The 72,089-nt window shown below is 34.9% G+C and overlaps 3 protein-coding genes across 9 annotated transcripts in view; 2 read left to right on the forward strand and 1 right to left on the reverse strand.

Moving 5' to 3' along the window:
- LOC142633400 (uncharacterized) overlaps nucleotides 1-1,601 on the forward strand; it is a 5,311-nt gene extending 3,710 nt beyond the window's left edge. For 5 of the 7 annotated variants that reach the window (XR_012843898.1, XR_012843899.1, XR_012843897.1 and 2 more), the window contains 2 exons: nucleotides 1,066-1,121; nucleotides 1,229-1,601. Coding sequence is in view for 4 of the 7 variants with exons in the window: in XM_075807634.1 (XP_075663749.1) it covers nucleotides 1,066-1,121; nucleotides 1,229-1,256 (84 nt within the window). In the remaining 3 variants the exon portion in view is untranslated. Of the gene's footprint in view, nucleotides 1-109; nucleotides 230-1,065; nucleotides 1,122-1,228 lie in introns of all 7 variants that reach the window. The other 2 variants (XM_075807632.1, XM_075807631.1) reach the window with 1 other exon arrangement.
- Nucleotides 1,602-14,755: 13,154 nt separating this feature from the next.
- Nucleotides 14,756-38,272, reverse strand: LOC142633242 (glutamate receptor 2.1-like). The gene is made up of 5 exons (XM_075807462.1): nucleotides 38,008-38,272; nucleotides 17,333-18,669; nucleotides 16,771-17,083; nucleotides 15,486-15,892; nucleotides 14,756-15,388 (listed from the first exon to the last, which is right to left on the reverse strand). Exons 1-5 carry the CDS (start codon nucleotides 38,270-38,272, stop codon nucleotides 14,756-14,758), a joined length of 2,955 nt encoding a protein of 984 aa, XP_075663577.1.
- An 18,763-nt stretch (nucleotides 38,273-57,035) lies between these two features.
- On the forward strand, nucleotides 57,036-57,410 carry LOC142634969 (uncharacterized). The gene has a single exon (XM_075809195.1). It carries the CDS (start codon nucleotides 57,036-57,038, stop codon nucleotides 57,408-57,410), a length of 375 nt encoding a protein of 124 aa, XP_075665310.1.
- The last annotated feature ends 14,679 nt before the right edge of the window (nucleotides 57,411-72,089 follow it).

Raw genomic sequence — 72,089 nt, forward strand, 5'->3', positions numbered from 1 at the left:
TAGTCTTTGTCCTTCCAACTGTAACATCATGAACTGCAATGCCTCAAGTCTAGCCTTTGTTTGGTATGAACCTGTGACTGTGACTTCTTTTATTTTTATTTTTTATTAGTTTTGTAGGGTTGCTAGAGCTTTCAGGCTTGGCATTCCTTTGCTCTGTGTACACGTCTACTCTCTCGCTTTTGCTTTGTTCTCTTGGCTGTCTCTCTCTGTCGTGTTGCATTATAACCATGTCAGTAAATGGTGGGGTTATTATGAAATTTATTGACATTAAGAGAGTTTGATTTTACATTGTAAATCTTGGATGAATTGGTATAATTTGGTGTTATACTTGATATACTAATTTGGTAAAAAATTAAGTAGCTTGAAGAAGTTGAGAAAAGAGAGAGCCTAAGAAAGGGAAGAAATAGATTTTTGAAAAGCATTGGATAAAGCTTGAAGATGTAAACACAATTGTATATTTATTCTATTTACTGGTAACCAAATGTAAAGCATTGCCTACTCTTCCAAGTTGGTAACTCTTTCCTCTCTCTACAATTAAATACATATTAGTTTGAATTGCATCGGATATCTGTGAAGTGTTAATGTTTGAATTGCTTTTAATTTGAGTATTGTTGGTTTCAATTTAGATTATAAGAGTCTAATCTGCACCTAAGATTTTGTTAAATTAATTTTTTTTAAAAGTGATTTCTTCCTCTGATTTTGTAGCCAATAAATTCTCTGTTCTTATTCTTCATCTTTCTCCTCTAACCCAGGTTTAGTTAACTTTGCTAGAAGCAAAATAGTTTCACTTTTCATAGACACACAACATCTGTTTGATATAAAGCTTCCAAAGTATTTTCACAACCAGACAACTTAATACCAATTCAAGTAGGCTGGGTTTTAATTTATGTGAGGGCATTAGATCAATTAAATTTTAGAAGTGAATAATTTTAGACTCAGCCATGTGCATTAGATCAATTAAATTTTGAAAGTGAATAATTTCAAACTTAGCCACATATCTATATCTTAAATTAATAAATAACTGAATTCGAATTTTAAAGTTTGAGTACTATACTATTGTTGCAGATTTGCATAAGCATGTACCAGAAAATGTTAATGGAGCTCTTCATTTCTCTATTAAGGTAAGTTTCCCATTTTTTCATAAAAAATATCAAAAGAAGTTCTTGAATGAATATTCCTTGTTATTGGACTTGGATTGTGAATTTTTGTATCATAATTGTTTTTATAGGTTGGTAGAATTGCGGGCCAATCTGTAAAACCAAGATTAGTGCTGTTGCAAGGCCTTTGCTACCTAGCCTATGCTGCTATGCTGAAGGTTGCATTTCATGGAGCACAGGATTGCCATTTCATATTCAGATTCACTTTGGTTTTCTTTATTTTACTTTATGTTTGCTAGCCCACCAATGAGCTTAAATATAATTTCAATCCATTGATATCGAACCATACTATTATATTGTTGTTTTGTTATGAAAGTTTAATATGTAGCAACAAGCTTCTTCTTTTTTCCTATTATCCCATTTGGTTGTAGAAGTTGAACATATCTGACTTTGTATACATCATAAAGGTACAGATTAATGGAGATAAAAGATGATATTATATCATTTTTATGTTTAATTGATACAATGCATGCATATCCTTTAAAAAAATAGGTTCGAGCATTATCTCAGCAGTCTAAGACCTGCCAATTTAAAGTCTGTGTATTATTCTGATTAGCTCATTAGCTCAAGTGAACAATGATGAACACGAACACATTATGGTTGTTGATTGTAATATATATTTATTTTCCTTTCGATATTGTGGTTGTTGATTGTAATATTTTTTTATTTTCCTTTTCAAGAATTAGGAAACTGGGAATTAATTTTGCCAAGTGAAGCGTACAATTTCTTTACCGTATAGAGTCCATCTTGGAAAAGCTAATAACTCCCAAGGGGTAAAGTTTAGCTTTGAATGGTATTGGATTCAATTGAAATTCTCTCTCAACCTGTTCTTTCTAATTCTGTGGAGTCAAAGAATCAGTAGGGCTGATACATTGATTGTCTTTAATACTTTTTGGCCTTTATATGCATGTCTTCCACATTCTTAATTCCTTTCAACTAGATTTTAGTTTGAGTTTTGGAGTCCTAGAAAAAAAAAGATATGTCTCATGAAAAAATGTCATTGATGATGAAATTTGATGATGCGAAGAAAATCAGTAGGCTGGATGCTTCGGACTTAAAAGGACCACTTGCTCTTTCAACGGCCTGAAAAAGAAAGAAAAGCGATCAAAGGTGACCGGGGTTGCTGGCCAAGAACCCTTCGATGGCGAAGTTAGTTTTCTCTCTATTTTTTTAGAGTTCCAACTTTTTGGGAGTCATAAAAACGTACATTTGCTTTGTCTGAATAAGCATTTATATAGTGTTCTAACAGACGGTTATCGCACTTGTAACCTCCCCTGGATTCAAGGAGGTGCAAGGATTTAAAGATAACTTCCATAACTGTTGAGGAGTTATATACTTCTTACACAACAGTTACCGGAAGTTATGCGTAAAATAAGGAGTTGTCAAATTACACTTGGAAATTTTCCCAAGTATGATATCCTCGTCTTAGTATCTTCTTGTCGAGTGTACTTAGCTTAGAAATAGGGGTCGTTCTTCCTACGGACGAATTTCCTTCAGGACGAGCTTGTCAACTCTAGACAAGTGTCTCATTCCCTGGTCACGTGGATCTTGTCCAAGGTACTTCCTCTTTGGGACGAGCTGGTTATAGGTAAGGTTTTTCAGGGGTTCTTGCAATACTAGCTGGATCACGGACGACCTCTATGGACGACTTTAAGATAGGCTCTATTGTACACTATCAGTTGCCCCCTCGTCCAAGGGTCGTCCAGAGCTCTTGGTTTTTGGACACATGTTTCAACCCCATGTGTCTCAATCTTGATGGTGGGGTTTCCATGGCTTCGGATTGTGCCACGTGTCATCGCTATATGGGTTAACCGTTGCGTCGATTTGTGTTTTCGAGGAAGTTGCCACGTGGTTCTTCTTGATTCAGCACGTTGTTCTAGGTTCCATTTTTTAACGCCTATAAATAGTGGATTTTCTCCCATACCCTCTGCATTTTTCAAATTTTCTTGTTTGACATTTCTCGTCCATCGCCTCGTCTAGAAGTATTCCAGCGTCCCTAGTTTTTCTTCGTTTAGAGCCAGGTATTTTATCTACAGTTGTCTTTAGGTTTCCCTTAAATTTTCACAATGTTAGAAGTTTTTTCTTCGTCTAGCAATAGTGTTGATAGAGAGATAGACGAATACCACAACTCAACTAGTTACAGTGGCTCTAGCAGTAGTAGCAGTAGTAGTGGAGGTAACACCATAGACGAGTACATTTCTGGGGTTCCTGGGGTTCCCCTGGAAGTCTTCCAAAAAGAATTTAGGACGAGAATGGCATCTGGGTCTGGGGCTGAACCCTCCAGTGCACCCTCGTCCACTCAAAAGGACGAGGTTGAGACCATCTATAGCTGTGCTGTGGGGGTTCTTGCTAAGACAGACGAGAGGAAATTAGCATCTCTTAGGAGCTGGTATCAGATTCTAGATGAGCTAAATCCTAGGTTGGCCGTCTGTGATGAGTGGTGTTGCCAACCTCACTTTGGCATAGGAGTTTACGAGGCCTATCTTCTAGGAGGTCTTAGGTTGCCTCTCAATGCATTTGCTAGGGAGTTGCTCACTAGATTGGGTTTAGGGTTGTGTCAGTTCAATCCCAATGCATGGAGACTCATCGTTTCTATGCAAATTTTGTGGAGAGAGGTTTTTGAAGGGGATTGTCCCCTTACCGTGGATGAATTCCTTTTCTGCTACAAACCCTCTGAAATCAGTCAATCCCGTGGCTTTTATCAGTTTACAACCAGGAAAAGAGATTGTAGGATTATAAAATCGTTGGTTACATCAGATAGGAATTGGAAGACGGAGTTTTTCTTCGTCTCAGGTTTTTGGGCAGGGCACCTTGTTGAGGTGGGCAGGGATTCATTTGGCCCATATACAGGAGAGTTAGGGAACCTTCGTCTTAAAGGTATACTTATCACTATTGTAGCATTACCGTTATCACATGTCTTTCTATACTAACTAGGCTCCTCGTCCTTACTGCAGGTGTTAGAAGGCTGTCTTTGAACAAGTTTTATTTGGGATATGTTCAAAAGGCTCGTCTTCACCCAGAGAGGGACGTCCATACTTTGGTTACCCTTCAACGTCTTGCGACTTGGGGACTTGGCCCTGAACCCTCTCCAGAAGTCCTAGCTCACGAAATTACAATTCGTCGACGTAAGTTCTTGCCCTGAGATTTCGTCTTCATTTTGTTCGTCTTGCCATTGCCATAATCATATCGTCATAGGTACATATATGTTGATTTATTCATTTATTTTTTGCAGGAATGGCTACTATGAAAGAGAACAAAGGCAAGAGAGTTGTGGACGAGGCCAATAGGCAAGACGCTGAAACCAGGGCTCGTCTTGTTATTGGTGACAAGAGAAGCCTGTCGAAGGCTATTAATCTTGAAAACCTCCCCAGCTGTCTGAAGGAGAAGAGAGCGAAGCATAGGAGGTTGTCCAAGCCTGGGGTCGTCACTCCTGCTGTCCTTGTTCCTCCTCCGTCTTAATCGCCGTCCATCCAGATCCTCGACGTGGAGTTGTCTGAGCCTACCCACACTCCTCCATCTAAAATTGGTGTTCCTACCTTGGCCTAGCCTCTTGTGGAAGTTGTTTCAAACCTCCTCGAGAGTAAGGACTTGGCGTGGGAGAGGTTTGAGAAGGTAGTTTCTGGTGAGGACGTGGATGCATGCTATAACATGTCCTTGAGAGAGTTTGAACACTCAGGTTTCCACGACCTTTTCAAGGTAATTAATATAGGCTTCTCTTCGTTTTTTTTTTTTTAATTATATATCTTCCTCGTCATTTGCTTATTTCGTTTGCTTTATACTAAAATTCGTAATTACTTATGCAAGCTATGTCAAAGTTCATAGCCGCGTCCAGACAAGCTACTGAGCTGGATAAGACGAGGCTTTTATTGGAGAGGAGGATATAGGAAGTCAAGGACGATTGTAAAGGCTGGGCTGAAACAGCGGCTAAGGCTAAGGAGGAAACCAAGGGTTTGCTGAACCTCGTCGAAGAGCTAAGAGCTGACATAGTAGAGAAAGACACTTGTCTTGATCACTTTCAGAAGAAGACCAACGAGTTAAGTAATTCTCTTGAGAAGGCTAAGGAAGATGTTGTGGAGGAATTTAAGGCCTCAAAGCAATTAACCGACCTTCTGGACGCCAACTATGCAGCAGGATTTGAAGATTTTCACATGGAGGCAAAGGAGAAGTTTCCTGAGGTTGATTTTAGCTCTATCATCCTTCAATTAGGGGGTGCTGCTAGTTCTTTTCTTCAGACTAGTTCTAAAGATATCAATATTGAAGACGACGCCTCGACCAAGCCTGCCCAGGACGACCCCAATGCTTGATGCCCCCGCTACCTGAAGACTTTTTAACTCTGTTCAAAGTGTTCCTTTTATTTCTTTGCTTTGGTCCACTGTGTCTGGGACCTTTTTCAAATGTATTTGAATACAATTAATTCGTCCAACATTTTCTGGACGAGTCTATTTACAATTGCCTTTTAAGGCTTACTTCGCAGGGGTTTTTAGACGTTGGTCGTCTACCCTTGTTTTAAATTTCGATGAATATATACTTTTATCCAATACTGAATTTTATTGTATGGACGAATCTATGCTCTATTTTCACCATTAAATATTATTGGCTTTTTAAACAGTGGGCATTGTAAGTGTTGTATGGTCGTCCATGAATTTTTCTTACGAACGATCTACTTATGTATGGACGTCTTTGTTAACTTTTAATTTTCCTAGTGTAACTCGTCTCGAGAATGGCAACGATGACCATGCGTCTTTTGCCTCATCCATGGGCTAGGCAGTTGACATCCGTCTTTTGCATATACGTTTTAAGTGTTTTTTCCTCGTCCTAGAATCTGAGTGTCTTGGCCAGATGCTCGTCCATGGACTAGGTTCACTGTGTGCCTTTTATGCCTTAATCTCTTTACTTTACCCTCGTCTTGAGGAAAGCTTACGAACGTTACATCCCTGTGTCCAGAGATTTTCATTCATCTTAGGGTTTTGCCCCCTTTGTAGGTGTTATAATGGGAGTTAGATTTGTGCGTAAAATACACTGAAAATCCAAACTATATTATTACATGAATATTGTCCACAAATATGGCACACGCTTAGAAGCTAGTGCCTTAAGAAAATACTAAGTACATAACCTCGTCTTTTGTAAGCTAGTCTATAAGTGGTTCAAAAGTTTAAGAACTAGTGCACTTTTTATTCTCAATACACACCATAGTAGTAGTAAGAACACAATAGTAAATATAAGCAACACGCAGATCATGGCTGTAACTTCATCACTGACTTTCCTCGTTCCTGTTTATCACTAATAGTACCTCCTCAGGTGCTCTACGTTCCAGGGATGCTCTAACTTCTACCTGTCCAGAGCTTCTAGGTAGTAAGACCCTTGCCTCTTGCAGTTGATCACCCTGTAGGGTCCTTCCCAATTAGGTCCCAATTTTCCATGAGCTGGGTTCCTAGTTGCCAAGGAGACTCTTTTGAGAACAAGGTCTTCCACGTTAAATCGTCTAGGTTTCACTATGGCATCATGCTGTCTAGCCATAAGATTCTTGTATCTTGCTGTCCTTTGCTCCGCATCCATTCTTATATCATCAATAAGATCGAGGTCAAGACGAAGCTGTTCCCCATTCTCTTTCTCCCGATACTCCATCACTCAATGATTATCCATATGAACTTCCGCTGGTATGACAGCTTCACTTCCATAGGCTAGTTTAAATGGGGTTTCTCCTGTCGAGGTTCGTACGGTCGTCCTATAGGCCCAAAGAACACCTGGTAACTCGTCTGGCCATATCCCCTTTGCCCCCTCGAGCCGAGTTTTGATGATTTTCAATAGGGATCGGTTCGCTACTTCTGCTTGTGCATTCGCCTGTGGGTGGGAGGGTGAGGAATAATGATTCTTGATTCCGAAATGTTTGCAAAAGTCCCTGAAGTGTGCGTTGTCAAATTGATGTCCGTTATCCAACACTAATACCCTGGGTACTCTGAACCTACATAGAATATTGTTCCATACAAAATTTTTAACGTTTGCCTGAGTGATTGTTGCAAGAGGTTCGGCTTCTACCCACTTGGTAAAGTAATCGATTCCTACCACCAAAACTTCATTTGTCTGGTTCCCATGGGGAAGGGACCTAGGATATCCAGTCCCCACTGTGCAAAGGGCCACGGGGCCTTCATTGGGGTCTGGTACTCTGACGGCCGTCTAGGTACATTGTTATAACGCTAACACTGGTCACATACCTTGACATAGGCCTTAGCATCTGCTTGCATTGTAGGTTAATAGTAGCCGGCACGGCTGATCTTATGGACTAGTGATCTCGCTCCTGAATGATTTCCACATGCTCCTTCATGAACTTCCCTTAAAACATAGTTTGACTTGTTAGGAGCCAAGCAACTTAAGTAAGGTTGAGAAAAACCTCACTTGTACAGCATTTCATTTATGAGGACGTACTTGGCTGCCCTGACCCTCAACTTCCTTGCTTCATCTTTGTCTTCTGGAAGCCTTCCATGTTTAAGATAAATTACTATGGGACTCATCCAATTTTCTCCTCCTCCTCCTTTTTGTTGTATGTCAGGGATGTTTATGCTTGACATATATTGGACGTTGTCGCACTCGTCCATAACTCCTACCGAAGCTGCTTTTGCCAAGGCATCCGCTTCCATATTTTCCTCCCTGGGGAGTTGAACAAAACTTACTGCTGAAAACTTTCATGCGAGTCGTTTCACTTTGCTGAGGTATTTCTTCATCCGATCTTCCTTAGTATCACACATTCTATTTACTTGGTTAATGACTAGCTGAGAATCTCCTTTGATTGTTATCGACTCTGCCCCTAAGGACTTAGCCAATTCCAATCCTAATCCTTTGAGTAGAGCTTCGTACTCAGCCTCGTTGTTGGTGGTTTGATACTGTAGACGGGCCGCGTACTCCAACTTGTCACCCTCGGGGGACTTCAGTATAACTCCAATCCCTCCTACATATAGTGTGGACGATTCGTCTACATTAATCACCTACTTTTCAACTCCTTCGTCCTTGTCCAACTCATCCTAACTTGGGGTGAACTCTGCGATGAAATCTGCTAATGCCTGCACCTTTATCGCACTCCTTGGAAGGTATCTGATATCAAACTTGCTCAGTTCAACAGCCCACTGTATTAGCCGTCCAGCGGCTTCCAACTTGTTCATTGCCTTCTTTATGGGGTGGTCTGTCAGGACGTTGATGATGTGAGCTTGAAAATAATGCCTCAACTTCCTAGAATCCGTGATCAACGCAAAAGCTAGTTTCTCCATCATCGGGTATCGTCCTTCTGCTCCTCTCATTGCACGGCTTGTGTAATAAACCGGTTTTTGGATTCTCCCCTCTTCTCTGACCAACGCTGAGCTTACTGCGTGTGGGGACACTGCCAAGTACAAATACAGCTCTTCTGTAGGTATAGACGGACTCAACAGCGGCGCTGTCATGAGATATGTCTTCAAGTCTTGGAAGGCCCTTTGACACTCGTTTGTCCACTCAAATGCCTTCCTAAGGACTTTAAAGAATGGCAAACATTTGTCAGTAGCTTTCGACACAAACCTGTTAAGGGTGGCGATTCGTCCGGTAAGAGACTGGACTTCCTTGATATTTTTCGGTGGTTTCATATTCAGTATCGCCTGAATTTTGTCCGGATTTGCTTTAATTCCTCTGTACGAAACCATGAACCCCAAAAATTTCCCCGACGAAACTCCGAAAGCACACTTGCTTGGATTTAACTTCATGTTGTATCGCCACAGTGTATCAAAAGTCTCTTGAAGGTCGTCCAGATGATTGTCCTCGACCTAGCTTTTCACTAGCATGTCGTCTACATAAACCTCCACATTTCACCCGATTTGAGGGCTGAACATGTGGTTAACCAGCCTTTGGTAAGTTGCCCCTGTGTTTTTCAAACCAAATGGAATTACTTTGTAGCAATACAATCCTTGGCTTGTAATGAATGAGGTTTTTTCTTGATCCGCTTTATCCATCTTTATCTGGTTGTAACCTGAGAAAGTGTCCATAAAGCTAAGGACTCTGTGACCTGCCATCGAGTCCACCAATTGGTCAATGCATGGCAATGGGTAACTATCCTTGGGGCAAGCTTTGTTTAAGTCGGTTAAGTCCACGCACATTCGCCACTTGCCGTTAGTTTTCTTCACCATGACCACGTTCGCTAACCAATCTGGATAATGAACTTCTCGGATGAACTCCGCGGCAACCAACTTCTGTACTTCTTCCTTGATGGCATTGTCTCGCTCAGGAGCAAAAACCCTTTTCTTCTGGCGCACTAGTTTTGAATAAGGACACATTCAGGCTATGAGTAATAAAACTTAGATTAATGTCAGGCATGTCTTCATGGCTCCATGCAAAGACGTCGAGGCTTTTCTTCAAAAACCGGACCAAAGCATGCTTTGCCCCTTCTTCCATACTCGCCCCAATTCTAGTGAACTTCTCAGGCTGGTCCTCGTCTAAAGGAACGTCTTCTAACACTTCAGTGGGTTCCGCTGCGATCCTTCTCCCGTCTATACTCATTGCTTGCATGTGCTCGTCCATCCCTAACATGGGTAAGTAGCATTCTCTGGCGGCCAAATGATCTCCTTGTACTTGGCCCACTCCGTGCTCGGTTGGAAATTTGATGGACAAGTGGTAGGTAGAGGTTACTGCCTTCCAGCTATTTAGAGTTGGTCTTCCAATAATTGCATTATACGACGATGCGCAATCAATAACAAGGAAATTTATCTCTTTGGTTATCTGCTGTGGATATGTTCCAACGACCACTGGTAATGTGATGGTGCCTGCCGGTTGCACCTTTATTCCTCCGAATCCCACCAATGGCGAATTCACTGGTCGAAGCTGATCTAGTCCTAGCCTCATTTGCTGGAAGGCGGGGTAGTAAAGAATGTCTGCAGAACTGCCATTGTCTATCAACATCCTCCTGATCATATAGTTAGAAATGAGTAGGGTGATGACTATTGCGTCATCGTGTGGGTGGTAAAGTCGTCTTGCTTCCTCGTCTGTGAATGTAACAGCCTGCTCGTCCACTTCCCTTGTCTTAGGAGGTCGTCCAGACAACTGGATGTTTTGCATCACCTTCAGGTATGTTTTTCTCGACTTGGATGACTGCGTTGTCGAGTTTCCTCCTATAATTACCCTTATTTCTCCCAGTAGGGGTCGTGATGGCTCTTCCACCTTAGCTTTCAGTTTCTCATCTCTTTGGTCTCGTCCAAGGAAGTTCCTTAGCTTTCCTTATCTAATAAGATTCTCTATTTGCTGCTTCAAGTCAAAGCACTCGTCCGTGTCATGCCCGTGATATCTATGAAAGCGGTAGTACTTGCGCCTATTGCGCTTGTTAGGATCTCCTTTCATCTTATCTGGCCACTTCAAGGACGGATCATCCTTGATCTGCATAAGAACCTGCTCTACTGGCATAGTCAAGGGCGTGTATTGCTGATTCCTCACGGAGGAACTTGCCTTCTTCCCATCCTTGTCTTTCCTCTCGTCTACCCGAGCTTTCTTTGGACGAGGTCCCTGATCTGAGTAACGATGGTGGCCCGCTTCCGAGCGCTCTGCCCTTTTTCTTTTCTTGGCTATGATAGCATCCTCAGCATTCATAAAATTCTGGGCCGAATGGACGAGCTCGGCCATAGTCTGTGGTTCCTGCTCGTAGAGCTTATGAATGAACAAGTCAGAATTGACCCTATTGTGGAAAGCAGCCAGCAACAACTTGTCATCCATTTCGTCCACCGTCAAGGCTTCCCTGTTAAATCGGGTAATAAAGGATCACAAACTCTCATTTTCCCCTTACTTTATAGTCAGCAAACTAGAAGAGGAACGCTTGTGGCGCTGTCCTCCAATGAAATTATTGACAAACAACTTACTCAACTCTTCAAACGATTCCACCAAGTTTGGGGGTATTTTACTGAACCACATCCGCGCTGGTCCCTTAAGTGTGGTGGGGAAAGCTTTGCACATAATCTCGTCCAGGACCCCTTGAAGATGTATGGTCGTCTTGAAAGTAGCAATGTGATTGCATGGGTCGCGATTTCCATCATACGAATCCAAAGAAGGCATTTTGAATTTTGGAGGTAGGGGATGACTGTTGATGGAAGCTGTGAAAGGGGAGTCAGTTCGGTGAACCATATCATCCATTGGGTTTGCTCGCTTCATGTTTTCCCTTATCTCATCCATGGCTTTTCTCATCTAGTCCATCTCTCTTTCCAAGTGTGGCATTCTTCTTGAAATGGTACTCCTTATCTAATTCTCGGACTCAACATTTTCTCCTCTACCTTCCTGACTAGGGGCCCGTCCCTCCGTGTGCCCATCTTGGCGTTGCCTCCTAAGGTTGATCTCCCTATTCAACTTCTGATTCTGACATGTCAGTTCTGCCATAGCGGCAGCCATGGATTGTATATGTTGAATAGAAGGCGGTTGCATGACAGGCGCTGACCTGCGATCGCGAAGGGGATTACTAGATGCATCCCTACTTTCCTAGTGGCCTGGGCTGGTAGCCCTTGATCTTGTTCGAACCATTCAGCCTTTTGTCTAGGAAAGGCTAATCCTTGACAACAAAAACAGAGTCGGATGAAAAGAACAGTGAATAGTGTTTGTTCTTTTTCCACAGACGGTGCCAACTGATGATGCAAAGAAAATTAGTAGGCTGGATGCTTCGTACTTGAAAGGACCACTTACTCTCTCAACGGCCTGAAAAAGAAAGAAAAACGATCAAAGGTGACCAGGGTTGCCGGCCAAGAACCCTCCGATGGCGAAGTTAGTTTTCTCTTTATATTTTTGGAGTTCCAACTTTTTAGGAGTCGTAAAAACGTACCTTTATCGCACTGAGTGTCTATATGAGCGTTTATATAGTGTTCTAACAGACTCGGACTCAACATTTTCTCCTCTACCTTCCTGACTAGGGGCCCGTCCCTCCGTGTGCCCATCTTGGCGTTGCCTCCTAAGGTTGATCTCCCTATTCAACTCCTGATTCTGACATGTCAGTTCTGCCATAGCGGCAGCCATGGATTGTATATGTTGAATAGAAGGCGGTTGCATGACAGGCGCTGACCTGCGATCGCGAAGGGGATTACTAGATGCATCCCTACTCTCCTAGTGGCGTGGGCTGGTAGCCCTTAATCTTGTTCGAACCATTCAGCCTTTTGTCTGGAAAAGGCTAATCCTTGACAACAAAAACAGAGTCGGATGAAAAGAATAGTGAATAGTGTTTGTTCTTTTCCCACAGACGGTGCCAACTGATGATGCGAAGAAAATCAGTAGGCTGGATGCTTCGTACTTGAAAGGACCACTTACTCTCTCAACGGCCTGAAAAAGAACAAAAAACGATCAAAGGTGACCAGGGTTGCCGGCCAAGAACCCTCCGATGGCGAAGTTAGTTTTCTCTTTATATTTTTGGAGTTCCAACTTTTTGGGAGTTGTAAAAACGTACCTTTATCGCACTGAGCGTCTATATGAGCGTTTATATAGTGTTCTAACAAACGGTTATCGCACTTGTAAGCTCCCCTAGATTCAAGGAGGTGCAAGGATTTAAAGATAACTTCCATAACCATTTAGGAGTTATATACTTCTTACACAACGATTACCGGAAGTTATGCGTGAAATAAGGAGTTGTTAAATTACACTCGGAAATTTTCCCAAGTATGGTTAAATTACACTCGGAAATTTTCCCAAGTATGATATTCTCGTCCTAGTATCTTCTTGTCGAGTGTACTTAGCTTAGAAATAGGGGTCGTTCCTCCTACGGACGAATTTCCTTCAGGACGAGCTTGTCGACTCTGGACGAGCGTCTCATTCCCTGGTCACGCGGACCTCGTCCATGGTTCTTCCTCTTTGGGACGAGGTGGTTATAGGTAAGGTTTTTCAGGGGTTCTTGCAATACTAGCTGGATCACGGACGACCTCTATGGACGACTTCAAGATAGGCTCTATCGTACACTATCAGAATTTATATAACTATTGATATCTATTTGTAGGTATATATTGCAATATTTATGGTTTGAATTTATACAATACCTGTAGTTGCTCATTTCCATTATTGTTGCAACCCAAGATAGATTTCTACTTGTACTTTCTTCTTTTTCTTTTCACATTCATATTAGTAGTTAATGATTGTTAGTTTATTAAATTATTTGCTTATGTACAGTTTTTTAAAACATCACTTACGACTGTACTTTTGTCAACTTTCAACAATAATTTTTTTCTAATGAAATTCATAAAAACCATTGCTTGTTTTGTTTTTATATGTTTGTATAATGTTCTCAATCAGTTTATAAAGTTTGTTCATAAAAATATGAGCATTAGAGATCTAATAGGATTATCAAATAGTCATAATATAATTGTACTTGTGTACCTGGAATTTTGTTCTCTACAATCCATCTATTTAGTTTGGTATTGGTCTTTATGACATTCGGAGAATCTTGATACCAGAATTTGTGTTCAGTTTCAATTTTAAGTGGAAGGTGAGCCTAACTTGATGCAAAATATGTGTTCTTGCATGATCAATTTCTTTTGTACTTATTATTGTGTGCATATATTGTACTTTTTGATATGAAATTGTTGTTCATTTTTAGACTGAGGTTTATATATGGCTCAATTTCAAGAATTATGTGTCATTCCTATTTGGTGATCCTCTATTGAGCAAATTCAGCATATTGAGAATTTTACATCACTTCAAAAGGGTTAACATGTCATTGAAGTGAATATCATGTTCTTTCAACATTTTGAGAGCATTTCCAAGCCTGAAGATAATTACAAAATGTTATTTTTAATGAAATCAACGATTTAGTAATCTTTCTCTAATTGTATTTATTACATTTTATGATGAGAAAAGTGTATTTTTAAGTGGCACTGTGAGATAAAGTTTGTACTTTTGACCAAACTCATTATTATTATTATTAGATTGGAGAGCAAAGTGTATTTTTAATTTCTCATATTTAATAGCTCATCTGTGAATCGCACGGGTATGCGACTAGTATAATAAAATTTTATACTTTCAACCCAAAAAAATTGAAATTTTGAGCTAAAATTGAAAAGAAAACCTACAAAAAGAATCAATTTAATGCCCAATTAATCTAAAATGAACCAAAGGTGGACCAAAATTGACCGAGTGGACCGAATTAGACCAAGGTAGACCTAATTGGATCGAATAGAATTGTTTAATTTTTATGGAGAACAAGTTATCTTCAAAAAGTTTTAGAGAAAAAATTATACATTATATTATAATACAAAATTACTATTTGTTCTCACGCATTGCATGGGTGCGCAACTAGTTAAAAAATAAATCCTGAGTTAAATTTTAAAGCTCAATTATTTAACAAACCATGGTTGAACAAATTCTAGCTTGGTCTGATACGTTAGTTAACACCTATATCTTGCCATTTGAATAAAAAAAAATTTGCCAATACAAATTCACAAATGTCAAATACATAAGTTTCATTAGTAAAAATTGAATTTGAGTTACACAATCAACTGAACAAGGCTTGTAAACAAGCTTCAGCCTAGCAAATTTACATATGGATGCCTTCAGTTTTCTACCTCTATGCTACCCATAATTGAGTGTATGCTACGAGTTACTATGTTACTGTCAAATAAGACATAAAATGCATATTAACAATTTTCATGAGCTATTTCTATGGTTATTATTTCCTCTTGATTTGGGTAGCTAACTAGCTCGATAACTGGTGCTAATTGAGATGCTTGACCATTTGGACTAAGATCGCCATACTCTCTAGGAGGCATTTGGAAAGCTCCCAAGCAATCACAGGGGGGTTCAGTGTGGGTTGGATAGCTTGATGGACTTGGTGTGTACTTACTGTTTGGCGAGGCTTCACTTGCACCGATAACTTGAACACTATCAATGCCAGTTCCGTCTTGCAGTGCTATGTTTCTAAAAGTATGGGATTTGAGGTCTTTTTTGTCAAAGATTCCTAAGGTGTGATGAATTCTTCTCAATATTGAGCCTTCTGAATGAAAGTGGATCAAGATTTGTTGTCTTTCCTTGTAAAGGAACATAGACGTGGAGATGATGAGAGATAGTAAGGAAGCAACCCCGGCAATGAGAAATAGGCCCCAAAAGCTAGCAAGGCTAAGACTCGCAGAAGACACTTGGTTGTTGGAGTTTGTACAATTGTTTTGATTCCCTAGCCATGCATTTTCAATCTCTTTCATTTTTTTCCCTTCTCTTACATTTAAGACTGCCCTTGACATATCAGATACTAAGGGGGAGCCTATTGGGAAGACCTGCATATGATTAACAAAATTCAATATGAGAAATTATACACTTACTTAAGCAAGCGCACATACACATGAGAGAGAGAGAGAGAGAGAGAGAGCTTACAAAGCCAAACCCATCAATTTTATAAATTGATTCAACCATGGTATACTTGGAGCAATATTGTCCTAGAAAAAGCTTCATGTAAGGATTTTCAATAATAGCACCGGCTATACCACCATTTTCACTTCCTTTTAACAACAATTGATCACATTCTTCTGGAGAATCATATATTATAAGTTTATTTTCATCAAACTTCATTTCTTTTAAGATTCCCAAAATAAAAGATCCTCCTGCGTAGCCAACACGCTCCCCATTCTTAATAAGTTGGTTGATATCAGTAACAGTTGGTTGTAGCTGTTTAACTGTGAAGAGTGATGTCAAACTTGCAGTGTAACTTTGAGTGAGTATGAGCACCACAAAAACCCATATGATCACCACAAACCTTGTGAAGTTGCTTACCACTCTCTCCCCTGTAAATTATGTTGAAAGATTTCTATAAAAAAAAACTTAATTGCATGATAAATAACAAATTAATGCAATGTTTGAGATATGCAACTCATCCAAATATATTATCACTTTTTGACTCATAATAATGGATAATAATGAATCTTAGAAATAATATGGACAAAGTTTTTCTTTGATGGACTTGATGAAGGAGATCGCGGTGGTTCAAATGACCATATATTCTTGTACTTTTGTAGTTAACTTATTAAATTATTTACACAAGTCATCATATGATTCTAAATAATCTATGTAACTAAATGTACACACGAATACTCATTTGAATCGTCACAAAGTATGTCAGAGGAACTTTTCTCCTAGTTTTGTGGAAAATCCTATTTGTAGTAATATAGGTCAGAAATAGTGAACTTCCAATCCATGATGCCATAATTTTGAGTTTTTCTTGTTGGTTTTGGAATCCCACTCTGTTAAGAAGAACAATAGAAAGGAGGAAGAAAATTATGTTTGTAGTAATATTGGTTACAAACTGTTAAGTTCATTCCATGATTTGATCATTTTAATAGTTTCTTTACTGGTTTTGGAATCATATCAATTAGAGCGCTAATAAAAAGATGCATTAATCCTGTTAAGAGTTGTTAACATCACATTGATAAGAAAAGAAATAAGAAAGCATAGGAGACTAGTCCCTATAAAAAGTGATATTGAATCTAGTATTGTATGTGTAAGATAGAAGTCAAGACTATAACCAAGTCTTGTATGCTAATTTGAGTGTACTAGAAGGATTAAGTTAAGCACTTATTTCTGTGTATCGGGTATGGTGGTGTTTGTTTTTGTGAAATAAGTTTCTAGAGGTATAATGAAGCAAATGTGAAGGGTTGGGACTTACGTTGTGCAAAAACCAGGGTTGAGAAGGAGTACCATAAGCTTGTTCCAATTTGATGTGAGGGAGGCCCACGGAAATCTTCATTTATTCGGTGTTCAAGAACCCAAACTATAAAGCCAATGAAGACAAAGAAACACCCACTTGTTATCCAAAGTTCCCAGCTTAAAGGCTTCAAGAAAATCCATGCATTTTTACTCCCATTGTCCCTGTTTGGCACTACCAATGGCACTCCGGATTCAGTGTATGGCAATGTAAAGTCGACAAAGTTAGACCTGTTTGCTGTGATTGTTGTATCTCCTACCGCAGCATCGAATTTCTGTCCAAGTAAAATATTTGCTTAGATTAAAAGGGGCAATTAAAATAAAAAAAAAACAAGAAAGAATGAAATTTATATGGGAGATACTTTTATCATGTATTATAGCATAGTATATTTACTCTGATAGAGAATTTGTAGTTAATTTTTTGTTGAATAGTATAAACATTCCTATATTTAATCTTCTGTTGATTGAGCTTTCAAATGTAATCCTAGTTGTTAAAAAATAGAAGGATGAAGGTTTTTACTGACCCCAAGGTATACTTGGTAGACCATATCATTATAACTAACAATGCTTCCACCATTTGAATTTGCAAACGGAATGAACTCATAGCTAACAGCATATGGTAATGTTTCCATGACAGCATTGAAGACGTCTATGCTGTACCCTGTGACTTGTGTTTTGTTAGTGTTAGCATCATGTGTCACCTTAACAAATTCACTAAAACCCTTCTTCACTGGAACTCCTATTCTCAACTTTTTTCCATTTGTTGGAACCTCCCAACCTTTTGGGACGGAACTTGACTCGCCTGGCCATATAATAGGTCCTAGAATTTTCTTGGAGGTAGAATATGTGCTTGTGTTTCTCGAATTCAATTCCCTTATGAGTCCATTTTCTGGCGTCCAAAATGCAATCCCTCTTTCTCCAATACCATTCACATTGATTATTTTGAAAGTTGATGATTGTAATTGTCCATTAACAAGACTGAAATCTCCAGCTAGGCCTGTAAATCTAGTACCCAATAATGCTTCATAAAGTTTTGGACCATTTTGAGAGACTCCAATGGCTTCAAGATCAGTTAAGTTTCTTGAAGCAGTTGTTTGTTCAATGTAAAAATTTGTAGTCCCAACCTTCTCAACTGCCCTGGCTAGTGCTGAAGCAGCATCATAAGCCCATAGTCCTAACACATTCAATTCAGTAGTCAAAATGGTTGGATTGTCTCGTTGGAATTTGCTTTTCCATCGAACTCTAAAATTTTCAAGTTCGTTTGTTTCTGAAACATAAGTTTTTACACCCAACACCCCTTGCATTGAGTCAAGGACTGATCGTTCTAACGAACTTAAAGAGTTGGTTATCCCATTAGTTGTTATCCAAATATAACCTTCACTCATCATCCCAATCTCTTTTGCTTTGTTGAAAAGCCGAGAACTGATATTGGTTGACATGTGCACTATGAAGACTCTAGTTTGCATTGTCATCAACTTGTAAAGTTCTTCACCAATTTGGTCATCTGTGGCTGATGGAGAAATGATACTCTGATAGGGTACACGGGCATCAACATTTTGCAAGGCATCAACCAAGTTGGGTATTATACCTTCCCCGAATGAATTGTCTTCATAGATTGGCACTGCCTCTCTCCATCCAAAGGCTTGAACAATTGCACTTATAGCTTTCACTTGAGATGAATCATTTTGAGCTACTCGAAAAAAGTATGGGCTCTGAAGGGAAGTAAGAGGAGGACTTGTTGCTGAGAATGATACAATGGGCACCTGAGCTTTCTCACCGAGATCAATCATAAATTTGGCTTGCATAGAGTTTTGTGGACCTATGATTGCTTGTACTTCCATGTTTTTAATCAGGTCTAGAGCTGTGTTTCAAAAACAAAGAGAAATTTGTATTATACACCAGTCAAACTCAAAATTATCAGAAGCTTTAAAAACGAAGGTAGAATTTGATAATCAGCAATGGAAAACTTTAGCAATTAAACAATTAACGTGACTTTCTAAAACCAAATACTCTGTATGCAGAACGCCAATTGTTGGCGCTCACTTTGATAAGTCTCACAAGAACCTGGCATGGAGTACCACAACAATAACAAACAAATGGGTTGAAGCATGTGATATCACATAATGTTTCAAATAAATTGTATGGGTGTGTTTTGTGTGGTCTTACGCTGAGTCCAATATCAAACAAGTACTAGCTGGGTTGATCTAAGATACATATACAGTTAAATGAAACTCCAATTATGAGTATAGCACTAATGTCAACAGATTATGGATCACCTTGTAAAGGATGTTGAAATTGAAGAATCAAAGCTTCAGAGAAAACTATCTGTGATTCTCATTAATTTGTTATACTAGGAGGTAGCACAGTACAAATGTGATAAAAACAGGGGGTAAAAAAAAAAAACTGATTCTTTAACTAACTAACGACTACTTAACTAATTTAACTACACATCCCACTAACTAATGAAATAATACACTGATTACACGTGTCTCACTAAATTGTTTCTTTGATATATCAGTTCTGAGCTAAACGACTTGTAGCAAAGACATGTACAAACTATAAACTGCGGGTCGTATAACACTTGAGCCTTCATTTTCAATTATTAAGTTCTTGATTCGGCTTTAATAAAGGACATCATGGAAGCACAATACACACTCTTGATTATAATTTATTTAACCATTTTGTCAATGGTCAACTTACTCTTCTTCTTTTTTAACAAGATTAACCTTCGTTAAATATATTTATGGCATGTTTGGGAGTTTAGAGAGGGAGGAGAGTAGAGGGGAGTAGAGGGGAGGAAAGTAGTGGGGAGGAGAGTAGAGGAGAATGATTACCCTCCACCTTGTTTGGATGTTTTTATAATTAGTAAGGGGGAAGGGAGTAATTAGCCCTTCCCATTGTTTTTAACATTGTAATTTTATAAATATAATAAGGGTAAATTAGGTAATTTACTTTATCAATAATTTTATGTGCTCTACTCTCCCTCCAAATCTCTCCAATTTGGGGGAATTAAAAATGAGGGGGTTGGAGGTAGTTGAAACCCCTTCAAACCCCTCCAAACCCCTCCCCCTCCTTCCTTAAAAAACTCTCAAACAAGGTAATTGAATTACTCTCCTTCCCTCTACTCTACTCCCTCTCCTTTTTTAAACATCCAAACAGACCATTAAAGAATATTAAATAAGTATATAAAGATAATATGTCTTACTAATATAAATCTTGAGTTCGGGTGGTGGTAATGTGTAAGTTATGATTTTCTAGATGGATGGTTCAACTAGTCAATTTTCTTCAATTGAAAAAAGAAAGAAAGAAAGAAAGAATTGATTTTCATTGGTTTGATTACAAATTCAATACAATAAAAATGCTAACCTAAAAATGAGTTATTTTTAATAGACCAAAAAACTATTTGGTTCACGGTTTCTTTTTTTCTTTTTTTTAATTAAGTCCCGTTCAACATGGTTTTTATAAATCTGAGATTCTTCTCTTCCTGTGTGAGGAACAAAATTGAGGTGGGATAAACATTAATCATAATCTCTCCCCATCATTCTCTTTCCAATAGAAAGCAATAGAGGAAATAAAAAGAAAAGGAAAGAAATTAAAATTAAAATTAAAATTTTTGTACACTTAGATCAGGCTATGTATTTTTTGAAACTGCATTAATACTTACAATGGTTTTGGGTAAGATTTCCCAAAAAAAAAAAGAAAAAAAAAAAGAGCTATGTAATGTGCTCACATAAATAATGCTTATAGGTTTCTCTCAAAATAATAATAATAATAATAATAATCATTATTATTATTATAATTGTAGAGTTTGTTTAGACCCCTTAAACCACAATTGGATTAACCTAGTTAACAAGTTAAGTTATTACTTAGCCCAAATTCCAGATCTAGGTTAACACAATCATATAATCATATCAATGTAAAGTGTGAAATATAAAAGCACAAAGATATGATGACTCAGGAAAACCAAACCGGTAAAAAACCTGGGGAGGATTTAACCTAACTATTCTCAAGGTAAACCTGAATCCACTATGAAAGAATCGAAATGTACAATAGCGACTTAGACCACTAACATCTTATTACTACCTACCAATAGAACTTACTGACACGACCACGTGCAAGCTCCGAGACCACAGACTCATTCTTTCTTGGATTCTTCAACAAGTACAAGCACCCCTGCTTGTGTATCTTTAAACTCTTATGGCAGCAATTGAATGATCATCAAGTTCTTGAAACTATCTCCTTCTTGATAATCCTAAGCTTATGTGAAGGTAAGCACCTCTCAGATCTCATAAGAGATTCACACAAATAGCAATATAAGCAACCACACAAACGTAACTAGGGTTTGCCTTTTATACCTAGGGCAAAACATAAAACCCTACACATCATATGGACTTAGGGCTGAGTTGGAAAATCTGCAGAAAAAACAATCTACACGACTTTCGATTTGTTAAGTCTAATTCTCGATCGATCGAGTCAGGCAGAAATGCACATCAACTTCTACAGTTAACTCGATTCCAATTTTACATAAATTACATACTTTGAGCAAGTCTAAAACACACCTAGACACCTGTTTTGATCATGGTTTGCCAACAATACATATTAGAGTTCTAATACATTAGTTCCTAAGTACTTAAAACCTAACAATAATGCTTATAGGTTTTTCTAAAAAAAAATTAATAATGCTTATATGTAAGGCATTCACAAATAATAATTATAGTGATAGGCAAAAGGTATTACACTATCAATGACTTTCCGGTTAGATGGGATCGCTATCCATATAAAGATAAGGTGGAGGCAGTCATGTTAGGTTCAAATTGGATAAATTGAAAATGAAAATTTAAGTTAAATTATGAAGCATACCCTGTAACTTTAATATGCTTATAATTTAGTCATTTAAGTTCCATTTAAAATTTTTTTACATCAAGACTAATTCAAATCTAAAAATAAAGTAGGAAATTAAAATATTACATTGAATAATAATTTTTTGAAAAAAGGTTGAGAAAGTGTTCTCAGTTGTTAAGAAGAAATCAGAGATTATGACCATATTTGAGTCGAAAGCAAACCACAATGGCCCAGTAGTGGAGCCATAAAATTTTATTTGGGAGCCATGTTTAACCACCATAATCTTATAGGTGTAAATTATATATATATGAACTGAATCCAAAATATAACAAGTCTATAAGATAATTATTGTAAAAATAAAGTTTATTTAAAAAAAAGTAACCATATTTAATTATGATATATTGTTTTTCTAAAAAATTTCTCAATGCATAGTATTATTGTTAGAATAACATTTTTCATATAATATTTAGATGATTATACTAGATACAAGAAGTAAAATGCACCCATATCCCTCTAACTTTGACAATTTTCTATTTCATTATTATAATCATGTGACTTAGAATTGATTCTATATATCTTACCATTTTCATCTATTACATTTGGATATTATCATTTGAATTCACTTACATCATTATTCTTTATACTTTTAATAACTTAAAGAATTCTTCTTATATTTTATGTTTTAAAAAAAGAGAATTATATAAATGTATATGTTTCTTAAATCAAATGTCATGCACTGAATGGTTTATAAGCAATATTGTAAAAATTATTTAGAAATTGTCTCTTTAGCAATTTACTTACAACAAGTTACACCAAGATTGTGATTATATATAATTTAAATTGTAGAGAAGAGATCAAATAATTGAGTATCGACTACAGTCCTTTTAAGAAGAAAAAAGGAGTATTGACTATAGATATACTCAAACAATTAAGAATATAAACGCCAAAAGAAATTGATGGGGTCAAATGCTTTTTTTTTTTCAAAAAATTACTTGTAGATATAAGTACATTAATATATTCAAGCATGTGAAAGGGTGGACTTGGTTAGGTTTGTGCTTATTATTCACCTTGGGTTGAATGCATTCAAGCATGCAACACCACCTTGTGCTGGAAAAAGTTTCCCTCTAAATACTAGAAAAAGTTTCTCTCTAAACTAATTTAGAGAAAAACTCTTCAAATTTTCCTGGATGTGAATTTTAAAAATCTAACCATTGGATTGCATGAAATTATTATATCATGCTTACAAAATGATAAATATCAACCAAATGTTTAAATTTCAAGTTTTTGTGATATAAAATTATGCATTAAAAAATTATTGATTAAATAGTAAATAATATCTAATTTGAACAAAATTTGACATGTATGTTAAAAACATAAATTACATGAAAAAAAAAATGGCTAAATTTTCAAAATTCACATTCAATAAAAAGATATAGAAGGAGTTTAAAGAATTTATCTCTTAATTAGTTTGGAAAAAAATGATGTTCCTTTTTGCCAATTGCAACATACAGTGCCATGCCACTGTCCAAAGCCACCCACAACCATTTGCGTCCCGTACCATTAATTAGTCATAAGATTCCACCGATCCCAATCACCCCTCCCTCTATTGTTTTTTTTTTAGGCTTTTTGGTCTTCAAACCAGTATGCCCATGTTCATATTTTTTGTGCTTTTCTGACTTTTGATTTTTCTATTTAGGATACTATTGATGAGTTTTAAGGTTGAATTGTAATTTTCGGATGTGGGTTTTTCTGGAATAAATACCTTTGGATAGGGATGGCAATGGGGCGGGGTGGGGCCGAAGGATGGGGTCTTCGTCCCCACCCCGCATGGTTTTGTTTTGCCCCATCCTCGCTCTGCCCCACATGATAGGGAAAACTTTCTCACCCCATCCCCACCCCTTGGGGCCCCGCGAAACCCTACCCCACCCCGTAAAACTCTATTTTTTGTTAATTTGCCCTACAACTAATACAATTTTTTAATGAAATCTATTTTATTAATAAAAATATACTTGAAATTACAACTAAATTTATCCCATCAAATCAAATTAATTTTTAGAAAAAATTGAATAATATATCCAAGAGTTTAACAAGACAATAAAAAACAAATGTCATAGTATAACACAAAACAAAATAAAGACAGAGGACCACATTTGGTAAAATAAAATATGCTAATATTAATATGTTTATTTAAATATTAGAGTTTTAAGGTATGAAAAATTTACAATTATAACCCTTAGTAAAGCGGGGCGGGGCGGGGACAAGGAGGGGCGGGGCGGGGTGGGGTGGGTCTAAAAATTTTAAACCCATCCCTGCCCCGCCCCGTGGTGTGGGGCTAAAATCTTGCCCCATCCCCGCCCCACCACCTTTGCAGGGTGGGAAAAACCTGCGCGGAGCGAAGCGAGGAGGGGCGGGTTTAACGGGGCGGGAAAAAATTGTCATCCCTACCTTTGGACTTTGGTTGGTTTCTGAGAAACTAGTGAAAGGGTGAAGAAAAGAGCGACCAAAACATTTATTTCTCCATTGATAGTGATTACTATGTTTTGGAATATTTGTTTATTATTAAATCCGAGAATATTGGTTTATTTATTGCTTCTTTAAATGTTAATTTGGGACCTGTGTTATTTGATTTTTTAACTCTCTTTTTTTTTTTTTTTTTGCCTTCTAAATTATTTATCTATTTTTGTAGTAAAAAATAAATATTATTATTTGTCTTCTTCTTTTTTCTTTTTCTTTTTTTAATTTTGAAAGCAAAAAATATTAAAATTAAAGGGAATATTGGATTGAACTAGATTGAAGAATTTACTGAAAACATATTAAAGTTGATTAAAAGACAGAAACGAAAAAGATGAAACTTTGAATAACTAAAATTTTTAAAAAAAGTCGCATTGTCAAAATAATATTAATAATACTATATATATATATATATATAACAAGTTAAAAATCAAAAGGACTAATTTGTAATTTAACCTAAAATTAACCAAGCAGAAAAAAAAAAAGATTATAATTTACTACCTTGTATATCATATATAAAATCAAAGATTATATATATGATATACTACCATGGTAACGTTATGCTGTTAAAGGCTAAGATCTTAGTTGTGAACACTTCATGCTACATCTAATATGAATTCAAATTGTAAGGGAAACATAAAAGAAATGTTATAATTCAGCAAAAAGAACCAAAAAAAAAAAAAAGGCAGAAGATTTAGGAATATAGTATTGGTGGCGGTCCTTAATTACTTTGTTTTATATATATTTTTTAAATTCAGTAACATGCAACTGAAATGCATTAATTGACTGGTAAGCCATTTTTACTTTTTTAAGTAAGAGAAGGAGATAAGTGTCACAATACAGTTGTCCCTATCTCATCTTAGTTTTAATTTCTCTCCCTAAAAATGATTTTTTTTCAAAGTCTATTTTATAACTCAATCATACTGTTATAATACTTAATGTTGTTGTTGTTGTCATTATTATTATTATTATTTTCCGTAGTGGTCAGTTTGTCACAGCCTGTATATAGCGCAGTTCCCTCAATCCCCTTATTTTTATGTTGAAAAATAATATGTTCACAATATTTTTTCAATATTTTTATAACAAATTCTAAGTGGCAGGTTGTTACTAGTTGTTATTATTAGGGCAAAAAAAGTAATTTTAGTGTTAGGTTTAAATTTGAACCAATAATAACTAACCACCTATGATTTGTTGTGAAAATATTCTAAAAATGTTGTAGATATAACATCTCTTTTTTATGTTATAAACAAAGCCAAATATTCTCTGTTAGGTTTAACAGTATTATTAGGTCAACTTCAAGAACAATCTTCCAATTACGGATATTTTTTAATAATTCAGTTCTCTTAGAAAAATTATTAGGTATTCTTGGAGTACCATAAATACGTACTTTCTCTTCTCACATAAATGATGAGTTTCACTATGAATTTAATTAGTACGACCTACTATTCATGTGAGAGGAGAGAGTACGCATTTATGATACTCCGGGAGTACACAATAATTTCATGTTCTCTTAAAAGAGGTACTGGGTTCCTCATAATTTTTTATTTTATTTTTTATAATCAATGAAAAAGTGCTATTCTTCTTAAAACCCTTGCTTCCCGAAGAATTGAAAACGAAGAATTATAGTTAATAACCTTATAACTTAATTAGTATTTTTTTAAAATATTTTTAATGAAGACATTTAAAATTTAAAATTTTCTTATTATTGTAACTATCAAATTATTTCTAGAAAAAAAAAATAGAAAGAGACAAATGAACAGTTATAAATAGCATACTTTCAGGGTAGGAGTTCTCTCTCTCGTGTATACGAGTCTCTTCTTCCCTTAGTTTCTGCTAAGGGTTTGATTCTTTACTTTGTTTAGGTCTTTGCCTTTACTGCATTATGGCAGATGATGTGATACATAGTATGGAGAATATGAAATTGACTACGGAGGAGGAAGAAGTTATTGCTATTTCAGATGAAGGAAGGCAGGAGGAGATTGAGAGTTGTTCTCAGAGTTTGATTGGGAAGTTTCTCACTTGTAAAACTTTTAATAAGAGGGCTGCTCAGAGTACACTGAAGAGAGCGTGGGGTTTAGAGAATAAAGTCCAAGTGGTGGAAGTCGGAGCAAACCTCTTTCAATTCAAGTTTCACAATGAATTTGATATGGAGAGGGTTCTGAGAGATGGGCCATGGACGTTTGATAATCAGGTTTTATTGTTAATCAAGTGGCAATCTGGGATGACTGCAAGCAATGTCAGGTTTGAATCAACCTCCTTTTAGGTGCAAATTTGGGGGGCCCCGTTTGATATGGTTTCTCCGAAAGTTGCAGAAGAGATTGGTAGCCGTCTAGGGGTTGTGGAGGAAGTGGAGAAGAGGCAGAAAAAGGATGCGCCAAACTTTTTTATGAGAGTAAAGGTTGCACTCCCTATATCCAAGCCTATTCGGAGAGGGGCTTTTTTGGCTGGATCGAGTGGACAAAGGACATGGGTAACGTTTAAGTATGAAAGGCTATCCCTCTTTTGCCATCATTGTGGGTTGCTTGGACATGATCTTAAACATTGTGCTCAGTACTTTGCATTAACTAAGAATAAGGGGGAGGTAGCATGCCAATATGGGGAGTGGATGAAGGCATCGGGAATTCGTGTCCGTTCACCAAGTCGTAGAGGTCAAGCTCGAGAGGTGGATGATCAGAGGTCTGATGAGAGGAGTGCTAAGTCACAATGGGAGAAGGTGATGGTAGGGGTGAGGGATGACGGCTGTAGGGACGAAACAGAGGCTAGGGTTGGCGTTGACAAACGTGTTGATGGCGATAGCATGAATATCGGGATTGGTCCAAAAATTTCGGTGCATGGTTCCGTGGATCATGGAGAGAGGGATACGGAGAAGGATGACATGGATGAAAGCACGTTGGGTGATGCAATAGGTAGTCCTAGTGTGGATGGGCCAAGGGTTCTAGATGGGCTTAAAAATGAGTGTGGAAATATCAGGCCTCAGGGACTTGACAAGCAACGTACCTGGACCAGGTTTGCCTGTATGAATTATGGGCCTTTGGAGTTAATAAAGGAGGGTGCAAAATCAGTGTTGGGCAAAAGAACAAACCAAGAACAGCAGCAAGTAAGTCTGGGCAGTAGTGATGAGCATGCAGAGAAGAGGTTTAAAACTGGGGAGGTTTTTACATCAATTGAAGCGGCGGGGGTGGTTGAACCCCCTGGCCGAACACAATGAAACTGCTAAGTTGGAACTGCCAAGGGCTTGGGAACCCTTGGACAGTTCGAAGCCTCCACGATTTAGTGAAGGATCAAGCTCCCACTGTATGTTTCCTTATGGAAACAAGAATTGATAGAGAAGGTTTTATGCATCTTTGTCGAGACTTAGCTTATCCAAATAAATTGATTATTAAGAAGCTTGATTCTGGTGGAGGGTTAGCATTGATTTGGAAAGAGGAGGTTCGGTTGGAGGTGATTAACTATACAGACAATCATGTCTTGGCGAAAGTGGTAGAGGATGATGGTTTTCAATGGTTTTTAACAGGATTTTATGGTTGGCCGGAAACAAATCAAAAGCACAAATCCTGGGCTCTTTTAAGGCATATCTCTTCGTTGGTGAATGGTCCATGGTGCTGTGTTGGTGATTTTAATGCATTTTTACACTCGTCGGAGAAGTTGAGTATTCACCCGCCACCAGTAAAACAAATGGAGGAGTTCGGGGCTGCTTTGGAGGCTTGTCAGTTGATGGATTTGGGACTTCATGGATATAAATTTACTTGGAATAACAAGCGTACAGGTGCAGCAAATACTAGAGAAAGACTTGATCGAGTGGTTGCGAATAAGGAGTGGACTGATATGTTTTCGGCAAGCACTGTGTCTCATAAATTCTCACATGCTTCAGACCACTTGCCAATATTTTTACAAATCGGGAGGGATAACAGGTTTCATGGGAGGATTGCACGGGGTTTTAAATTTGAAGAAGTGTGGTTGTTAGATGAGGATTGTGAGAAGGTGGTTGAAGATGCATGGGACCGAATGGGGTGTGGAGGTTTGTCAATGGCCAGTGTTAATGCAAAAATAAAGCAATGTGGGGATGATTTACATGCGTGGGGTTCATCTAGGACAAATCCTCAGGTGGCCGAAATTAAAAGATTAAAGAAGGTGCTTGAGAGGTTAAATGAAAGTGATCAAAATGAGGAAACTAGGTCTGACTTTGTAGCAGCCAGTAAACAGCTTGATGATCTTCTTCTTAAGCAAGAAATTTTTTGGGCACAATGCTCTCGGTTGTCTTGGCTAAAGTCTGGGGATAAAAACACTAAATTTTTTCACTCAAAGGCTTCGCAACGGCGTCGTAGGAATTTTATAGAGGGCATTAAAAATTCTGAAGGGGTGTGGGTTGATAAGATTGAGAATGTAGCGGAGGTGGCAGTCCACTATTTTGAAAATATATTTTCGTCAGGTGGATGTGACCGAATGGATGAATGTCTTAATGCTGTCAACCACAAAATGTCTTCAGATATGCTTCATATTTTATCCAGTGAGTTTAGTGCTGATGAGGTAAAGTTGGCGTTGTTTCAAATGGGACCAACTAAAGCGCCTGGACCGGATGGTATGAATGCCCTTTTTTATCCAAAATTTTGGCATATTGTTGGTAATGATGTGACTAATGTTGTTTTGGAATTTTTGAATACTAAGAATATGTTGCCTGAAATAAATTACACCCATATTGTGCTCATTCCTAAGGTGAAGTCTCCAGAAAAAATGTCAGATTTTAGACCTATTAGCCTGTGCAACGTTATTTATAAAATTATTTCTAAGGTACTGGCTAACAGATTGAAGCTGATCTTGCCCCAATTAATTTCACCTACTCAAAGTGCTTTTATTCCGGGACGATTGATAACTGATAATGTGCTTGTGGCTTATGAAACTTTGCATGCCATGCATGGCAGGAAAAAGGGTAAAAAAAGGTTCTCTTGCATTAAAGCTGGATATTAGCAAAGCGTATGACAAGGTTGAGTGGTCTTTTTTGAAAGGAATGATGATAAAATTGGGCTTTCCTCAAGGATGGGTTGACCGGATTATGAGTTGTGTCACTACTTCCTCTTTCTCTGTCCGTATTAATGGCAAGGCATATGGTAATTTCAGGCCCACTAGAGGGATTCGCCAGGGTGATCCCTTATCCCCCTATTTATTTCTGATCTGTGCTGAGGCCTTTACATCTTTGTTGGCTAGGGAGGAGGAGAATGGTCGGCTTCATGGCGTGTCCATTAGTCGAAATGCCCCCACCATTTCCCACTTGCTTTTTGCTGATGACTCTCTTCTATTTTGTCAAACTACACAGGAGGAAGTGCATGTGATCTCTAAAGTCTTGGAGTTGTATGGCGTGGCTTCTGGCCAATGCATCAATTTAGAAAAGTCCTCCGTGTTTTTTAGTAGCAATACAACAGAGGTGCAAAGAGGTTGGATAACCGCTGCATTGGAGGTGAAGGAGGTGGACAAATTTGAATCCTATCTGGGATTACCCACATTGATTGGCAGATCAAAATATCAAGCTTTCTCTTTTCTCAAAGAGAGGGTTTGGAAGAAGATTCAGGGGTGGAAAGGGAAGTTGTTATCTAAAGCTGGGAAGGAAGTCCTCATCAAAGCTGTGGCTCAATCAATTCCTACATATACGATGGGAGTTTTTCAACTTCCAGAAAAACTTTGTCATGAATTAAATATGATGTGTGCGAGGTTTTGGTGGGGCCAATGTGGGGATGATAAGAAAATTCATTGGAAGAGTTGGGATTCACTTGTTCAGCCAAAAAAGGAGGGAGGTATGGGTTTTAGAGACATTCGAAGTTTTAATCTAGCGATGTTGGCAAAGCAAGGGTGGAGAATGTGATCGATCACAACTCTCTTCTCTATCGATGCTTTAAGGCTAAATATTTCCCTCGTTGCACCTTTTTGGAGGCGGTTGATCATCCACACAACTCCTATGTTTGGAAGAGCTTAATTGCACAAATTGATTTTGAGAAAAGGATGTTATTGGCGTGTGGGCACGGGCTCTTCTATTCAGTTTTGTCGGACAAGTGGATTCCAAACCACCCAACTAATAAAATTCTGGTTCCACCCAATGAAATAGATGAAAGTTGGCATGTGTCGAGTTGATAGATTGGGCAAACTTTCAATGGAATCGTGGCTTCATAGATGCGGTTTTTAACAGGTATGATGCTCGTGCTATTTTTCGGATTCCTCTAGAGTCGACGGTGTGTACCGTATGTGATGGTTTGGCTTCACAATAAAAATGGAAGATACTCAATGAAGTCTGGTTATCATACGGCAAGGATTTTGATGAAAGAGGCAAGCCGGAAGGGAGAAGGGTCCAATATGATGTCTAGTAGCAAAGTTTGGGCAAGAATTTGGCAGCTTCACATCCCAAATAAGATTAAAGTCTTTGCGTGGCGAATGCTTCACAATATTCTTCCTACTTATGATAGATTACGGCAGCGGCGGATTTTAGAGAATGATATGTGCCCCATTTGCAACCGATTTCCTGAAACTACAATACATGCGCTATGGGAGTGTGGAGCTGCTCAGGATGTGTGGGCTGGATGTGCACACCGAATCTTGCAGAAAGGGCTGACCGATCAGGCTGATATAATACATTTATTTGAGAATCTTATGCAAAAGGTTTCTGAGGACGTGCTTGAGTTTTTCTTGGTGCAAGGGTGGCTAATTTGGCATCAACGTAATCGGGTTGTGCATGGAGGTAGGTTGCAGGAACCGGGTAGGTTGAATGTGCGGGCTAGCAGCTTTTTAGAGGAGTATAAGGAGGCACAGTCACAATTAGCAGTCCCTGTTACTATTGGTCACTCACAGTCATGGCTGCCACCTGAAGGTATGATATATAAACTAAATTTTGATGTAGCGGTTTTTATGGATGCTTCAGCTTCAGGTGTTGGTGTGATTATTCGGAATGAAAGGGGTGAGGTTATGGCAGCGTTGTCATCAAGGGGCAGTGCAGTGATGGATAGTGAAGAGGCAGAGTTTTTGGCGTGTAGACAAGCTATGGAATTTGCGATAGATGCTGGGTTTGCTGATTTAATTGTGGAGGGAGATAATTTAACTGTGATGAAGTCTATTGTCTCAGCTCAGACAGATTGGTCTCGCTTGGGAAATATTTATGATGATATTCGTTGCTTGGCTGGAAGGATGCGACATGTGGAATTTCGGGGCATTCGACGTAGCGCCAATGGGGTAGCACATTCTTTAGCTCGTTTTGCTAAGCATATTAGTGAGGATATTGTTTGGTTGGAGGAGTCTCCTCCACTGGCTTTAGAAGCTTTGTATTTGGACTCAATTGCTATTGGTAATTAAATGATATTGGTTTTGCCTTCAAAAAAAAAAAAAAAAAATAGCATACTTTCAACTCTCTAATTAAGTAGTACTCCTTTGATGATAGAAAAACAACCTAAGCTCTTTCCAATTACGAAATTCTCATATGTCTTTCGTAAGGATTGAGATCCTTTAGAGTTTTTAGGGTACTCTACCATATAGAGTTCTATTAATCTTAACCATTCATTTATAATAAAAGGTCCAGATTTTTCCATATCATTAATCCACTAACAAATCCCCTAAAATAATGGTTTAAAAAATAACTACTCATAAATGATAATTATTGCCTTACCTCTTTTACCTAAATCAGGTCTCTAAGAAAACGTGAAGTCATCTTCTCCTTCCCTCTTCATTTTTCAATTTGATCCACAAATCATTTTGGTTGTTAATTTCAAAGTATAGGTTCGACTGAAATGGGACATAGAAAAATCATATTTTATGATCCTAAGTGCCAATCATGTACTTGAAAAGAAAAGAAAAACATTTATATGCTTAATTTTAATAAAATTAATAGAAGACTAAAGGAATGAAAACGCAGGTGTCTCTGCCATTCATATATCAATTATATATATATGCTTCTTGGTCTATGTGCATAATAATCAATTTTCTAAATAAGCAAATTTCTTTTGTATTTAATGCTGCAATGTCATAGCCACTATTCACATTTAAGGTAATACCTATCATTTATGAGCAGTTATTTTTTAAAATCATTATTTTTGTAGATTTGTTAGTGGATTAATGATATGGCAAAATTTAGACCTATTATTATAAATAAAATGTTAAGATTAAAAGAACTCTACATGGTAGAGTGAGTTCAAATCTTCTGTCCCACTTTTCCTGCTCCACTCTATACTCCACTAATAAAAATTTGCCACGTATTCACCTAATTAATTAAATACTATTATTATTGACTTATTAATCCTACCGTTATTAATTAATAGTAGTATTTAATTAATTAGGTGAACACGTGACAAGTTTTTATTAGTGGAGTATAGAGTGGAGCAGGAAAAGTGGGACAGAAGATTTGGACTCACAGTGAGTACTTTAAGAACTCTAGAAGATCTTAATCCTTTCGTAATGTGTTTGTATTAAATAAAATAATTTAATCAATATTTAAATATAAAATGATTCATTTAATTTATGGCTTCTGGCCTTAAATTATGGCAATCTGGCAATGATTGAATGGAATGATATACAAAGCATTTTATTTTTAATAAGAAATGATATACAAAGCTTATTAGAAACATTTGTCAAATTATCGTAAATGTGTTCTTAAAGCATATAATTCATTGTTGACAAGAGAATTAGGTGCCAACAAAGAAAGTTGGCACTCACCGGGGTCACATGTCTCACAAGAACCTAACCGGGAGTACTACAAACAAATTTGTTTGGAACGTGTGGTCCAATAAAAGTTTGAAGTTGTTGGGTAGGGTTTTCATTCATCCCATCAAGTTTTAAACGTTTGGGAATTTGTGATTTGCATATTTCCATGTTGACTAGCTTGGGTTTTTTTTTTTTTTTTTTTTTTGAGAATCAACTAGCTTGGGTTTTTAATTTTTGGGTTCATACTTTGGAGGAAACGCTAACCTAATATGTAATTATTAAAAAGACTATCCATACACACTTCTTTCCGTAATACAACTTCTTTATATATATATATATATATATATATATATATATATATATATATATATATATATTAACTTATGATATTTGTTCTATGATAATTGTTCTTTAACATTAGGCTAAGAGGTATGAGTTAGCTCCAGTGCACTGTAACTAACTCATGTTTATACATCAATTGGTTTTTGGTCTAGATAGAGATTTGAACCCCAAATTATTTATTCAACAACAAAATACTTTACCGGTTAAGTTAATTGAAACTCATGCCACATAATTGTTTTTAATGAGTCAAGTGACTTGTTTAATTAAGACACGTAAATGGACTTATGAATGGTCTCAAGTGCATTAGAGAAAATTCCTCCAAACATTTTTATAACAAGGAGAGAACCTTACCTATTTTGTTGGAGGAGGTATCAATCAATTGAGTAATAAAACTCTTGATAATTTTTTTTCTTTATGCATTAATATTTGGGGTTGGGAAATTTAAACCCTGGATATCTCTATTATAAAGGTGTCACTTAATTGATTTACAAGGTACTTAACAAAGCCCTTGACAAATTTAATAAGGATTATGGCAGCTATACTAGTCCCTAATGTTTAATAATCAATGAAGAATTTCATGCTAATAAAATAAATATATAATGCAAGTGTATGTGTGGATGTATGCCATTAGATTGAACCACGTAAACCTTGTGTTTGCTCTCTTCTATCTATTGTACTCTTTCCAAAACCCTCTCCTAAGTTACAATTTGAGAATCGATAATAAACTCCTCTGATGAATTGATGATAGTGAAATTGAAACCTTCATCTACAAAAATGTTATATACTAGATCAGGGACAGAACTAGGATTCAAACTTAAGAGGGGTCGAAGTTCTTTGTTCAAATATTTTAAAAAATTGAACTATCAATACTAGAGGTTGACAACAATACATTATTATCATTAATTTTTTTAATTATTTGTATTTTTTATTTTGAAAAAAAATCACAAATGACAATTATAATCAAGAGTTTTGTAAATTGTGATTTACAACTATGCTTTTTGTTGGCTTTAATTCCATGTCAAATTTGATTGTAATTATGTTCAATCATTTCTTTGTATTTTTGTGGGATTTCATGTAAGGATTGTGTGTAAGAATTTGGTGAAAATTTTGTAAAAATGAGAATTTCATGACTAGCTCGTGAATGCCAACCCGTGAAACAGACCATGCGAGAAGTACATGCTAAAATTTGAAGAGTCTTTGACAAGCTGGATTTCATGTGTCATTCGTGACTCAGGTCAAGTCGCGAGTAAAATATTCAAACATTGTAGCGTACCATTCATGAAAATCAAAATCACATAGTTCAAATATCAAAATCACATAGTTCAATATTCAAATTTTGTAATTTCATTTCTTTATTAATGAAAATGATGGGGATGTTACTTTGATGAAGAAAGAAGAAAATAGCAATCAGAGGAAAGCTAGTCAAAAAGTAAATAGCGAGCATAGAAAAGCAAATCAACGGAATTGTTTCGTACCATGAGCAATAAGGCATATAAGTCTTAACCCAACGTAGCAGTAAGTCAATAACAAAGAAAAAGTATTTTGCTAGGAAACTTGGGAGGCTAGCTAGCCACAAAATATTTCGTCGCAATTTGCTATTCACAATCAAATGCCACGGAGTTATGACTGAGTAGGAGGCTCATGTGTGATAAAAGCATCATTTTTCTACCAAATATTAAAAACAGTTTATCAAGGACAGAACTAGGATTCAAACTTAAGAAGATCGAAGTTCTTTGTTCAAAAATTTTAAAAAATTGAAATATAAATACTAGAGGTTGACAACAATGCATTATTAGCATTACTTTTTTAATTATTTGTATTTTTTATTTTGAAAAAAAAAATCACAAATGACAATTTATAATCAAGAGTTTTGTAAGTCAATTGGCACATCCTAATATTTTTAAGATCTGACCAAGATTAGTCCAATTCTATATTCTATCGACATTATAAATTTAAAAAAAAAAATTATGTACTCTTTTCACATAATTCTAGTACTAATAACTTCGTAATGCTATATATATAGTTAAAAGATTCTTAAAAAAAAATATAAAAAACTATAGTTAAAAGTTCAAATCTATGTCAAGCATTATATTAATGAAACAACTAAAATAATGGTTAATAATATCATGCATTAATATTTAGCGTAAAAAAGGGTAATACAATTATTGGTGTCTTGGTAAGGTTGAAAATTTTTCCTTTCAAAAATTTCAAGTTTGAAAAAATAGTAAAAAAAATTTTGAAAAAATATCTATTAAACAATCATATGATAGTGAACAATAACTTTGAGTCTTTAACTAAGTAAATAATAAAGTTTTTCCCATCATTACATTAATTTAGTTAAGTCACAAAATTTATTACTAAATAGACTAATCTCACACATGCTTTGGTGGCAGTTTATGTAAGGAACAAAATAATAGATTGTTGTTGTTTCATACATGTATTACCATTTAGGCATGCATGTCAAGTGTGTCCCAAAGTTAATAAAACATTAAAAAATAAATTCTACCATTCAAACAATAGATAAATTTTTTCCATTGGTTGAGTTAAAGACACCAACTAATCCAAGTTGTTGGTGACTAACTAGTGTGTGTATGGAGCAATCAACAATATAAGAGTTGTCCATGTGTCTATGAGGTGGAGTCATTTGAGAGAGGCATAGAGCTCTCAAATGAGAGGGAGAAATTAGGTAAAAAGTTATTGGGTTTTTGTGATTTGTTTGGCTAGGATTTGTAATTGATTTATTGTTATTGTTTTTTCTTAGACCAGATTTATAATTTGTCTAAAGATTTTTCTTATTATTCGGATATGTGCTTTAAAAAAAAAAAAATTCTTGTTATCTATTTTTGAGATTTATGGGTCATCTTGTCAATTTTTTGGAGGAGGGGAGCCAAGTATATAAATTTTAGAGCTTAAAGTAAATTTTTGTGTAAATATATATACCATTTCAAAGGCTGAGGGGGCCACCCCCCTCAGCTCTAATGGCCTGTTTGGATGTTTAAAAAAGGAGGGGGAGTAGAGTAGAGGGAAGGAGAGTAATTCATTTACCTTGTTTGAGAGTTTTTTAAGGAAGGAGGGAGAGGGTTTGGAGGGGTTTGAAGGGGTTTCAACTACCTCCAACCCCCTCATTTTTAATTCCCCCAAATTGGAGAGATTTGGAGGGAGAGTAAAGCACATAAAATTATTGATAAAGTAAATTACCTAATTTACCCTTATTATATTTATAAAATTACAATGTTAAAAACAAGGGGAAGGGCTAATTACTCCCTTCCCCCTTACTAATTATAAAAACATCCAAACAAGGTGGAGGGTAATCATTCTCCTCTACTCTCCTCCCCACTACTCCCCTTCCCTCTACTCCCCTCTACTCTCCTCCCTCTCTAAACTCCCAAACAGGCCATAAGGCAATTTCGTCCCTGTACTAGATAGAATAACAGAAGTTACTTGCCCAAAAAAATATAATAGCAAAAGGAATTATTATTTTAAATTTCAGTACTATTAATCACTTAATCCCCATTAATCCATTGCTGCAATTACGAAGTGTTCCGATCCAGTGAGAAGAAAATTCTGCAGAGAGTGATTGAAAAAAAGAAAAAAAAGGCTATCTAACACAAGATCTCTTCAAGGTGGAATAAATGCTCAAAGTTATTTTTAGCAACAAAATCACTTTAAAAGTCCGTACAATGGTGTTAAATTTTTAATTTTTTATCAACTTACTACAGTAAAATGTTATTACTAACACCTACTTTAGCAAGTTGCTAATTATTTTTTATTCCCCTTCTCTCTCTCTCTCTCCCCTCAGATCTAACTCTCTGCTCTCTCTCAAATTTCTCTCAAAACCCGACCCACATCTCTCTCTCTCTCTCTCTCTCTCTCAACCACTGTTTCTTCACCACACACTCCATCAAGTCACCACTTCCATCAACCCAACCCACATATTGTGAGATTGCCAAATCTAGAAGCCCAAATCAACCCACATCTCTCTCTCTCTCTCTGATTGTCGATGGTGGTTTGATCTCTAATTGGCTTTTGTTTTGTTTTCCGATTGTTGTTAGTGATGCGGTTGTAGGTTTGGGTTTGAGATTTGGTTGTGATTTTGGTGGTTGGGGTTGAGGTTGTGGGTGATGGTGACAGTGGCTGTGGTTGTTGTTGCTATGGCGGTGGTTGAGTGGGTTTTGTGGTTAGTGGGTTTTTTTTTTTTTTTTTTTTTAGTGGTGTTGGCTGTTGGCGGCTAGCAGTGGGTGTGTGGATGTGGGTTTTGTTGGGTTGAGAAGAAATGGGTGGGTTTGGTGGTTGGTGTGCTGTGGGTTGAGGCAGAGAGAGGATGAGAGGGAAAAACAAGGGTTATGCTATGGGTGGTGCTATGGGTAGAGGCCAGTGGTTGATTGTGCCATGGTTGGTGCTGTGGGTTGTGCCGGTGGTGGAGGCCGTTGGTTGTATGGATTTGTGGTGGCTTGGGTGGTGAGGATAAAAAAGAATAAATAAATAATATTTTAATGAAGCGGTGAAAAAATTAAAAGTTTTAATGTTGGGTGGATTGTAAATTGATGTGTTTGCAAAGCCTTAGCTGCTTTAAGGCGTGGACTGCATCCCATGTTAGCAGAAAAGGAAATGTAGCAGCTCATGTGATGGCTAGGATGGCCAAATCTATTAAGGATTGTAAAATATGGGTAGAAGATACTCCTCCCATTATTGCTGACCAAGTAATCAAAGATGTAACAAATTTGTATCATGTTTCGGTCTAATGAAGTTATTTCCAGATTTCTAATCAAAAAAAAAAAAGAATGCTCTTACCTACTGTCTACAAATAGGGTTGAATATTAGGAGGAAGATTTACCTGCAGCAGCTGCTTCAACAACATCGCATTTGGAGTCTCTGGAGTGAAGATGTAGCCTAGTTTTGTAGTGATTATGGGAGGCATAGAAGTCTGCAAGGGCCCTGTTGATGCAACTCAAACCCATCTTCCCAGTCCATGTATCGAAGTCAAGAATCACACCCACGTTAACTGCGATTGTCGTGTTTGGTGCTTTGGCCAAGAAATTACTTTTAGAAAGAATAATGAAGAACAGAAATGAAAAAGCAATTCCGGTAGGGATCTTCATGATTATGTTTTCAATTACCTTGTAAGAGTCGTGATCTTACTCTTATTTATACGACTAGGTCAGAAAGTCAAACGTAAGATTTTGAAAAGTGACAGGGACAAGCCTATTATAATATATTACTATTATAATATCCTTGAAAAGTAAGAATCGACTAAGAGAATATTATTTGTTGAATACATGGCACTTTACATATTGTGCCCATATGTAACTAAAATAGCAATTTTCAGTAAAATAAATTAACCACTTGTAAATTAATTAATTAAGTTTAATTATATGCAATAGCGTGGTAACACAAATAAATTATCAACTATACTAAATGCAGCAGAAAATAAATTTGATACAGGTGATTTGTTTATGAATAAGGAAAATCACCGAGGTAAAATCCCATCCGGCGATTTTAAGGTCAAGACTCTCAATAATCTACTATTATCAATTACAAGTGGTTACAAGTATAAGGAATCTTACCAAACCCTTTAGCCTATCTCAAAATACCAACCTATAATTAAACCCTTACCCCAATACTAAATTGGACTTGTATTGTAGTAGCAATCTTTCCGTTCAATGCACGAATCCTAGTACGTGACTAACCAATGATGCACGGATCCCAGTACCTGACTAACTCCAGCAACTTGAAGAAGATTGTTAGTTGCAAAGTTCATCAGTTCATCAACGATGAAGATCGGGAAGCTCCTTGGGCACAAAACCTTTGGTGTAAAGACGCAGTAGCTTCTTTAGAGAGAATAATGAACTAGGGCACTTTCTGCATGCATTCTTTTGTTAGACAACATTTAAGATAATCTTATATATGTCTAAGGTTATGAGAAAAGAAACCCTATACAAATATACAAGCACCGAAAATCAAATCTGGAATTTCTAATTACGTAAGTCTCGACACAAACAGCTTGTGTCGAGCTTCAACATTTAATCTTGATAGAAAGGATTCTATCGAGACTTCAATCGAGGTTTAGTAAACAACTCTTTCTTCATTTGTTTCTTGGTCAGATCTTCATGGCTTTAATACTTAACTTGAACTCTTGTTTCTTGAAGTACTAAACTCATCCTAGATCTCCCCAATTACAAGTAAAATGCATTTTGTCAAAAGATTAGCCAATTACATAAAATGTGTCCCTAACAATCTTCCCCTTTGGCAATTCGTGACAAAACCACAACGAACAAATGAATCATAAGAGAAGTCTTAAATCACTAAACTCATAACCACTTGTTGTATTACATAAGAAATCTATCCCTACTACAAACTCTTGAAAAACTTTGCAAGACAAGAGTTCATGACATGATAGACTTTCACAACCTTTCTTTCTGAAACACTTAAACAAGACTCATCAAGGCATTATGTGTGAAACAGAAATAAAGATTGCATACATAAAGAAACATGTGTATAAAAATAAAAAAGAAACAACACATGTAAAGATAGGTGAAGAAAAACAGACATCATCATCATATATGAAAGATAAAGTACAATGCATGTAATAAAATGGTCACAAAACCGGTGTACAGGAAACTAATGTAAATAAAGAAGAAAAGAAAATACATAAAGTCCTCACTACATCTCTTAAAGTTGCATACACTCCCCCTATAAAAAAAAATCCTATACTAGCACTCCCCTTAAGTACAAGACTACTCTCAAACCCAAAGCTACCAATTTTTATCACGAATGATAAAGGGCAAGTCACTGAGAGGCCATCATCTCATCATCACCAAAAGGGCTAGCACCATCCTCATCGTCCTTATCCTTCTTAGAAGGAGAAACTACATGATGCTCTAGAGAAGAGGAGGGAGAAGGTCCATAGTCACCGATGTGAGCCTATTGGCGTGTAATGCGTCCTATCCTAGTGTTCATCTGACACATTTCATCGGTAAGATAGTCAAGACGACCACCAAAATTAGCATGCATCCGTTGTAATTGTTCCATGATGGCATCGAGAGTGACACCATCTACAAAGGAGGAAGGAGTGGGGGTAGAAAGAGTCGAGGAAAAGGGTGGAACAACAAAAGCTACAGGATCGGTCGTCTCCACTCGTGGCTGCTTCGGTAGAAGCTGAGCCTCACTCCTCCGGATAGAACCAGCGCTGATGGCACCCATGATGGTAAAGAGAGGAGAGAGAGGAATGAGAATGGACAAGTGCTGAAGGATTCGCGTGATAGCCAAAGGAAAGATGAGCTTATCATGGGTAGCAATATCCAAATATACATCTAGAATAGATGTGATAAAGTGAGAGGGAAAGTTAATGGTAAGATCAAATGTCATTACCATGTTCAAAAAGCGAGGGCTTTTAGCAAAGCCCGAGTAAGGGGTGTTTAGAGCACCACCCCAGAAAGAGGGTTTCTTATAAAAGTGAGAAAGAAGGTTGTCTCTAGACATGGTTTGGAGATGCTCATAGCCAAAATAGTCAGGATGCGCTACCTGAGGAATGCGTAGTACCTCGGATATAAGAATCGGAGTAACTATGATACATGTACCTCAGAATGTGGTAACAAATTGAGGCAGAAAGGTATCGATGTCATGTATGTTAGAGTAAGACTCCTAAATAAACATGACGGGACAACTCGAGGGTTTCTCAAGTAGATAAGCCCAATCCTGAGTCCGAATGACTTCGAGGAGAGGAGTGTCGGCAAAATTCGTCAGAATAACCTGGCGTTTTGGATGAATGCCACGTTTCTGGAAATTCTCAAAGAAGTCTATTTGGGCCTTCTTATCACGGAACCAGATGTGAGAGGGAACATGAGGAATAGAAGAAGAAGATGACTCGAAACCATGACAAGGGTTCCAAGTCGGAGTAGATTTGCGCTGTTTAGGTGCCATAACGTAGTCTATCCGAGAGAGAGAGAAAAAGAGAGAGAGAGAACACAACAGAACACAACACAACACATGCTTAGAATAGGAAAGAAAAGAAAGAACGTATGCATGAAGAATGCATGAACATGTGATGTGCATAAATGAAAAGCATCATGGGAAAAACCCAATCCAATCCTATTAGCACTCATAACAGAGATAATTAAGCACACAATTCTGTAATGCATGAAACATTGTTATAATGCATTGAGGATGCAATGCATGGTCATATAAGATTAGATTCACAAAACCCAACCCATATATTTCATAAAAATGTCAAAAACCCAAAAAAAAAATGTCAAAACCCCAAACCCTAAGTCTAAATGCATGAAGAAGAGAGAGTTTAGATCACTTACTAAGTGGATCTTGCTTGGAATGGGTCGAGAATCACTTTGGATAAGAGATTTGAGTGAGAGAAGAAAGTGTGAGTTGAGAGAGAAGTGAGATCTGTCAAGAGTGAGAAGAGAAAAATGAAAAAGAGATCTCGCCTCAACCTTAAATAGAATCCATTGAGGTTCCTATCGAGAATCTATTGAGCTTTAAATCTTGACAGAAAAGAATCTATCGAGGATCTCTCGAGAATCTGTAGACGGCTAAAGGATGGTCTCGATGGATCAAGGATCTATCGAGAATCTATCAAGCAGATGGAGAGCACAAGAATTTGGCTTGATGGATCGAAGAAGCTATCGAGCAAGAACCTAGAAATCTCGATGGATCGAGAATCTATCGCAGATCTATCGAGAAAAGAGAAAGAGGCTCGATAGATAAAGAATCTATCGAGAAGCTGTCGAGCTTGAAGAAAAGGATTTTTTCAAAGGAGGAAAAACACATAAAGATAAATGCAACAAGCAAGCTACTTCAACCAAAGATCCAAGCAACATATTAAGCTCTCAAATCTCATCTCAAACAAGATGCAAAGCATATAGATCCAGAAACACACACACACACACACATTAAATAAGTCTAACTAATTTTATATTTCAAAAATAAGTTAAGACAATTTAGTGAGCATATATTAACACATGTATCTCCGGTGATAACTAAGTCACATTTTACCTGCACATGTATCAAAAATAGCAAAGAGTTTGCATGTTGTGTGTGAAACATAGCAAGAGTGCATAAGTTTCTCATATTATAACGATTTGAGATATGAGAACATCTAATACACACACACAATCATAACTGTTTGATGGGAACTATCACTTTTGAGGTACATCATATAACTCCCACATCTCTTATGTTAGGAACATTATTGATGCAATTAGCTAATCCTTTAACAAAATGCACTTTACTTGTAATTGAGTAGATCTAGGATGGTTTAAGACTTCAAAAAACATGATGTTCAAGTCAAGTGTTAAAGCCATGCAACTTTGTTCAAGAAACAAGTGAAGAAATGTTATTCATTAAAACTCAACAGATGTCTCGACAAAAGTCTATTTATCGAGATTTAATGTTGAAGCTTGACAACAGCTTGACAGAAGCTGTATTTGTCGAGAATTACGAAATTGGACTATTCAAATCTGTTTACATCCATATCCAAGTGTATTTGTATAGAGTTTCTTTTTTCACAACCCTAGACATATATAAAGATTATTTTAAAGGCCGTCACAAAGTGTTGCAAAAAAAAGTTTTGTTGTATCCATACATGCATATTGTGACCGGAGACAGAAATTACCCTAGTTCATCTTTCTTTTTGTAGAAGCTACTACGTCTTTGCGCCAAAGGTTTTGTAACCAAGGAGCTTCTTGATCTTCATGTTGATGAATTAAAGAACTTTGCAGCCAACATCTTCCTCAAGTTGGTGTGTTAGTCACGTACTAGAATTTGTGCATCATTGGTTAGTCACATACTAGTAACCGCTTGTTTTGATAATAGTGGATTCTCGGGAGTAGTGATCTTAAATACACTTGGTGGGATTTTGCCTCAGTGGTTTTCCCCATTCGTAAACAAATCACTTGTGTCAAATTTATTTTCCGCTGCATTTAACTTAGTTAGTGATTTGTTTTTCTACCACGCTATTGTATGTTAAATTGACTTAATTAATTAACTTGGATAATTAATTAATTAATTTGTCAAATGGGTCAATATATGTTTGGCCTATCATCCTAGAAACATGCTTATAATCATTTTAAAAGCATTTTGATTCTTTTTGCTTTTATATTCTTTTGCATATTTTCTTTTTGAACATATCATGCATAGGCATATAAGAGAGAAATGAAATACCCAATTATGTAAGCCAAAGCATCACAATTTTGCTATGTCGAAGCATACAGATGTTATACATGATTGGCGGATTTTAGTGGTGAGATGGTTATTTATGCTTTTCTCTTAGGATTTTCTAGTCTTTCCTATCAAAAAGAGTGATATGAGTATGAGAAATAAAAAACAATCTTAATCATACTCATCACAAACACGAGCCATAAAGTTCACTTGCTTAGTTGTGCATTGAGATACGCATCTAAGTTACAAGAGATACAAAGTTTAGAAAACTTTGTTTCAAAGGTCATCTAGGGTACACAAGTACCAATATATATAAACACACACTGTTTTTATATTTTCTAATTTTTCTAATTTTTATTTTTATTTTTATGTAAAACAAAATAAATTAAAACTGAAAACAAACAAACAAAAACATGTAAACATACAAAGTATAAAACTAGACTAATTCAAAAACAAGAAAGCAAAACAAACAAGTAATGCAAAAAACATAAAGAGGGAGAGAGAAAAAATGACTGAATCACTTTGATCCTTTTTCTTTCCAGACTTTGGTTTTGGAGGAAGATCATTTCTTAGAGTTGAACCTTTGTTCTGAAGGTGAGGGGGAAGAATTGAAACCATTCGAGTTTAAAAGGAACATAAAGGCCTTGAAAAGATCTCCAAGAGGACCCAAAGATGGTGGAATCTGACCTTGACCACTAGATGATAACACACTATTGATCTGTCGAGTGGCTAACCACTTATTGCAATTTAGACGAGCGTGTCCTGAAGTTCCACAATGATGACAGAAATGCGGCTTCTTTGGTTGAGACTTCTTATTTTTAGCCTTATTGCTCTTAGGATTTCTAGTCTCTTTCTTAGCTATCTTAGGGGAACCTCCTAGAATAGATTTGCCTTTGTCTAGATTGTTCTCACTAGCTATCTCAGTTTTAGTTTCATTTTTCCCAAGATTTTCATTATTAACATGTGAGACAAAAACAATCTTACTAGAGGAGGCAATATGAGTAGAATTAGAAAGTTCATACCCCAAGCCGGTTCTATCAGAAGCTGATTTCTAGAGGTTCAGCATTTCATCCAGCTTTGCACTGGAAATCTTCTCCAACTGAGCTCGAATTTGGAATAATTCTGCTTCAAGCTTTTTGGTTCTTTCAACCAATAAGTTGTTTTCGAACTTTAATGCTCTAATAGTTTGATTGGCTTCATCAACCTTTATGGATAACTCCTCTCATTCTAACTCCACTTCACTAAGCTTCTTAGTAGACAACCTATACAACTTCTCATGCTTTTCAGATACCTTGTATAACTTTGCATAGGTCGTATGGATGTCATCCTGTTCATCCATCTTTTCGAATTTGGATTCCACCAAGTCCTCTCCTTCATCCGCTGCTTCTACGATCCCCTCAATAGGATATCCACTATGGAGTGAAAGCACTTAAGATTCTCTTGTCATCACTATCATTTGACTTAGTCTCAGGCTCGGTATCACTTAAGGTAGTAGCAAGAGCCTTTCTTTTCCTAATCGACTTGAGATATATTAGACATTCTTGTTTCATGTGTCCAACACCTTGATATCCGAAGCACTTTGGTCCAGATGGAATAGTATACTGACCGCCATCCTTAGCATCATTCTTCCTTTTGTCTTGACTTTTGAATTGAGAAGAACTTGATTGCTTACGGTCCTTGTCAAAACCTTTCACATTGGCATTATTCACGAACTTCTTAAACTGCCTAGTGATGTAGGACTTCATCTTGGAATCTTCATCATCTAAAGACTCATCAGTCTCATTACTTTTGGCCTTCAGTGCCATATTCTTACTTTTGGTTCCTTTCCCAAGTCTAGTCAAACCCAATTCATAGGTTTGCAAGTTGCCAATCAGCTTTGTCAAAGCAATGGTGTCAATGTCCTTTGATTCTTCAATTGTTGTTTTCTTGGCATGAAATCTCTCAGGGAGAGATTTGAGCACCATTCTCACAATCTTGGGCTCGGGAGTATGATCATCAAGATTGAATGCTGAGTTCACTATATCCTTCAGCTTGACAAAGAACTCATCGAACGTCTCATCCTTCTCCATCTTTATCTCCTCAAAGTTAGTCGTGAGCCTTTGGAGTTTTGAATCCTTGACAGCTTTAGTCCCTTCATAGGTTGTCTAGAAGATGGTTCATGCTTTCTTTGAATTTTCAGTTGAGGATATTTTCTTGAACTCCTCATTGGTCACCGCACTGAATAAGGCATTCAATGCTCTGCTGTTGAAGTTTTCCACTTTAATCTTGGCCTCTTCCCAATCAGCCGACGCTTCCTTTGGCTTCACCAAGCCAATTTCCACAGCTTGCCAGACCTTATCATCTAAAGATTGTAAGAAAACTCTTATGTGTACTTTCTAGTATGCATAGTTAGTGTCAACAAATAAATGAAGTATAATAAGAGACTATCATCTATTAATGACAAATAGGGGTTAATGGATCACACAGCAAAGATTAAAACTTAATCAGAGTGTGCCTGCTTTGATACCACTTGTTGGGACAAAAATGAATTGACCCCTTGCAAATTAATTAATTACCTAAATTAATTAATTAGGTTCAATTACATGCAATAGCATGGTAGTACAAACAAATCACCAATTATACTAAATGCAGTAGGAAATAATTTTGACATGGGTGATTTGTTTACGAATGGAGAAAACTACTGAGGCAAAACCCTACTAGGTGATTTTAAGGTCACCATTCTCAAGAATCCACTATTATCAATCAAAAGCGGTTACAAGTACAAGGAATCTTACTTGGCCTATCCCAAAATACCAACCTACAGTTGAACCCTTATCCCAATACCCAATTGGACTTGTATTGTAGTAGCAATCTTTCCATTCAATGCACGAATCCCAGTACGTGACTAACCAATGATGCATGGATCCTAGTATGTGACTAACTCCAGCAAATTGAAGAAGGTTGTTGGCTGCAAAGTTCTTCAGTTCATCAACGATGAAGATTAGGAAGCTCCTTGGTCACAAAACCTTGACATAAAGATGCAGTAACTTCTTCAGAGAGAATAATGAACTAGGGCACTTTCTACATGCATTCTCTTGTTAGATGGCCTTTAAAATAATCTTTATATATGTTTAGGGTTATGAGAAAAGAAACCCTATACTAATATACAAGTATGGGCCGAAAATCAGATCTGAAATTTCTGATTTCGTAAGTCTCGACAGAAACAGCTTATGTCGAGCTTCTGTCGAGCTTCTGTCGAGCTTCAACATTAAATTTTGATAGAAATGATTCTGTTAAGACTTCTGTTGAGGTTTAGTAAACATCTCTTTCTTCACTTGTTTCTTGGTCAGATCTTCATGGTTTTAACGCTTGACTTGAACTCTTATTTCTTGAAGTACTAAAACTATCCTAGATTTACCCAATTGCAAGTAAAGTACATTTTGTCAAAGGATTAGCCAATTATATAAAATATGTCCTTAACAAATAGAATTGTCATAATTAAATAAAATACAATGCGAAGAAATATTCAACTTCTATGCTTTTCTATAGTTTAGAAGTGTTGTCTAACATAGAATGTTATTGGGTTGTAAGAGATATTTCTATATATATGCTTATGTTGTCAACATCTCACTGCAGGTGCATAATTATTGAAACCTACAAAGTAATTTACAATTCTTAAATTAATAAAGCAAAATTCCCAAAAGTTATATATATATACACACACTCAAAACTAATATTAACTACAAAGATATAAACAAAGACCAAGATATGAGGAAGACACACCAAGCTTCAAATTTGAGCAGCAATGTGACTTTCTCAATCTTACTTAGTCATAATAATAACAATATAAACAATTCAAAATATAGAACAATATCAAACAAATAATTAATCAACCAAAAATCATAACTTTAATTAAGAAAACAAAAAATCACATGAACCCAAATAAAAATTCTCAATAAAGCAAAAACATATAAGGTAAAGAATTAAGATCAACCTACTGAGACACAAATACCAAAGCCCCAAGACTTAGAACTTCCGAATTTTATAGAATCCCCAAGTTCTACTTCAAAACCAAACAAAACCCTTCAAATTCAAAAAATTCATATATAATATACCAAATAAAAATTTACCATTCCTTAGGCTGGAAGACATAGATTGCAGCTTTGATTTTTTTTTTTTTCCAAAAAATAGAGATGTTTCATCTGCCACATACAATATAAAATAATTAATAGAAATTTCAACCCAAAAACCAAACCCAAAAAAACACTGTCAAAATATGGAGATTAACCCAAATACTCAAAAGAAAATCAATTTTAAACATAACAAAAGAATAAGATAGAATGAAAATCTTAGGCACATACGAAAGCAAATAAAAAAGAAAGGACCTATGTTTTTTATTTATTTTTTTATTTTTTTACGTGAGTCTCTCTTCTTTTTCTTTTCTTTTTTAATCCTAAAGTGAAGTTATGTTTAGGATTTTGAGATGGTAATTGCTAGGGTTTTAAGGAGAGAAGAGAGAGTCCTACCAGGAGTCTCTTTCTTTTTTTCTTAATCCTAAAGTTTTTTTTTTTTTTTTTTTTTGACGTGAGTCTTTCTTTTTTTTCTTTGTGAAACCTAAAGTGAGTCAATTTTTTATAAAAAATTCTAATGTGAGGTCTAATTTAAAATATATATAATTATTTTTTTAATCTTTGGTTTTATATTATATATAGATAATAATAATGATGTGGGAAGTAGAGTCCTAACAAGAGTCTCTCTCTCTTTTTTTTCTTAATTCTAACGTTTTTTTTTACGTGAGTCTTTTTTTTTCTTTTCTTTTTTTGAAACCTAAAGTGAGTCCTTTTAGAAAGAATATAATCAATTTTTAATCATCGATTTTATATTATATATAGATAATAATAATGATGTGGTAAGCTCAGGAGAGGTCAAAAAAATATATCTAATAGAGTTTTACTTAAATTAAACTATTGTAATACTGATAAGATAATTACACGTTGAAGAGAAATAATAAATATATAAGATATAAAACCTAGAATAAAAAGAAAATAAAAATAAAAATAGTGGTGACGTGGAAAATTATAGGAGCTTTAGAGGCTATGTTGAAGAGAAATAATAAATAATATAAGATATAAAACCTAAAATAAAAAGAATCTAAAATAAATAAATAAATAAAATAGTGGTGACGTGGAAAATTGTGGAAGCAGTTCAGTTATATATATATATATACACACTATGTTGAAGAGAAATAATAAATAATATAAGATATAAAATCTAGAATAAAAAGAATCTAAAAAAAAAAAATAGTGGTGACATTGAAAATTGTGGAAGCACTTCAGTTTTATATATATATATAGAGAGAGAGAGAGAGAGAGAGAGAGAGTTTACTCTAACACTTTTGTAGCCACGAATATTATCAAGATGAAGTTTCACAACAAAATAGAGCACCTCCGCAGGTTCCAATTGTTAAGAACTCTTTGAGTCTTTACCTTTTCGTTACACTTTAACTCCATAAACCCAAAAACACAAACTGGACCTTGATGGTGGTTTCCACTACTAGAATTGATACACACAATGTTCACAATCTAAACCACGCACACAAATAAATCTAGAGAGAGACTTGTTGAACCTTTTTTTTTTTTTTTTTTTTGGCATTGCACACAATGCTCTCAAAGGCAAGCTATTTAAAACCACACCCCAAAGGTTGGCTGGAAAGGGGGGGAAAAAAAAAGGCTTTGCGTTATTTTGTACGGCTATTACCAACAATAATGCCTTAGGTGTTACTGTTCAATGGATGAGTACTACATAAGAGTTACTCATATATGTGTATACAGTGGCGGAGCCAAAATTTTAATTAGAGGAAAGATTAAAACACAACATTGAAAATAAAATTAATTTCAATAATATTAATCAATATTAATAACAAAATAAATATGAGTTCATTTAGAATTTGATATGGACTCACTATTACGATTAGAATTTTTATAATCCATACGAAATACAAGTATATAATTCACATCATTAAAATAAAGAAAAACAATGATCAATTTATAGTTAATAACAACCAAGTTAAAATATTAATCTAAATACATAAAGTTTGAAAATGTAATTGATTATTTAAAATAAATTAATATAAAACATATTATGAATATGGCATTGCAAAGTTGTATGTGTGCCCCTATATTTTGAATGCTACGAAAAAATTATGTAGAATTCAATATTTTTCTTCTCTTTTTCTATCTTTTTCTATGCAGTTAAAATTTGGGTTTATGTGAAATCACAAAGTTTTGAAACATATGAAAAAGCAAGGAGATGAGGAAAAATTTTTGGTGGAGGCGCTAGTTTTATTTATTTATTTTGTGGAGGCACTAGTTTTTTTATGATAATATTTCAAATTTATTAAGAAAAAGATAAATTCAATAATTTTTATAAAGAACTCAATTATATTAGAATTTTCATTTATCTAAGTTGCCGAGATAAATATCGAAAGTCTTTATTTTTAATTTTTAGAAAACACAAAAATAGATTCAAATTTTATTGTATCTAAAAAAATAAAATAAAAAATAAGGTTTGGAGAAACGAAGACAGCAGATGCAAAGTGGCATCCAAAGCCCATTCCATGGTAATAGCATGCAATTTTTGTTAGGTCATATGTAGTGGCAGTGCCAGGATTTTTATTCAAGGGGGAAAGATTAATAAAAGATATTAGAAGAATGAACTTAAAATATAGTAATCGATATTAATAACAAAATAAATAAATAATTGCAAACAAATGTAATTATCATACAAGCTCTAATATAAACGTAAACTATAATTTATTTTTTCATACATATGTCAATTTACTCAACAATTATAGACATTTTTTTTCATATTTTAAAATCGCTATATGAATTTTTTTTTTCATTCCAAATATTCTAACAATCAAAGTAAAAGATTAATCTAAATACCTAATGTTTAGACATATAATTTGATTCATTAAAGTAATGAAAAAAATAAACAAATCTAAGAGTGTTAAAAATATAGCAAAATCCTACAAAATTGTATGCGCATTTCACTAACTTAGCTGTTGGAGGCTTTTAATGATAGATTTAAGGTGTGGTTAGATACAGCTTATTTTGTTGAAAACTGAAAATTGAAAGCATTGTAACAAAATAATTTTTAAATGTGTGAATAGTATTGTGGGACCCATTTTTAATGAAAGTTTTGCTAAAAAAATAGGTTTATAGGTCTTGTAAACAATGCACGAGATCCACTGAAAAAACATAAAAGCCACAAAAACACGCTTCTAAAAAAAAAAAGGTAAACGCAAACGCAAATGCAGTTTCAGCATTATCCAAACAAGTACTTAATGTCTAGTGGCTTAATGAGGTGATTTGAAAATTCTGCCAACGGTCATGTCTACACATCCGTCCGTTGGTAATGGCTCATGCATTAAATGCATGTTTAAGGTGTTTTAATCGTCCAAAGGCCTGTCTGGATGATGGGTAATTATTGGGTACTTTCAGAGTACTATAAATGCATACTCCACCCTCTCACATAACTGTGGGTCTCACTAATTAAATTTGTGGTGAAATTCACAATTTATGTGAGAGGGAGGGGTATGCATTTATGGTACTCTCCTAGAATATCTAATAATTTTCCCTGAACAATGGAGATTTATTGGTTCATCCATTATTGATGAGTGGCTCATGGAATGCAGTCATCCCCCAAAAGTGTGTTACATAGACTTTTCTCTTCTAGTTTTTAACAATTGAGACTATTTCATACTTAAAAATTAGTAAGCTATTGAAATCAGTCCCACCATTTTGGTTCCATTTAACTTGATAATATTTTCTTAATTAACAGTCGCTCATGTCTTTATTTTTGTAATAACTCTCCAATTCGAAGCTTGAGTTCGTCTACTCTATGGAGCTAGGATAGTTTGAAATCCATAAGTTCTAAAACTTTCTGAGATTCCATAATTCGTTTTGGACCAACAAAATTGAAATGGGACACATTTTCAGTTTAGAATGTGACTACGAATTCTAGTAATTCAGCAAAAGTAAAGGAAAATTAAAACTTGGAAACTTCTCAAATATTTGGTACAAAATGTTTGAAAAAATTCCTAGTGAATCAAGTAATCACTAGGAACTTCCTCTCAAAAAGGAAAAAAAAAAGAAAAGAAAAAGTAATCACATGGAAATATCAGCTGGCTTGACATGTCACATGTATAAGCCTACTGTGGAATGTCGTGCCTACTTATATAGGGTTTTAGTGAGAATTGTTTAAACTTTGGCTAAAATGTAAAATTGACCCTCTAAGTTTTAGCTTTTGTCATTTCAGTCCTCTAAATTTCAGTTTTGTCATTTCAATCCTTTTAAGTTTCAAATTTTGTCAATTCAGTCCTCTGTTACCTTTCAGTTAAGTGTTGTCGTTAATTAAACCAGAACGACGTCGTTTTGGTTTTTTTTTTTTTTTTAATTTCTTAATTTTACTAAAATACTATAATTACAAAAAAAATCTAAAGGGAACGACGATGTTCCCCTGCCTCTGAAGATCAAAAACATCACATAGCCTATCCGGTTATCCCTAACAATCCGACTAGCTAAGAAATTTGGGGGGAGAGAAAAAAGGGGAGAGAGAGAGAGAGACTGCAAGATCTAGACCGAGAGAGAAGAGCGTGGGGATGGACGATTCGACGGAAGAGATGAAGTTGCTCGATACAAAGGCATTGAAAATCATCATATTATCAACGGTTGTGATGGGTCGTAGCGGTAGTGTAATAAGCACACCAACGGTGGTGATGGTAGCAGCGTACGAACTCAAAAACGCTTTGAATTGGTGGGACCAAATCGACGATTCTCCTCTATGGCAAATCGTATTTATCACATCCTCGCCGCTTTCTTTAGCATCGTCTCCTTCGTAGCTTTGGTATTTTTTTTTTAATTTTAAATTTCGCTGCTTAGGTTTTTATTATTTATTTAAGAAGAATATTTAATTTTCAATTGGAATTTGGTAATTACATAAAATTAATTATTATTATTATTATTATTATTATTATTATTATTATTATTATTATTATGTGGTTTAAGGTTCAATTAATTCAAATAGAACTGAGAGTACCAGAATATGCGGCTAGGGAGGACAATGCGGCGAGTTCTACTAGCGTTTTCCTTTTCGATCTCTGGACGAAGTCTACGAGGGACGTGGAAGCTTTGCGAATGGCTGAGGCGACAGCAGAGGCGGAGGACACCATGGATTCATCTTCAGCTCCTTTGTCGTCTTGATCGTCGTGGTGGTGGTCATATATATGTAAATTTCTTGAGGAATGATATGTCCACAAAATTTTTATAACAAATCTTAATTGGTAGGTTGTTACTAGTTGTTATTGTTGGAGCAAAAAAGTAATCTTAGAATTATGTTTAAATTTAAACCAATAATAACTAACCACCTATGATTCATTGTGAAAATGTTGTAAAAATGTTGTGGACGTAGCACCTCTCTAATTTCTTAACATATATATTTCTCTCTCTTTCCCCTCTTTCTTTCTCCCCCAAAATTTCTTAGCTAGTCGAGTTGCTTGGGATAGGGTATCAGTGATGTTTTTGGTTTTCAGAGGTAGGGGAACGACGTCGTTCCCATTAGATTTTTTTTTTTGTAATTAAACTATTTTATTAAAATTAAGAAGTTAAAAAAAAAAAAAAAAAAAAACACCTAAACGACGTTATTTTGGTTTAGTTAATGGCAGCATTTAACTGAAGGGTAATGGAGGACTGAATTGACAAAATTTGAAACTTAGAGGATTGAAATGACAAAATTGAAATTCAAATGACTGAAATGACAAAAGCTGAAACTTAAAGGGCCAGTTTTGTATTTTAACCTTAAACTTTAAAGTAAACCATCATGAGCTTGGATTTTAGCTGTAGCTAAAATCCAATAAAAAGGTATTTTTAAATCTTTCTTAATAAATAAAACCCTATTACATTGAGTTATTTGGCGGTCACAACAAATAAAATATATGAAATTGAAAGATCCCAGCCCTAAAGACATTTTTATAGTTCAATTGTTTCTCCATACCTTGAGAAATCTATATCTATTATCTGTTCAAAGTCCTACTCCATATTATCATTAGAATTTCATCAGTTATCTTCATCCTTCCCTTTTTTTTTCTTCCTTTCTGAGCCTCATGGGTAGAACTACAGGTTTTTTCTTTTTCTTTTTTTAAAAGTAATTGTTTTGTTTGATCTGCTAATTTATTTACTTTTTTTTTTTTGGAGAAACTGCTAATTTATTTACTGACAATTCAATCTACTAATTTTTATTTTTGTTTTTACACTATGGTTACAGAAGACAATGGAGGAAAATTATTGAATGAGATTTAGGAGGGACAAGGCTTCCCTTAGTAAAGTTACACGCATAACATCAACGGCTTTGTGGCAATACTCACACTCCAAAAAAGCCTTAAACCCATCCTATAAACAAAAACCATCAGGGTAAAACCGTACAACGCACAAGACTTTAACTAGTATAAAATATAAGAGTAACACTATGGTCAAAACAAGAGCATTGAGATTTAAACACGTATCAAACACTTGTGGCGTATCTACAGCTAAATGGATCCAACATACGTTAACATTAGAATCAAGTCTTATCCAATAAAATTAGAACATTTTGCATCTCCAAAAAGAAGAAAATGACACCATTATGTTAACCATATGTTAGCTATTGGATTAGTCAGGCCGGCCCAAGGCCTAGGCAACTTAGGCCTAGGCCTAAGGCCCCACCACAAAAAATATTTGCCTTTGACAAAAAAAAGGCCCTTATCCCATTGTAAAAAACCCAAAATTTTATTAAAAAAATATGATTTTTTTTCAAATTGTTGTGCACTTTTTATTATTAGTGATGTTACTATAGATTTACAAATTGACATATTATCAATCATTAAAAAGTATTTTAAATATTCATTAATTATATTATTGAAACTCATCAATCACTGTTATTGTCACGTTATATTGTGAACATTTTGTAGTACCTTTAACATTTTCTTTTTTTTATTTCTAACATGGCTTTTAAAAAAAAATTGCAAATGTATTAGATCATCAATGATGATTAATCTTCCCTAATAGTTTGAAACTTTAATATTTGTAAACTAATCTACTACAAAGCCACACATCAATTGATATCATAAATTATAAATTAGATTATAAATGTAATTAACAAGGTATCATTATATATCCAAGATAAATTAATTTTCTTTTTAATTTTTTTTCTTTTTTAAATTGATTTTTCAACTATGACATTCAATTCTCTATATGAAATTAACCTCAGTTTTAGTTAATATTATTCATAAAATTATGAATTTTTTTTATAATCATAAAATTATGTATTTAATACATCAAATTAACCTCAATTTGATTAATATTAAATAATTTTATTTAATTAATATTTATATATAAAATTTTTCACATTAATCTTTCGCCTTAGGCCACAAATTAGGTTAGGCAGGCCTGGGATTAGTCTTGGCTTACCTCAATCTTACTCCTCCACATTTTGTTCATTAATTCCAATAAGCCAATATCCATTAGCCTTGAAGTGTCCATCGCAACTTGCACCATCAATATGACTTCTCCTCCACTTCTATCACCTAATCCTCTTCCTCGCCCAAAATATTAAAAAAAAGAAGGTGTAAATGCACTTTTAGTCCTACATTTTGGCGTTTTTTCATTTTAGTCACTTCATTTTAATTTTACCACATTTAGTCTCTAATTCAATTAACACGTTCCATTTTGGTCCTTTCCGTTAGTCAACCGATGAAAATAGCTGAGGTGGCAGCCGGAGGAATTAAAATATTATAAAAAATGCCGCATCAGCATCTTTTTTTTTAAAAAAAAAATTTCAATTTTAACAAAATAAAAAAAATTTAAAAAACACAAGCTCAAATTTAAAAAAAAAAAAAAAACAAAGAACACAAGAACACAAACCCAGAAACACAAGACCCATGCTGAAAACCCATCAATTTTTCTTGTTCTTCCCCAAAGATTCATAGCCAAAATCATAAAATCAAAGAAAACTTAGAAATCTCAAACACTCAAAAACCCAGAAACTCAAACAAAACCCAATTTATTTCAAACAATCAACAACAAAATCAACCAACTTGGCCAACTCAGCTCATTGAATCAAACAAACACACAAACCGAGAAAAACCCAGCTAGTTCACTCACTCAAACTGAACTGAACTGAAGAAAAAATGTCAATAACCTGGTTGTTTCTTCGAAGATGCTTACACAACGACCAAACAGAGGAAAAAATAGCAGAGTAATATACAACAATCTAAATCAAGGAAACCCAAAATCCCAATTTAGTTTCTTTTTCTTTCCCCACAATTTCCCCAGCTACCAAGCAAAGGAAAATAAGAGCTGAGCAATATCCAATAATCTAAATCGAGCCCCTCCCACAATTCGAGGCCGCCGGTGACGATTTCGGGCACAAAAACGACCGGATGTTGCGCCGTTAACCCTTCCTTCCTCAATTTGACACCGGGAGGGTCAGGCAACGGTACCGTTATCACTTTCGTTACGTATTAAGGAAACAAAGCTGGCATTGTATTGTACACGAATAGCAAGAACCACCAGATCGAGCATATGCTCTCGAACCCTAACTTCATTCACTCTGACGAAATGGTGTCGTTCTTCGTCGACTACTTCGGCCGCCGCAAGGACTTTAAGGCCATCAATGAGCTCCTTTCCTCTTCTCGTCTCTCACTGTCGCTCGGCCCTAATCTGGATTTGATTTTTTTTTTTTTGGGCATTTTTCTGGTTTCATTTTTTGGGTTTGGGTATTTCATTTTTTGGGTTTGGGTATTTGTTATGGGTTTGGGTATTTTTTGGGGTTTGATTTCTTTCATTTTTAGCCTCTTTTTCTTCAATTTGATTCTACTTTACATTTCTTTACTCGAATTAGATCTATATGTATTGGTATTTGAGTTTAAGTTTTAGATGAGAGAATAGAGTTTGAGAGATTTTTTAAATTCTGTTTTAATTTACGTGAATTTTAGTTTTTAATTTTAATTTTAATTTTATTATTTAGTTAAAATTAATAAATTAATTTTTTAAATTTACATGCTGATGTGTCATGGGTGTCGTGGCATTTTTTATAATATTTTAATTTTTCCGTTTGCCACCTCAGCTATTTTCGTCGGTTGACTGACGGAAAGGATTAAAATAAAACGCATTAATTGAATTAGGAACTAAATATGATAAAATTAAAATATAAGAACTAAAATGAAAAAATGTTAAAATATAAAAACTAAAAGTGCATTTATAAAAAAAAGAAAAAAAAAAGGAAGATACCTGAGAGCCTTAAAAAAGTGCACAAAATATCATAAGAGTCGCAAAAAGCAATAAAAAAGGAATTACATTACACGAATAGACCACTCAACAGTCAACACATTCTTCAATGCCCTTCCACGTGTACTACCTTATCCATTTCCCTCCACATCACCGACGGTACTCCATGCCACTACCCATTGTACCTTTTTTCCAAAATTACCCTTCTGTTCAAGTCAAAAGCTTGTCGGTCAAAAAGTACAACACCTAGAAAGCAAGAAATTTCATGGCTGCGTAGAATTCTTAACCGCACCGATTAAATTCAACTTCATCAAACACCTTTTGCTTTTGGGTTTAGTTTCCAGTTCTCATTTCTCGACCAAAATTTTCAAAGCTATAGACTCTCTCAAAAATGGCAACCACTTTTACTTCTTTCAGACCCGGAACGATTCGGGCCTCCACTTCTACAAACAAACCTGACCCGGATCGCAGAAAACCTGCTTCAGCCAACTGGTGGGTACCCATTTTCGGGTGGTCCTCGGAACCGGATTACATGGACCCAACATCCACTTCCATCGGCACCACAGGTTCGGCAAAGAAAGTTTCGGGTGTTTCGGATCTGGAATCCGAAACGGGCCGAAACAGGGCCAGATTCTCTCGTGGGTGCTTTACTGAAGAAAAGGCGAAGCAGCTGAGGAAGAAGATGATGGAGAACTCTGCGTTCCACGATGTAATGTACCACTCGGCTATCGCGTCTCGGCTTGCTTCCGATATTTCGGAGAACTAGTGGATCGGCTCCGGTAGGTAAGTCCGTTTATTTGGTTACGGTTCGGGTTGTGATGTCCGGTTCAAGGTCCATGTCGCCTTTGGCGTGCAATTTGTCGAAATGAAAATTATGGATAAAAAAAAAAACTTGTTTTAATTTTGGGTATTTGAAATGTTTTTAATGTTTGTTTTGTGAGTGAGATTAAGGACAATTTTTGTTTGATGTGTACTTTTGATTTGGGACGTTGGATCGTTTATTGACTGTGATTTACTGATTTGTGTTTGCTTTAGTATATGATCAATTAAGAAATTAGAAATTAAATTAAAAAAAAAAAAAAGCAAAAACAGAGGGACTAAAACATATTGAATTTGATGATATGATTGACTTGCTATGTTAGTTTGGATCTATAATTCATTTTTGAATGAGGGAAGACTGGGTATGACAGCGTAATAAATCAAAAGTGTATAAAAGTTGAGATTCTTTTCTTTGAATTAGTGCAAGACTCTTTATTACATTTTTTGAATAGATAGTTATCATACAATAATTATAATATTGTTTATGAATCAAAACTGTTGAAGAAAGTGGGACAAGGTCTGATACATCGAGTACACCCTATTCACGTATTATAAATCAATATTGATTGTCACATTAAATATATAGGCGGTGCTTAGCAGATTAATTTGAGATATGATTTTTGTAGTTTTTTGAAATATGTTTGAGTAAAAATGTGTGTAATGTTGTTTAAAATGTAAAAATGTGAATTTGAAATTGAAGACCAAATAGGCCCATAATTTTTTGAACATCATAAATTTCTGAATTTTTTATCTAAAACAAATGCATTATACATTAACATTAGACACAAGTTACAAGATGAATCAATGATTTACCAGTACTTTAGGAGGGTAAACAATTTTTGAATTTCACTAATAAAGTATGTATATGAATTTACATGTATTTGTTGAGTGTATTGCATGTTTGTATGAATGAGCTAAAAAATAACCTTTATTTGTTTAATGAATGTGAAGTGTTCAATTTGTAATTTTCACATAAGATATGCATTATTCTTAAACCATGGTGAAAATTAGTGTAAAACTTAATTATTAGAGCATCCACAGCAGATGTTGCAAAAAAAATGTCATTTTGACACACCAAAAGCCTATTTTATTATTTTACCACATCATTTTACAACATCCCATTTATCAGATGTTTTATTCTTCAATTCTATACATTAAAATAATTTTTTCAATACATTAAAATAATATATTAAATTCCTCCCCCATCATCATCATCAACAACACCAATAACAGCAACTACAACAACAACCAGAAAAATTGTTGCGGCCACAATTACCAAAAAAAAAAAAAAAAACACAACCACCAAAATCAATCCACAACTGCCGCCGAATCCACCATCAAATCACAACCACCAAAACAGAAAAACAAAAACAAAAACAAATCATAACAGAGATCGGCACCACCACTGATTCGCCTATCACCAGCCGACCCACCCACCACCACTAATTCGTCCATCAACATCTCAACCCACCGCCATAACCCACAACCCGAACCCACCAACCACCAATCTACCCATCCGAACCCACCCATTGCCCAACCCACCCATCAAACCACAGCCAAAAAACGTGAACAGAAAAAAGAAAAAAGGAAAAAGAAAAAGAAAAAAAAAGAACCCAAAGCGAAATAAAGAAGACAAATGGTCGGCAGCGTCGAGTGGTGGTTTTTGGTGAGATCGGCGGCATCGAGTGGTGGCCTTTGGTGATTGGCGTGCTATGGAAGACGAATAGAGAAGACAGAGATGAGAGAGAAGACAGAGATGAAAAGACGGAGAGAGAGAAATCTGTGATGAGGAGAGAGAAAATGGGAATAAAATAACAATATATATTTTGCCATTGCTTGTCCGTACCGTGCTAAATTGTGAGGGTACTGTAGCATGTTGCAAAAATTTGACACATTTAGCACATCTGATAAATAGGGTTTTTTGTGTTTGGTGTGCCAAATGTGCCAAATATTTGGCATTTGGCACATTTGACACATCTGCTGCGGATGCTCTTATGTTGAAAAAGGGGCGTTATCTCATTAATACAACTATCATACAAGGGTGTTGCCCATTAATGAGACACAGTGTGAAATGATTTCTTACAATAATTATTAAGACAACTACTATGTCACGGATACATATTTTTTTACAAAATTTAAACAAATTATTAATGTGACAAATTTTTTACTAATTTTCAATTAGATATATCACTAACATCACTTTTTTTATTTCCTAATAACCGCTCACCTAAAATTTTTTGTAAACTAATTTGCAATTTTAACATTTTTCTTCTCTCCTAGACGTTGATAGTCTCCTATATTATACGTACCATATAATTGTAAGATATTGGGGGGAAAACAGAGTGACCTCGGTTAATAATTATACCTTGTTTGAAAATCACAAAAATATTTATTTTGAATATCACAAGAATATGACTTTGGAAAAATCCTATGACTCTGTATTATTTATTGAGATGAAAAGAAATACGCTCATGGTTTTAGAAATATTCTCCTTTTACAACCCACTTGTCCTCACTCCTCAGTGATCTTTGCATTATTAATTTATTACAGATTTACAATTTCCAAGATTAATAATAATGGAAACTGTTGGAAACTTAAGTGTAAAACTGTTGGAAACTTTTGGAACTTTTTATTTTTTAACAAAAAATAAAAATAAACCAAAATGTGAAATGGAGCCATCTAATCTTAATGTTGTTTATATACACCATGAGTTTGTTATACAAAAGTCAATTTTATGGTATTAGGTCACACCCATAAGTCTACTGTCTACCCCTTCATGCCTCTACAAATTCTAGAAAGTGAAAACCCATTCCGGATACACTCCACATAAAGCTAATTCTCACCAAAGGAGACTCAAGCAAGAGTGAGGTCACTAGAGAGGGCAATAATTTCAATATCTTGTTAACAACATACTCCTTTCATGAGAGAGTATTAACTTAGATGAGGAAGATAATGAGGCGAGACTATTAGTTTACATGAAATAGATAGATGAGGAAAATAATGAGGATTACAAATCTTGTGATGACAATGGTCATATGCTTAATGAGGATGATGATTATATACTTTTGAATTGCATTGCTTTTGTTAGGCATAGAAAATTACTTACTTAGGGTCCATTTGGATACAGCTAAAAACTGAAAATACTATAGCAAAATAATTTTTAAATGTGTGAATAGTACTGTAGGACCTACTTTTAATATATTTTTTCTGAATAAAGTGGTTGTTGGTTCGTGAACAGTGCGTAGGCAGTACATGAACAGTGCTCAACAATTCTCAACAGTGCAATTTGTCGGGTAAAAGCTGAAACTCCTGGGAAAAAAAAACGTGAAAAGGGGCTGAAAAGTCAAACATATACGGCTACTGTTCATGAACAGTATCATGAATAGTGAAATTTGTCTTTAACGTGTGCAAAAAAATAAAAAAATGAAAAATGAAAAAGAAAAGAAAACGTAAAAACGCAAAACCCAGCAAAATTAATCTGTATCCAAACCAATGCTTAATGTTCTAGTGATTTTTACCCCTTTATCTAAAAGCCTTATAGATATTTTATGATTCAACCCAAGGACGAAACTAGGATCTAAATTTGAGGGGGCCAAAGCCTCAATAAAAAAATAAAAAAATCTTTAAAACACAAATTAGCATAGATTTAATGTTAGAAAATATCAACAAATGAGAGAAGAAACAAAATAACCATTTATTTATACATTTTAACCAAATCATTTAAAAATAGAATTCAACATTCTTTTAAATAACAAAAATCATCTATAGTTGATTTTGTACTAAACTTTGCCACAATCTCCCTTTCAATCCTAATTTTCTTTTAATTAATAATACATGAATTTATAAAATTTATATAGTAAAATTTGTAGTACTAATGGCTATACGATACACATTAGCACCAATTTATTAACACAACTATTTAGTTCCATAATACCCCACATAAAATTAAACTAATTTACTAATAAACAACCAACAACAAGTAGAAAGTAGTAAGTTAAAAACAAAAATTAAATATTTTAAGTTAAAAATTAATAACCAAACACACCTGCCATTCCACCCCATACACTGACTAATGGCCACTCATGCACCCCACTCTCGTTCACTACAAGTACATTAACTTGGTTTGTAATTTGTATTCATCTATCTTTCTTCTTTTTTGCTTTGCGCATTTTTTTTTTCAGCAAAAATAGTCATATTTTATTCACAAAAATTCAAATAGTCAATTTTAACACTCATAAAAAAAAAAAAGCTTAGTTCTAAGAAGAAAGAGTAAGAAACAACCAACACAGTAATATAGATGTTGTAGCATAATTGTTTGCCAGTTGGGTTTTATCATTTTCACGGGCCAATTTGTAACTTATTGGGAGGAGGGGACCAAAAATAACTATTTTGGATTCAATTGTTGAGCTATTCATTAAATGTGTATACTATTACTATTTTTTTTTTTTTTTAAATTCTGGTGGGGTGAGGGGGCCATACTAGTTCCGTGTCTAATTCAACCACATATATATATATATATATATATATATATATATATATATATATATATATATTTATATATTTCATGTCTTTATTTTTGATCATGACTATCAAATATAATATTTGTGTATATTTTGTAAGGTAAAAGAATTATACAAAATGTTATATTTTGTTTTTATATGATTACTTGATTAGTATTAATAATAAATTTTAAACTAATTACATTATTTCTAAAAATGTGCGGTTTACCGTTTACTTCAATCAAACACGCATATTCAACAAAAAAAAAAAAGCATTTAGTCTGGAAGAGACATCTGCGCTTATGCCACTTCTAATCCACTGATGGATGAGCCCAACAGGCTACAACTCCATTACTCCAAGTTTAAGCCGAATGGGCTCCTAAATAAGGCCTCTAGATTAATTTGGAGGTTAACATTAGTAGTAGAGTACCAGAATTAATTGAAGAGCTAATGGCAGATCTGAAGTAGATTTAACCTGTCAGTCAGTGTGCTAGGTTCTTCTCTTAACTGATGATTTCACATAGGATCCTATATAATTAAAACTTACTACACCCTTTTCCCTCTCTGCCTTTCTCTTTTGCGCCAGTTTTTATAATTATTTTTCTTTTAAGTGGCATTGCTTGCTTTTGGTTTTTCTCTCTAAACACATTGAACCGTAATGTCATATAATGGTGCACTCTACATTAAGTTACTTATCCATTTTTACTTTACATAAACCACTCTATTGCCACGTTTAATTTACCTAGTTGATTATTATAACGATGTCATATATATGAACTTTGAACTTTGAACTTTGAGGGTGTGTTTGGTAGGAGGTGAAATGAGAGGGATAGGAGGAAAAAAGAGAGAAAAAGGAGAGAAAATGGGTAATGGGTGTGTTTGGTTTGGAGGGAAGAGAGGGGGAGAAAATGGTGGGGTTCGGCAATTTTTTCTTCGAGCCCACCAAAATTCAATTACTCCAATCCTGGAAGAAAACTAGACTTTACTCTGTTTCGGACGAAATTTCCCCACCTAACGTTCCAATTTTTATTTTAACTTTTATGTCATTTTCTTCTTTGCTTCTTCTGGTTTTTTCTATGTTCATTATGTTTTTTTTTTTTGTCTTGTTTTACGTTGGTGTGATCATTTTTTTTTTTTCGGTTTTTTTCTTTTCTTTTTCTTTTGTGCTTACCGTTTCATTTTTTTTTTCCCCTTTTCTTATGTGCTTATCCAGCTATCCTTTCTTTGATCAACCGTTATGGTTTTTTTATTTTATTTTTTTTTTTTTGGGGTTTTGGAACTTGTTTGTGTGTTTTTTTTTTTTTTTTTTTTTTTTTTTTTTTTTTCTTTACACACACACACACACACATATGAATTACCATTCACATACAACTTTTTAAGGAAAAAAAGTGTTATTTTTTGTTTTATATAAATTTATGCCAATTTCTTTTTCCATCCTCTCAATTTTCTTTTCAACCAAATAAATGAGTTTTTCATTTCTTCATCTTTTCATCCTCCCAACTACACATATGAGATAACTAAATGTTTTTTATCCTTCCACTTTTCCACTCTTCCAACTAAATAGACACTGAATGTCTCCCTTGAAAACACTGAGAAATATACTATGTATCAAAAATTCTAAATGAAAAATTCATAATCCGCAACTCTAAAAAAAAAGAAAAAAAAAATCATAATTGATAACATTAATAATAAGTAGGAAAATATTGCAAAGGAGAAAATTACTTATGTTATTTTCCATGGAAGTTGCTCATTACAACCTACCTAGGAAGCATAGTTGTCAAACGTGAATTAATTTTTTATTTTTCTGTATTGTATATAGTATAGTATTGTGTATCGACATTTAAAAAAAATTATAAATATACATATATAAAGTATATATTCATTATAAATTTAAAATATATTCAACTAATAATTAATTCAATATCATTTATGTAATAATATTTAACAAGCTAACTAAATAAATCAAATTAACATACATTTATATTATACATATTGAAATTGATTAAACTAAAAAATGATAATACATGACGAATGACCAAAATAATATTTAATTTGATCATATTTATCATTTTCCTAGTCAACTCCATCTAAGTTAGTGTAGGGTCAATGGGCCCAGGAGTATATATCTATGTATGTATTGGGCCAATGGCCCAATCCAAGGATATTAGGAAGTCCGAAGACGGGAAAATATCTTCTCAAGGGTCCGGGTTGGAAGTAAAAGGATAAAGTCTAACTAAGGTCGTCCAAGAAAGCGGTCCGAGGAGAAATACTTCCTCGGTAGAGTAAAGCTGGGGTTGAGAGGGATGGTCTGTCTCCTAGAAGAAACTTTCTAAGAGGTCCAGTGGATAAGGATGTACATGGTAAGAGTATAGGACAAGGAAGGGCTGTGAAATATCTAAAAAAAGTTGTTGCCACCGCATTGAATGCTTTGCAGTTAACTCTCTGGCTGCATTCATGAGGAAGTGATGTCTGAGTAACAGTGTTCAGCCTTACAGTTATCTTCAAAAGCTTCAAGAGGGGGCTGATGGGACAAGTATCCGGACCGACAATCTGATCCATACGTGGAGGTTAGAGAGAGGAGAAAGGGAAGTATAAAAGAAAGAGGAAGACCCTAAGATGAGGGATCGGGAGATAAAGAGAGAAGACACTATAGACTAAATATTTTTGTAATCTGCCCTTAAGAAGAAAGAAATATAAGAACCAGCTTCTCGGCTTGAGTCCGAGGACAATTTCTCATCATACAAACTAGTCTATCAATATTGTTAGGTGATCTTGGGCCACTACCATTGTTAGCTAAGCTCATAAGAAACCAGATTTCAAATTCACTCTTTACAAATTTATTGTATTGGGCTCTTTGGGCCTATCCCTTCCTATTATTGGGTTTAGGTACAAATTATGACCTTACAAATGTTATCATCGTATTCATCATTTTGCATATTTATTTCTTCATTGAAATTTTCTTTATCATCATTAACATTTTTTTTATCTCTTCTTCTAGCTTCTTAGACTTATACCAAAAATTACAAAAATAATGATATTGTTAGCTAATACCTTATTTATAATATAGAAAAGAATTTTGCAAATATGAAAGTGAAGTGTAAGTGTGTAGTCCAAATTTTGTGCGAGAAACAAGAAAAAAGAAACTTATGTACATGTTATTTTATTGGGCTAAATTAAGTTGCCAAATAAATTTGTGTTTTAAAACAAGTCTGACAACATGTTGGATTCAATTAAAAGCAAAAATTTTAACCAAAAAAAATTACCATTTTAAAGCACATATCTATGTATCGTATGATATGTATAATTTTTTATGATACAATATGATTCATACGATACACACCACTGTATCGTACGAATCATGAGCACTTACGATATAGAACTTTTTGCACATGATATGATACATATTGTATGATACGTATCATGTATCGTATAATATTGACAACTATACTAGGAAGCAACTCAGAGCCATTAGATCTCCTTTATCTATTCAAGTCCCTCACTCATTGGCGGCTCTACTTGTACTTGTCAAAAAAAAATCTATACACGCAAAAGAAAAATTATATAGATAATTATTTTAAACTAATATGTTCTGTGACGACCTTGACTTGAAAAATGTGTATACATATACTTTTAAAAAATATATTATATACAAAATTAACTTATTTTGACCACCCTAATAAAAATGTTGAACACCTTGCTTGAGAATCATAAGAATTTGAGTTCAATAAATATAAGAGTAATGCTACATCCACAACACTTTCATAATAATTTCACAATAAATCTTATGTGATAAGCTGTTACTAATTCTAATTCGGGTTCAATATTGATATGTTTTACCTACCAATAACAAGCTAACAACTTGTTGCATAGAATTTGTTATAAAATTGTTGTGGTCACTTTATTATTCTCATAAGCATTTTCAATTTGCATTTTATCTTTTATTAGTATTTTTTTTTCTTATTCTCTTTATTAGTACAAAATAATTGTAATATTTCATATATTTGTGTGCTTTTTTTATTGTGATGTTAATATATTCAAATTGTCTTTTTATTAAATTTTGTATAATTTAAATTTTTCAGTGGCCATCTTTAAAAAAAACAAAAAAAAAAAAAAAATCTTAAAGCGGCTACTAACCTCACTATGGCTATAGTTCACAAGAGTATTGGAACATATTCGACACAGCTGCTTCTATGTTTGGATGGAGGGAGATGACAGGAAACGAGTCATTTCCAAACATATCAAAATTTAAAGGAAAACTATTGTTTCAAATTTTCGGGTTTTACACAATATCTTTTTTTTTAGACGTTGGTTTTACACAATATCTACACCTTTACACTAAATATTTACATTTTATATGCTATTAAAGAGCGTGGACATGATGTAAAAGATCGTGAACATTGTCGTATGTGAATTGTGAAGCAATAAAGTCCAAGTTCAAAACATATTTCCTAGGCTGTTGTCAGGTGCCTCACACAGCCTCAACTACAAAGCCGAGTTCACCACGCTCAATCCCACATGCATCCATGTTGATTGTTTTCAAAAACTAATACATTGATACGCAGTTAGTCCCGAGGTTGCCTCCATCCCTTTTCCAATTTCCATTCAATCACTGCACATGCCATAAACTATATAGAATTATTGCCGACCAAAAAGGAATAGAAGCAATTAAGAAATTATTTAGTACTGATTTGGCGGGTAATTAATTATTTTATTAAGAAATTGAAGATTAATTATAATAAAAAACCTCAATGGCACATGGGCTTGCCAGGATTCGATCCAATCACATTTCAACAATTCTTTTGATTGATTTTTTTTTTTGCTCACGTTGATTTCCCAATGTTTTCTTGTTGATCCCCAAAAGCTACGATTCATCAGAAAACACATGATTAAATATTTTTAGTTCACAATGAAATTGAAATAATTCAAGGCTACATCTGCCATTTTCGTCTGAGATCTTGGACCCATCAATCACGTTCTCAGAAGATCCATACAATCAATCACATTATGATTTATGAAAGCCATGTGCACTGTGCATATCAGCTATTTATTTTCACCTCTCTCTCTCTCTCTCTCTCTCTCTCTCTCTCTCTCTCTCTCTCTCTTTTAAAAAATTTTTAAATACTATATAATTTAAATTTATAGTGTCTACTGGTAAAAATTATTTTTATTATTAAATTAAGACATCAATTAATTTTAATGTAAGTAGAATTTTAAACTTAAATATCTTATTTGATGACAAATAACTTTATCAGTTGATTTTAGTAATTCAGTTATCTATTTTCACTAATTTAGGTATCCATTTTCACTAGAATTCTAGGTCATTTTAGTCATTTTCTTTTAGCTATCAACTTTTACTATTTTTTTTAATAAATACTATAGAATTTAAACTTATAGCTGTAAAGGATGATGGTGTTGCCTCAAGAAGTTCAGCCAACACAGCATCAGTTCATAGAAAAGCACAGCTGCATAATCTGTCTAAACGACCTGTAGTTTAGTTCTAATAGTGTAAAACTGTATGTAGTTTAGTTAAGTGCTTGAAGTATTGGTTAGTTACAATTGTACACGTGTCTGTATTCTGTTAGACTTCATCCAAATCTGTTAGGATGATTTGGCGCCATAATTCAGTTATGATTGGCTAGCCCATATATACTTGTACCTCATGTAATCTATTGGATAAGTAATATTCATTTCTTTCATTGCTCTCTCTTCTAGAATTTTCTCTCGAGAATTATCATCTTCTTTCAAGGTATCAAAGCCTCATTAATGGTGCCCTCTGCTAGCTCTTCGTCCTTTGCAACAACAAGGTCAACTTCGAGTTCATCAATCACTCATGGTGTCAATCCATCTCTATTACTCTTGTCAAATATGGCAAACATGGTTACTGTGAAGCTTGATTACAACAGTTATATTAGGGGTAGCAAAATTTGACACGACCCGTGAACCCGACACAACACGACACGAAATTAGCAGGTTATGGGTTGAGGCTTAACGGGTTCGTGTCATATTCGGGTTGACACGACTAACCCGTTTAATAAATGGGTTGGGTTAGTGTTGAACACATAGAACCCGTTTGACCTGTCTGACCTGTTTAATTAAATGATATTTTACCAATATACCCTTCAAACTCTAGGTATATAAACTTATTAGTTGTTGTGATTTATTTTCTTTGACATATTGTGATTGATTATTTGTGATATTGGGATATGCTTTAATTTTGAATGATTATTTGTGATGCAGTTACTCGTTAGTTCTGAATTTTATATTAAAAATATTTATTTGTTTGTTTTTTCATTAATTTTTATTTTTCATTTTGATAAAATCTAATAAACAGGTCGACACGACTGACCTGTTTAATAAATGAGTCGTGTTAGGGTTGAGGAATTTTGACCCGTTTAATAAACATGTCGGGATAGTGTTGACCTATGTAGTCGAATACTCATGACTTGACACGACACGAACCCGACACGCGAACACGAATTGCCACCCCTAAGTTATATGGTGTGGAGACATCAGATTGAAGTCATTCTGGTAGCATACTCAATGATCAATTTCATCAGTGATGATGATCATGCTCCAGATCCTTTTCTTAAGGATAGCTCAGGAAACTTTACAACTGAAGCTAATCCAGAGTATTTCCAATGGAAGAGACGTGAGCAGGCCTTGTTCACTTTCCTCAATTCAACTTGTTAGGTTCTAAGTACTTAGGAACTAATGTATTAAAACTCTAATATGTATTGTTGGCAAACCATGATCAAAACAGGTGTCTAGTTATGTTTTAGATTGGCTCAAAGTATGTGATTTATGTAAAGCTGGAATTGAGTTAACTGCAGAAGTTACTGTGCATTTCTGCCTAACTCGATTGATCGAGAATTAGACTCGACCGATCGAAAGTCGTGCAGATTGTTTTTTCTGCAGATTTTCCAACTCAGCCCTAAGCCCATATGACGTGTAGGGTTTTATATTTTGCCTTAGGTATAAAAGGCAAACCCTAGTCACGCTTTTGATGTTGCTCATATTGCTGTTTGTGTGAATCTCTTATGAGATCTGAGAAGTACTTGTGCCTTCACACAAGCTTGGGATTATCAAGAAGGAGATTTCTTCGAGAGCTTGATGATCGTTCAGTTGCTGCCATAAGAGCTTAAAGATACACAAGCGAGGGTGCTCGTACTTGCTGGAGAATCCAAGAAAGAAAGAGTCCGTGGTCTCGGAGCTTGCACGTGGTCGTGTCAGTAAGTTCTACTGGTGGGAAGCAATAGGATGTTAGTGGTTTAAGTCGCTATTGTACAACTTCGATTCTTTCATAGTGGATTCAAGTTTACCTTGAGGATAACTAGGTTAAATCCTCCCCAGGTTTTTTACCGGTTTGGTTTTCCTAGGTCACCATATCTTTGTGTTTTTATATTCCGCACTTTACATTGATATGATTATATGATTGAGTTAATCTAGATCTAGAATTTGGACTAAGTAATAACTTGGTTTGTTAACTAGGTTAATCCAATTGTGGTTTAAGGGGTCTAAATAATTCTAAAAAGTGGTATCAGAGCGGGTAGCTCTTCTGTTGTAGATCTTTTGATCTCTGAGCTGATCCTTGATCCTTATTATCATGGATAATTTGAAATGTCTTTTTGCTCATGTTTTTGATGATTTGAATAAAAAGGACACTGTTGTTTCTGTTGATTTTATTGATACCCGTGAAACTCTTCGTAAGGAATTATTGAAATTTATGAAAATTGCTAAGAAATTCAAGGAAGAGTTAAAATTGGCTAATCTTGAAAAAGAGGAATTGATTGTTAGATTAGATGAATCTAATAAAAAGAATGAATTTTTGAGAAATCAAATTTCCTCTCAAGATGAGAAGATGAAAAGCTTGGAACAAGAATTAGTTGAATCTAAGGCTAAAATTGAAAATTTGACTAGTACCAAGTTTGCTGTTGATAACAGAAGTATTTCTGTTTTTCTTAAGCCTAAAATTGAGAAAGTTTATATCCCTCCTTTTAAGAGGAATAATAAAGAAAATGCTTATTTTGTTAGGTTAGACAAAGGTAAAAATTCTGATGTAGACGCTGAAGTTTCTAAACCTATGTCTAAACCTACTGCTTGTGTGCATAAAAAATCTGTTTTTGTGCTTGCCTGTCACCTTTGTGGTGTTGTTGGTCATATTAGACCAAATTGTTTTTTGTTGAGGCAAAAACCAAAATCTAAGACTAGATTTGCTGTTAAGAATACTAATGTTCTTAAATTTGTTCCTGTTTGTCACTTTTGTGGTGCCTCCGGTCACATTCATCCTAATTGTTATAAATTGAAATTTAAAAATTCTGTATTTCAATCTAAGATATGTGATGATATTTCTCCTGCCATAAGTCTAAATAAATTATTTCATATGCTTTTGAAAAATTTAAGCTTGTTGGCTTGTAAAAGGAAATTGCAGGATTTTAGTCTTTCTCAGCAGATTGGTGTAATCTCTCAAATACACTTTGCTTCACATAGATTTTCACATACAAAGCCAAAAACTCGTGCTATATGGGTGAGAAAAGATTTTCTAAGGTGAGTGTTGTTTACTTGTCCTTGATTTAATTCTTTCAATTACTTGTGGACTTGTTTTTTTTTAGTTTTTGGTTGTTTTATTTTCTTAGGTTGTTTTGTTTTTTAAAAAATCCAAAAACATTGAAAAATTTTCAAAAGACAAAAATATTTTATTTTGTGTCTTGTTTTATTTTTTTTGAGGATTACATGAATTAGAAGATCTCTTTCTTGATTTAGAACATGCTTGACGTTGTGGAGAAACTTGAATAGTATGTGCTATATAACTGCTAAGCTATTTGATTTTGTGTGAGTATGTATTAGTTTGTACATTTGCTTAAGGGTTATTTAAGAAATTGATATTTTTTATTTGTGTACCCTCTATAGCTTAGTTAAGCATTGTCATGCATTGCATTTGCATTTTTAATCATTTAGCATAATGTGTGCTTTTAGTTTTGGTCATAATTTTTTTTTAAACCAAAAAGATTTTTAATTCTTTTGTATTACACATCATGGATATGTAATTGAGGTTGGACATATTATCTATACATAACTTGTTTATGTACTTTATTTAGCTTGGATGAGCTTATTCTATTGCACTTTACTAGTTTGAGCTTTGTAGTGCATGTTGTGAGGGAAGATGTTTATAGTTTTTGATCACATGATCTTGAAATCACATGCCTTTGATTGTCGAACTTGATCTTAATGAGAAAGGCATAAATAATCATCTCACCACTATTTATTAGCCAATCATGAACACTTTAGTGCATATCGTAAGATTTTGTGCTCGAGAAAGTGTAGCACATGCACAAAAAGAACATAAGGTGTAGCCTCGGTTTAAATGCTAAAATTGGTGTGTACATTATCCCAGATTATTTTTAATAAGTTTCTGAACAATTAAAATTTGTGTGTATATTATGAGGCAAATCAAGAAACTTACATGATTGCAAACTTTTATTCTAAGAGATGTGAGAGTTATATGATGTAGCTCTTTGAGGGATAGTCTCTTTTGATTGTATGTGATGGATTTTGTAGAAATTGTGATTGATTTTTATCTACATATCACCTCACATGTATCTCAAGTTTTTGCTAGTTGCACACACTACACAAGTTACTCTTTGTCAAACTTGGTACATGATATTGTGTGTAAATTTGGTTTGGCCATCCAAGATTATGTGTTCTATGGTGTTTGATGCAAAATATGGTTAAGAGTTTGAAAATCTTTGTTTTTAAAGATCTGGGTTGAATTCATGTGTTTTTGAAAAAATTTCAATCTCATACTCATGCATTTTCATTCATGAAATATTGTGCTTTGAGGAGTTTTTGCATTACAACGCTTTGTTTTTCAAAAATTTAAATTTTTCAGATTTTCGATGATTAAATCTGTCTCTCGACCGATCGAAATTGCGATTAAATTTTTGGTTAGCTTCTACCTGACTCGATTGGTATTCGATCGATTGAAACTGAAAATTTTTCAGTTTCTAAGTTTTTGACCAAAATTTTTTTTTCATGCGTCATTTGTGTTTAGGATTCATATGCATTGCATTGTTTTTTGTATCCATCTTGCAGTTTTTGCAGTCATATCTCTCATTGTTTTCACACATAAC

Source organism: Castanea sativa, chromosome 5, assembly GCF_040712315.1.
Source record: "Castanea sativa cultivar Marrone di Chiusa Pesio chromosome 5, ASM4071231v1".
Classification (NCBI taxonomy): Eukaryota; Viridiplantae; Streptophyta; class Magnoliopsida; order Fagales; family Fagaceae; genus Castanea; species Castanea sativa.

Bases quoted from the DNA above. Each gene is read 5' to 3' on its own strand.
- LOC142633242 (XM_075807462.1), bottom strand. From the start codon at position 38,272: ATGAAGATCCCTACCGGAATTGCTTTTTCATTTCTGTTCTTCATTATT. The intron at 17,084-17,332 runs GTCAGTAAAAAC...TTACTTGGACAG, and splicing joins TCTACCAAGTATACCTTGGG to AAATTCGATGCTGCGGTAGG. The intron at 15,893-16,770 runs GTAAGTCCCAAC...CATAATTTACAG, and splicing joins AACCCTGGTTTTTGCACAAC to GGGAGAGAGTGGTAAGCAAC.
- LOC142634969 (XM_075809195.1), top strand. From the start codon at position 57,036: ATGGCAACCACTTTTACTTCTTTCAGACCCGGAACGATTCGGGCCTCC.